Below are 58,354 nucleotides of genomic sequence, written 5' to 3' on the forward strand. Positions count from 1 at the left end.
GACCTGAGTTCAAATCCAGCCTCAGACACTTGACACTTACTAGCTGTGTGACCCTGGGCAAGTCACTTAACCCCAATTGCCTAATATCCCCCCCCCAAAGAATAAAACAAAAGGGAAAAAAATACTTCACCAGAACTAACCAGCAGTAATATATATATGTTTTTTAAAAGTTTGACATTATAGTCTCTTCTCATCCTGACAAAGATTGTCTCATTTTTTCTTTGGGGACAAACATGGTCATTAAAATCTTGTGGCATTCAGTTTTTATTTGTTTTGTTGTTGACTATTTCTACAGTCTCTGTGTATATCATTTTCCTACTTCTGCTTATTTCATCTTGCATCAGTTCATATAAACCTTCTTGTGCTTCTCTCTATCATATTCATTTCTTACAGCATAGTGATATTCCATTGCATTCATGTATCACAACTTAATTAACCATGCCCCAATCAACGGGCATCTTCTTTGCTTCCAACTGCTACAAAAAATGCTGCTATAAATATTTTGGTCTATACAGGGCTTTTCTTTTTATCATTAACCTTTTTGGAGTGTGGCCATTAATAGGACCTCTGGGTGAAAGGATATGGAAATTTTAGTCATTTTCTTGATCTTGATAAAACTCCAAATTGCTAAAAGATACCTTAGAAGAGTACTATACCATAAACTATAATTTAGCACAAGTATCACCCATAATCTGCAATGAAGGAGCTACTTTTCCACCTTATAGTTCCTTTGTCTATTAGACATCTAGATCATTAGTCTCCATTTTTTTAAAATTTTGCACCCCAATGGTAAATGAAGTACTTTGATCTTCATTAAAATGTAAATTTAGATGAAGATAAGTTTACATTGAAATTCTGTAAAGAGTATTATAGTACTCCATTTAGATACTTCATGTGCTTTATATTGGAGCATATTATATGTATTCCATTATATTATGGAGTATTATAATATACCAGTTAGATACTTCATGTATCTAACAGGAAAATATCATGAAAGAGTTAAAAATCTCATGAGCTGCAACTTGATAATTATTTTGTTGCAGAGAGCTACTAGGAACTATAAAACTGTGAATTACACAGTGGGTATGAATTTATTATTAAGAAGATCTGGCCTTGTATTTTTTCCTCTCATGCCACCATCATGTTAATCCCACAAATATGTAAAAGAAATCAGATTCCCTATCTGTCCCTGGACAAATTATTTTCCTTTTCTGCACTTCAGTTTCTTTATCTATAAAGCAAGGGTACTCTTTTTTTTGGGGGGGGGGGCGAGGGTTAAGTGGCTTGCCCAGGGTCACACAGCTAGTACATGTCAAGTGTCCGAGGCCAGATTTGAACTCAGGTCCTCCTGAATCCAGGGCTGGTGCTTTATCCAGTGTGCCACCTAGCTGCCCCATACTCTGTTTTTACACTCATTTTCAAAGGGTGCTACAAGGTTTGACTCATTAAAGTATAAAAAGTCCTTTGGGTCCTATAAGTAAGAAGTTAGTAGAATACAGAGTGGGTGACTGCTTTATTTGAAAAAAAAAAAACATGGAATATCTGGTGCTATTCCAAAGTTACTTGAGGGGTCAGGTGACCAGGAAACAGTAGAGAGAGCAGGTGGAGTGAAGGTGTAAAGACAGTATTGAGGGGCAGCTAGGTAGCAAAGTGGATAGAGCACCGGCCCTGGAGTCAGGAGTACCTGAGTTCAAATCCGGCCTTGGACACTTAACATTTACTTAGCTGTGTGACCCTGGGCAAGTCACTTAACTCCAATTGCCTCACTAAAAAAAAAAAAAAAAAAAGACAGTATTGAATGTCCTATTTGTTACAATGGAGGACTTTCTGAAGGGAGGAAGAGAGATAAGCGTACCCCCCCCCCAACACACACATGTATGCATGCATGATGCACAAAAGAAAGAGTAAAAGAAAGATAAGACTGGTGAAGAACATTTGAAAAAATACTCAGAAGAGAGCAGAAGGAATTTCAGAGAGGGACACAGACAGCTTACCGTGTTAAATTTAACAACAGTCAGCTTTATGGAATGAGAGATTCACAGTATCATATATAATTCTATTTTTTGCACTTTGCATTAGGAAATGTTCATGTTTGTTGTTTGTCAAGTTCATATTAATAGAAAAGTAGAACTTAAAGAAAAGATGGCACTGCATCCCAGAGATGGCATATTACTTGATCATAATAATGAACTATTTATTCTATAAGAAAATTGCTCTGATCCAGTGACCAGAGGAAATGTTAAGGATAAGAAATGAATGGCTAGGTGGAAGAAGAAGATTATATTTTTATATATTATATGATATATATAGGATGTGACATTATATTACATCGTAATATATTATATTATAATGTATTATATATTTGTGTTATATTATATTTTAAAAATCTAAGCAAAACTTTCCTGGGATTCTTTTCAGGAGGCTATGTGATAAGGTCAGGGATGAGGACTGAACCAGTGATTTCATCGACCTGGGAAACTCCCTCTACAAATGCAGGTCAGCACCTTCTCTGCAAGTTACTGTCTTACTGGATTGCTCAGAGCATTGAGAGATTGAGGGACTTGCTTGGGGTCAAACTGCCAATAGAGGTCCGAGGCAGGACTTGAACCTGGGTCTTCTTGGCTCCAAAGCTTATTCCCTTTCCACTGTGTCATGCTGCAAGCCATCACATCATACAACAATAAAGTGAACTCATAATAATAAGTTCTTTCAATAAATAGCCTTCATGGTTATCAAACTTAATAATACATGATACACAAACATCAAAGTTAGATGTGGGGGCAGCTAGGTGGCACAGTGGATAGGGCACCAGCCCTGGATGCAGGAGGACCTGAGTTCAAATCTGGATTCAGATACTTGAGATTTACTAGCTGTGTGACCCTGGGCAAGTCACTTGACCCCCGTTGCCCTGCCAAAAAAAAATAGAATCCTTAAATTAGATGTGACTCCTGCCCTTGGAAATTATGATTTAAATTTGGTGGAAAAAGACAAACTTAGGAACGAAAGGAACAGGATTTCATTTAGAATTAATTTAGCTGCCTATTTCTTATCACCAAACCTATTGGATTTATGACCTCAATAACAGAGATTTCTGCAGAAGCATGTACTTAATTTTGTTTAAAGTTCTATTGATACATTTTATTTTATTTGAGTCATTTTCAGATATACCATATCTCAGGACTGAGTGAACCCTCCATTGTAAGAGCCTTCTCTGTTCTCCTTAATACCTTCTTCTCTAGGTGTCTGTGACGTTGTTCTATCCTGGTTCTTCTGTCTGACTGCTCCTTTCCAGTCTCCTTTGCTGTGTCTTCATTCAAGTCACTTGGGCCATAACTAGGTGTTCCCCAAGGATTTGTCCTGAGATCTTTTCTCCCTCTATACTGTTTCACTTGGTGATCTCATCAGCATCTATAGATTAATTATCATCTCTATGATAATGATTCTCAGATCCACTTATCTAGCCCTAGCCCCTTTCCTAAACCTCCAGACTGGAATCTCCAACTACTTATCAAATACCTATTGAATGTCTTGTAGGTATTTTAAACTCAATGTGTCCAAAATTGAACTAACTACTTCCTCCCCCACAAATCTCCCCCTTCTTCAGAATTTACTTATTACAGTCAAAAGCACCATCATCCTCCTAGTCACCTAGGCTTGAAATCTAAGTGTCATCCTCAACTTTTCTCTCTCCCTCACCATATCCCATCTGTTGCCAAGATCTGTTGATTTTACCTTCCTAACCTCTCTATGAGACTGCTTTTATTCTAGTACAGATTCTCATCACTTCATGCCTAAATTATTGCAATAGCCTGCCACAAATCTCTTCCCCACTCCACTCTGTCCTTCACCCAGCTGGCAAAATGATCTTCCTAAAATACGGGTTTGACCTTGTTATTCCTCCTGCCTATTCCATAATCTTCAATGGTTCTCTATCACCTACAATCCAATTCACTTGCAAGTCAAGACATCACTTCCCTGATGTCTTTGGTCCTCTTTGAGAATGAAGGACAAACAACAATCTGTGAGGAGAAGCAGCTGCCTTACTCGGGACCCAACTGACCTGTTCCAGTTGGGCAATGCTGCCCCTCCCTTCCTTCCTCCTTTCCTCCCTCCACTTACCTGTGGGTGCTCTGGGCAAAGGAATATAAATTTCTCGAAATAGAGCTCTGTTAAACCAGGCTTTGATAAAGCCCATTCTAATTCAAATGGAGCTATTTGACTCTGCCTTAAACCTAAATCACTCTGGCTCTCATTGAGTGTTCAATAAGTCCCAGCCCAAGCCTCCATTGGTCACTTTGGAGGTTTTGATGGCTCAGAGTGAGTGTAAATAGTAATTGTTTCTGTTCTGGTCATAAACCCTGAGGGTCTTCCCTCCCAGATTGATTTTTCTTGTTGGGGGTGGGGGGGTAGGTAAAAGAGGCCATTTTTTGCCTCATTTCTTGCCTAGCCTTAGTCACTAAATGGCTGTTGCCTCAGACAAACAGATCTAAAAAAGATCCTAACTTCAAGGTCTCGCACTGCATCTGGGACCATCTAGAATAGTCCTGATCTATGTGTTCCCACTGGACCCATATGACTCTGGAGGAGAGAGTAAAGTTGATGACCTTGCATAGTCCTGCCTCACTTAAATCCAATTCACTGCAAGTCAAGACCTCCTCTTCCTGACATCATTGGTCCTCTTCAAGAATGAAGGACAAAAAACCCCCAAACAAACAAACAAAAAAAAGAATGAAGGACAAACAACAATATTTGACAAAACCAGAACTGTGTAATATTGGCCAGTCTTTGTTATAGCTCTATGACATCATATCTGTTCCAAAAGTATTTCTGTAAGTTTTTAGCCCATTGATCATGGGCTCTTAGAACATCTATAAATCTTTTTGATGAGGAAGTGTTCATCTTTCTCTAAGCGTCTTAGGGTGGTACTTCATTAATATTATATGGTTTTTTTAAGATGCCTTCTAAATCTCTTGCTCACTTTACTATTCCAAAAAATGTTTATTTGGACTGGTCTTTCATGATGGTTAATTGTTCAGAATTCCCACCCAGCTTTACTTTAAGTTACCTCTATATCTGGACATAAATGTCCTAAATTTCTTCTTGATAGCTTTAGAATTGAAATGTCTTTCCTAGAAAAGACCTATTTGTAAATATCACCTTTATGAATTGGTTCAATTTGGCTTCCAAATTCAAGGTTAAAGACTTCAGTATTTATTTTTATTCACTCTACATTAAGAATTTTACACTTGAGTCCAAATGATTTTTTAATATTTTGGGGAAAGATGGCACAAAATGAAAGTAGTTAATGTATTCTTGTTGGGGCCATATAACACAATGTCATCTGTGTATGCCAAGTAATTATTATTCATCCTGTTCTCATCTTCTTCAATGCAGTTCAGAAAAAAAATGGTCCTGGGACAAAGTTACTATCCTGCTATTATTCTGTCTCTGTTTCATTTGCTGTGCACTATTATACATGAGAATAAAACAACTGCTTTTTATGATTAAATAAAAGTACTAGGACCTAAGATCATATTATTGAAAAAACATTCTTCTTCTATTATTACTTACTACTCTTGCATGTCTGATCTATTAAAAGGTGTAACAGCTTAAAGTGATTTGGGATTAGAATTGTTTTCAGTCATGTGCAAAAGAGCATGGCCTGTTGTTACAGTGTGAAACTATTAGAAGCTGTGCAGGTTTTCCCAGGCTATGTTTGCTAAATCTAGTCAACCGTTAGTATATAAGGACTCCCAAGACTCCCAGGGAGGGGGACTTCTTGTATTTGTCAGCCTTCATAAATGTTTCAGGTTAATCATTTAGCTGAGAAATCCAATGCCTGGATATGTAAAAAAATAATGTAACCTCTAGGTCAGGATAGCAACATCGTGGCATAGATTTCTGGATTGGTTTCCCTCCTACTTGGAGGTGCCTTTTTTTTTTTTTAACATTTCATTTAATTCTATCATGTCGTTTCTTAGCAACAAGGGAAATGCTTCCTTTTTTTTTTTTCTGATGTCAGTGAGCAGGAGCCAAAAAAAGGAGAGAAGGAACACAGGCTTGCAGGAGAAAGACAAGGGAAGCTTCCCGACCTGAAGGCTCAAGCTGGTAAGAAATTCTAAAATGCTAATTTGATAAGGGTTAGGTCAACTCGTGGGCACTGAGGTGGTCTCTGCCAAACTCTTAATAGTAGACTTGCTCCATTTGGCTTTCGCTTTTCTCCATCCCTCTTTTCTTGATGACCTGGGAATATTTGAAGGGTGTACGCTTTGAGAAGATTCTGGCTCTTAGGAGATGAAGGGGGAGGGGGACAATACTTCACAGTGGGTTAGGATTCTTCCACAACCAAGTAAATATGGTCCTAAGGACCCTTTCCTTTCTTGACTGTTAAAGATAACAGGTACAAATGGAGAAACATCTCAACAACAGAGAGATATGTTGAGTAAGAAAGGGGAAATAGAGGGGAATTGCTTCTTGAAATGTAAATGCATGGATGCTTATGTAAGATGCATGTATCCAAGGCATGGGAACTCTGGAAATTAGGGCAGTCTCACTGGAATTACTTGTGACTGCTTTGTATAGGAAAGTAGGCCCTTCCCCAAGCAGCTCAGGCTAAATGGTGCCATTAAACTTGGCTTTATTCTGATTTCTATATTCTCTATAGAACAGGGGTTGCTTAACCTTTTTTGTGTCGTGGACCCCTTGGGAAGTCTGGCGAAGCCTATGGATACATCTTGGGGAGCTAAGTGGTACAGTGGATAGAGCACCAGGCCCAGAGTGAGGGAAACTCATGTTTCTGAGTTCAAATTTGGCATCAGACGCTTACTAGCTGTGTAACCCTGACTTAACTTTGTTTGCTTTAGTTCATCTGTAAAATTATCTGGGGAAGGAAATGGCAAGCCACTCCAGTATCCGTGCCAAGAAAACCCCAAATGAAGTCACAAAAAGGCAGATGCAACTAAAACAAGTGAATAACAACAACATGGATCCTTCTTGGGAAAATGTTTCGAATACATAAAATAAGATATATAAGATAACTAAGGAAACCAACTACATCGAGATAGCACTTTCAGAATATTTTTTAAAGAAAACAATTCATGGACCCCAGGCTTGGAACTCTGTTCTAGCTCTTCTTCTTTTAGAGGCCTCCCTGTTGAACCAAGGGCTTAGGAACCTGACTTCAAAGGGGAAGAATAGAAACCTTATTGTGCTGGAGTATACATGTCATACTAAGTGTGTAGGCAGAGAGGCTATTCAGAGGCTAACCATTCCCTAAGATTGTTTGGGCTGAAGTTGCTAGGTTTTGGCATGGAGGGTGGAGTGCTGGAATTGGAGTCAGGAAGACCCAGATTAAAATCTTATTTCTGCCATATTTACTAGCTGTGTGACCATGGGCAGAGTCCCTTGGGCTCTGAGTTTCAGATTGCAAATCCATATGTAAGACATTAATAATAATAATAATAATAATAATAATAATAATAATAACAGCAATCATTGTAGTAGCTACTTCTTACATTGAGGCTCAAATAAGAAAATATATGTGAAGTCAAATATTTTACAAACTTTAGAGCATTATAGAGTGAGAACTGTTGATTTGGGGCTAACAGGGTGGGGAAGAGGACTGGGCCTGGGATTTCATTGGTAGAGAGAACTCCAGATAAGCAAACACTCATCTATTAAAAGCAGGTCAACATCTCCTCTCTATTTATAGCCTTAGAAAATTGCCTGGCATACTAAGGGGTCAAATGTTTTACCCCAGGGTCTTACAGCAAATATATTTAGAGGAGAGACAAGCCTAGGTTTTCCTAACTGGAGTCTGGCTCTCTATCCATTTATGCCACATTGTTTCTCATTACTACTACTACTACTACCACCACCACTACTACTACTACTATTACTACTACCACCACCACCACCACAACCACCACCACTATCACCTCCTCCTCCTCTTCCTCCTCTTCCACCTTCACCACCACCACCACTACTACTATTACTACTACTACAACTATCATATACATAAGGCTTAAAATGAAGAGGTTTTTCCAGTACCTCTTTCTTGTTTTGGGGGGTTTAAAATTTTTTTGGCCTAACCAATGAAAAAAGGATGACTTTCAAATTCATTTACTAGACCAAACAAATATATGTCCCAGTCTCTCTCACCCACACCAAAATAGCTACCATAGCCATGTACAAAGACATCAAGAGATATGCTTATCTTGGATAATTTGTATCGCATTTCATGATTGTTCAGGGCTGTGCAGTCAACCTACTTCTCACAATAAGTTTCACTTTTTTATCAATGATCTGACTTGTGTTAGAAAGGCAGCATGGTACAATCTGTTTTTGTTTTTGTTTTTTGCAGGGCAATGAGGGTTAAATGACTTGCCCAGGGTCACAAAGCTAGTTAAGTGTCAAGTGTCTGAGGCTGGATTTGAACTCAGGTCCTCCTGAATCCAAGGCCGGTGCTTTATCCACTGTGCCAGCTACCTGCCCCCAGCATGGTACAATCTGAATAGGGAGCTGGACTTGAGGTCAGAAAGACTCAGGAAGACCCGGATTCAAGGTTCACCTACCTCTAACAAGTCCTAGCTGTAGGATAGCAAGCCACAATCTCACCACAGCCTCTCTGAGTCTGTTTCCTCATACACAAAATGAGGAGGTTGGTTCCTTCCAACTCTAAGTCTCCAACCTTTTGCTCTTCTGAACCCATTAACTCACTCCAAGTCCCAGCCAGAGATACTGTTAAAACAACTGACAAGTTCCTGCATGGATTCGGGCACCTCTCCATCAGAAAACAGGGCTCACCTCTACTGCTAGATGCTTTTAAATATCACAGGATCATAAAAAGTTAGAGATGAAAGGGGTCTTGGAGGCCACCTAGTCCAAACCCCCGCAATGTACAGATGAGAAAACTGAGGCAGAAAAGTGAAGCGGCTCCCAGAAAGAGCCATCTGCTAGTTAAAGGCAGAGCTAGGACTACAATCCTGCTCTCCTGACTCTTTGTTTAGTGCTTGTTCTGTTACATAATACTTTTGCTAAACTTTCCAGTACGTACTGGCTGATGACATCCTCTGAAAACTAACACTTCTATGAGCCTTTAAGTTATCCTTCTTACTCTAAGAGAAGCAACTGCTAGAGTCCATTCACTTCCTCCATAGGTGGGCTTACCACACTCCCAGGGTCCAATAGGAGCAGTAGCAGAGGGAGTGGTCCTTAATAGTCAAATGGATAGACCCCTGGGCAAGTCACTTAACCCTCATTGCCCTGCAAAAAAAAAAAAATAGTCAAATGGGTTGACCACAGAGGCAGTTTTAAAAAATAATCATGCAGGGGCAGCTAGATGGCGCAGTGGATAGAGCATGGGCCCTGGAGTCAGGAGTACCTGAGTTCAAATCCGGCCTCAGACACGAAACACTTACTAGCTGTGTGACCCTGGGCAAGTCACTTAACCCCAATTGCCTCACTTAAAAAAAATAAATAAATAATCATGTGTTGATTTTTTTTGTTCTGGGTTAGGGAGTTAGGGATAGTCCTTATAGTCCTTATTAGGAAACAAATGATGCTTCATGAGATTGAATCTCCTCTCTCTCTCTCTCTCTCTCTCTCTCTCTCTCTCTCTCTCTCTCTCTCTCTCTCTCTCTCTCTCTTTCCAGAGGTAAGGGGAATATGGTTGTGCATATACTATCAAACTCAGTGGTTATTTTGTTTAGCTTTGCTGAGCTGCCTTTTTATCTTTGTTATAAGGGTTGGATCTCTGGATGGGGAAAGAAGGAGAGAAATACTGGAAAATGAAAGTGGTATAAAAACAAAAGACACCTTCCCCCCCAAGTTTTTATTTGTTTGTTTGGTTTTGGTGAGGCAATTGGGGTTAAGTGACTTGCCCAGGGTCACACAGCTAGTAAGAGTCAAGTGTCTGAAGTCAGATTTGAACTCAGGTCCTCCTAACTCCAGGGCTGGTGCTCTATCTACTGTGCCACCTAGCTGCCCCCCCCCCCAGTTTTTAAATTAAACTTCATGGTTAGACAACACTTTAGGGATCAAACCTCTAACATTGATTGAAATAGATTTCTAGCACCTATTTTATTATTATTTTTATTGTGGGACAGTGAGGGTTACATGACTTGCCCATGGTCACACAGCTAGTGAGTGTCAAGCGTCTGAGGCCAGATTTGAACTTGGGTCCTCCTGAATCTAGGGCTGGTGCTTTATCCACTGTGCTACCTAGCTACCCCTAGAGAGTCAGATTTTAAAAGGTTCTGCTTACACTTACTATGGGACTGGGTATATTTGTTGTTCCCTCTTTGTGACAACTTTGATGAGATTAAGGTTTAATCTTTGGGCATGTCCCCTATCTTCCCCTCCATTATGATAATCTATTTATTTATTTCCTTAATTATTCATTCATTCATTCTTTCATCTGTTTGTTTCCTTGTTTGTTTTGGGGGGTTTTTATGCCTCTTTGTGTATGTGTGTGTGTGTTTACCCCATTTAGTTTCTCCCTACTTCTTCCATGCAATTTCTTTTTAGCCCTTTATTTGATTTTTCTATGGTGTTATATCATCAATGTCACCTAATGATCACACCCTCTGTCTATATATACTCTTTCTAATCATTCTTATATTACACATTTTTAGACTTACAAATATTATCATACCTTAAATATTACCTTATGACCACAAGCTCTTTACATATACTCCTAATTGCATTAAAAATTACTTTTACAATAAAGTTATTGAGAATTATAAATACTATTTTATCATACAGCACTAGAAATAGTGTAACCTTATTAAATTTCTTAGTTTTTCTTTCTTGTTTCTTTTTTACCTTTTTATGTTTCACTTGAACCTTGTATTTGGAAGTCAAATTTCCCATTCAACTCTGGCCTTTTAATCAAAAATGTTTTAAATTCCTCTATTTCATTGAATATCAATTTTTCCTCTGAAAGATTATGTTCAATTTTGCTGGATATGTAATTCTTGGTTGTAAACCTAACTCCTTTGCCTTCCAGTATATCACATTCCAAGTCCTGTGATTCTTTAATGTGGAAGCTGCCAAGTCCTATGTAATTCTGACTGTAACTTCATGGTATATGAATTGTGTCCTTTTGGTTGCTTGCAATACTTTTTCTTTGATCTGTGGGTTTTAAAATTTGGCTACAATGTTCCTAGGAGTTTTCATTTTGGGATTTATTTCAGGTGGTGATTGGTGAATTCTTTCAATAACTATTTTGCCCTCTCTAATATTTTGGGGCAATTTTCCTTGATAATTTCTTGAAAGATATTGTCCAGGCTTTTTTTTTTTTTTTGGTCATATCTTTCAAGTAGTCCAATAATTCTTATATTATCTTTCCTGGATCTATTTTCTAGGTCAGTTGTTTTTTCAATGAGAAATTTTACATTTTCTTCTATTTTTTGGCTTTTCTGATTTTGTGTTACTGCATCTTGGTGTCTTATAGAGTCACTAGTTTCCATTTGTTCAATTTTAATTTTTTTTGGGGGGGCAATGGGGGTTAAGTGACTTGCCCAGGGTCACACAGCTAATAAGTATCAAGTGTCTGAGGCCGGATTTGAACTCAGGTACTCCTGAATCCAGGGCCAGTGCTTTATCCACTGCGCCACCTAGCTGCCCCTCAATTTTAATTTTTAAAGAATTATTTTCCTCATTCACTTTTTGTAATTCCTTTTCCATTTGGCCAAATCTGTTTCTCAGGGAATTATTTTCCTCAGTGATCTTTTGTATTTTTATATTATTATTTTGTATTTCTTTTTCATGGTTCTGCTGCATCACTTCCAATCTTTCCTCAATCCCTCTAATTAGATTTTCAAAGTCCTTTTTAAGCTCTTCCAGGAATTTATTTTGGGCCTGAGACCAATTCATACTTCTCTTTGAAGGTTCACCTGTAGTCATTTTGTTACTGTCTTCCTCTATATTTGTGTCTTGACATTTCCTTTTATTGAAGCAGATGTCAATAGTCAAACTTTTTTCATTGTTGCTCCTGGACCTCACTTCCCTCCCACCCATGTAAAACAGACCTTTCCTGCCAGGCTGGTAGATTGTTTCTCCGTTCCTCAGTAAGTTCAAAGGCAGTTTTATGTCAGTTTAGAGGGGAAATCTGGGAGAGCTGAAGTGGGTTGCTTCCTCACTCGGCCATCTTGGCTCAGAACCCTCTACCATTATGTTTTACACAAAGTATAGCTTTGGTGAAGCCCAACTTCTCAACAGTGGAAGTAGGTTCCCTATTTGATATACTCATTGGCTTATTACCCTCACTCCAGCCATTCTGAGGGCAGCTAGATGGTGCAATGGATAGAATGCTGGGCTTAGAGTCAGGAAGACCTGAGTTCAAATATGGCCTTAGACACCTCCTAGTTGTATGACCCTGGGCAAGTCATTTAACCCTGCTTACCTCAGTCTCCTCATCTATAAAATAAGCCGGAGAAGGAAATGTCAAATCACTTCAGTATCTTTGTCCAGAAAACCCCAAATAGAGTCACAAAGAGCCAGACATGACTGAAAAAAATGACTAAATACACAGCTATTCTGGGGATAGTTTTATTTTTGTCTGTAGTCTAGGATTTTCCCCCCAAAAAGGGAAGGGGTGTAAAAAAGGTATTCAAAGCATTGGATGTAGGATAAGTTGTTTTATTCTCATATAGAAAGCAGTGATAAGCAAAAGAGAATCATAGTGTGCATTAGCAGAATGATTTAAACAGGATTGAGAAAATCAGTTTCTAGCTAGGCTACAATCTGCTGGGAGTCTGGCATAATACACTTTGGCAGTTCTCCTCATTAGCTAGTTCACATTCCATCTCTATTGAGAACACTCTGATCCAATGCCAAGTGTGACTCAAGCATGATCTTTATGTTTGGCCTTCTCTCTCCAATGCTGACTCTTCCCTTGGCACCAGCTCACTCCTGCTACAATAGCAACAACAATGGACCATCTTGGGGACGTTGAAGGACTTTATTTTCTTTCTGAAACTCACAAAATCACCTGGGTTCATCCATCTCTGGGTTGCTGCTTAGTCATGTAGTTAGGGAAGGAAAAAAACAATAATAAGGGGGGAAAAGGCAGCTGGGCTAGGTAGGACCTATTCCCATGGTTATCTGGGACCAGCTGGGACATAAAGCTTCAACCATCCCCTACCTAACTCTTCTGGGAATAAATCCCAAATAGTCCTCATATATAGAAGCTGGAAGGGGAGAGGAGGAGGTTGCTACTTTAGTATACACTAGAAGTTCTAATTGGTCAAAGATAGACTCAACCCAGTGATGTCATTCATAGCCTGAAGCAGGTAGAGGATATTTGCAGATTCAAATTTCCATGAAGTTACCAAAAATAGTCACTGAGCAGGCTCCAAAAAGAAGGCGGAGAGGGCAGCTAGGTGTCTCAGTGGATAAAGCACTGGCCCTGGATTCAGGAGGACCTGAGTTCAAATCTGGCCTCAGACACACGACACTTACTAGCTGTGTGACCCTGGGCAAGTCACTTAACCCTCATTGCCCCGCCAAAAAAAACCCACAACAAAAACAACAAAAAGAAGGGGGAGAGAGGGGCAAAAAGACAACAACTCTATGAGGAATGGTTACAATCCCAGTTACAACGGGATACTGGCATTTGGATGTTGCCAGTACAAATTAGCTAATACATATCAAGTAGGGGGTTTTATGGAGGACAAAGAGTCATCTAAATATAAGATGTCTTCTTCATAGAATAATCAGTGACTGAAAACACCAATGGATGGTTGATTTAGATGGGGATACTCTTCCCCCTTCCTGCCCATACACAGACGCCTCATCAATTCTGTGTGTTTTCAGATCTCTTCCAGACCCAAAAGGCCAGGATTCCATGACTGATTTGGGGAGTGGGCGCAACTCTGACTCAAATTCTCTGCCATTTGCTGGTGCTGGGTTGGAACAAGCTACCCAAAGACTTCAGGTGCAGTGGAAGCAATCTTTCTGCTTCATTAGATAAAACTTTATTCATGGAAAGAAGACTCCTGAAAAGAGAAATAAAAAAACTCCTGTAAGTATGAATTTGGAAAAATGGGTATATTTGCATTCTGTACTTGGTGGGTTTTGTGTCTAAAAATCTGATGCTTATAGATCAGTTAGGGGCAGGAATCTTTTCATGTGGAAGAGGCAGAAGTCTTGACATTTCCTGCAGAGGCAGAAGGCTTCACATTTCCATCACGTAGGTTCGGTTATAGCAGCTGGACATCTTCTCTGAGTCTTAACTTTCTCATTCTTTAGCCTGTCTCTCTCCACCGATACAAAAACCACACAAGCCGTTATTCACTACAGGGAGTCATTGGGCTTCGCTCTACTGAGAATCTCTTGGGATTGAAATTAGCAAAGGTAAAGGGAGACATTTCTGAAGATTATCTCTACAGGCCCAGGATTAAACTCCAATCATTGATTTTCTTATAGTCAGATATATTCACTAAACAACAACAAACATTTATTCAGGTCTACCATATGCCAAAGTCAAAGGAAAACAGATGAAAAAGGAAATAGTTGTTGTCCTCAAGAAGTTTATATTTTATCAATTAATCTTTTTACTTCCATATGGTCTCTACTTTCCAGATTCAGAAACAATATGTCCAGGATAAAATCAGGCTTTCTTTTATCAATAATTTGTTTCTTTAAAAAATGTTTCTTTGATTCATTTTCTGGTCAAGAGATTAGAGGAACTCACAGGTATTTGTTGAGGGATAGGGAAGCCAATATTATTGTCTCATGAATTAGCTATGCATATCAGTGGCAAGTTGCCAAGGGTTGCTTTTCTAACACTGTCAATAAATCAGAATTTATTAAACACCTATGCCAAGCTAGGTTCTGGGGACACAAAAACAAAAATAGTGCCCAAGTAGCTGGGGGATCAGGAAAGGACCTACAGAAAAGGTTGTACTGGAGCTGAACCTCAAGGCAAGCGATGTCCTTTACCTGTACTCTGAGGTAATCTTCCTGTCATTCCAGTAAAATATAAGCTCTTTGAGGGCAGGAACTATTTCGGTTTTGTCTTTATATCCTGGTAATGATGGTTTGTATGAATGACTGTACTCCCAAGAATTTCAGAGGCCATAAGCCTCTACCAGTGAAAATAGGAGTGGGAGTTGAATAAATAGAACAGTAAGCATTTGTCAGCTTCTTTATTTATTTCATCTAAAGAATCTATCATAGTACAGTGGGAGAGAGTGTTGAACTTGAAGTTGAGAATCTTGGGTTCAAATTTTAGCTTCAACATTTGTGTAGCCCCAGGAAATTAAAAAAAATACTCTTTGTACCTCAGTTTGCCCATCTATAAAATGGGAATAATCATAACACTATCTACTTCAAAGGGATGTTTTAGGGAAACTAAACACCAAATAAGTATGTTTTTATTATTAACACCCATTTTAACTTGGAATAAAACAATCTGAATCCTAGGAGTGTCCAAAAAAATGTTCCAGATCTGTTAATTTGCAATGGTTACTTGAGCCTTCAAATCTTATGACCCAAATCAAAGTCCTTCAGCCCTTATAAGAAATCTAGTCCAACAGAATTATTTGGCTTAACTTTCCTGGCACAATTTACATTTTCATAATCAGGGACAGTCTTTAGCAAAATTATGAAAGTAGGTAAAGGTTGTCTTTGGGGCCCCAGATTCCTTTTTTCTTTGTCTCCAACCTTTCATTTACTTTAGTGTTTCAATCCACTTATTTCTGTGACATTTCTTCCCCTTGGAAGTGTCCCCCTCCAGAAGGTGCCCTTTTTGCTGTCATCCCTTTTCCCTTGACAAAGTCTGCTCTAGAGAAAGGATCAGATAAGGAGGGGGTAAGTCTCCTTATGCTCCACTTGTTCCTGTTCCCCAGAAGCCAAGGGAATGAATGTTAGACTGTGGGATTTCAGATCTCTGAGGTTCTGCTCTTAATATTTTACAATGTCTTTCTAAATGGGTGAGAAGGTGATTTATTTTTAGTCTGGTGAATCTCAACTTCATTGGAGTCGTGAAAACGGTATTGTTGCTCATTTGATTCTAAGTGTCTTCCTCCTCTCTCCTCTCTCTTCCTTGCTAAGCTTCTCCAATATTTGTTTCTGTACCATGTATTTCTTTTTTTTGTTTTTTGTTTTTGTTTTTGTTTTTGGTGGGGCAATGAGGGTTAAGTGACTTGCCCAGGGTCACACAGCTAGTAAGTGTCAAGTGTCTGAGGCCAGATTTGAACTCAGGTCCTCCTGAATCCAGGGTCAGTGCTTTATCCACTGTGCCACCTAGCTGCCCTGTGCCATGTATTTCAAGCAGTACATTATTAAATGTTTATTACATGCCTACTATGTTCCAGGTACTTTTTTTTTTTTTTTGGTGAGGCTATTGGGGTTAAGTGACTTACTTGCCCAGGGTCACACAGTTAGTAAGTGTCAAGTGTCTGAAGCTGGATTTGAACTCAGGTCCTCCTGAATCCAGGGCCAGTGCTCTATCCACCGCACCACCTAGCTGCCCCTTAGTTGAGATTTAAAGGATGCAGTTTTTAGAAGGTTCAGAGGACTTCACATTATCCCTTGGGATGACTGACAACATTCTTTAGTGTACCAAAAGTCACTCCTTTAGATCTGCAGTACAATAGAAAATATGTTAGAATCTGGAGTCAGAGGACCTGGGTTCAAATCCTGATTCTGCCTTAGACAAGCCACATAAACTCTAGGCTTCTGTGAAAGGAAGAAGTGGGACTGGATGGCCTTTAAGATTTCTTCCGCTCTCAATCCATAATCCTATGATCCTATTTAAATCAAGGATTAATTCAAATTTTAAATGCACTTGTGATTTCTTAAGCACTCTTAATTCTGGAAGCATGAAAACAGGATAGGGAAATGTGACCCAGGCACATACAATGGTTTAACAATGCTCTCTTGTTTTTTAAGGTGTGATTATGTTGGCATCAGACTTCGGGAAAATGAATTTGATCCAAAGGGAAGAAACCAGTTCACCTATCTAGATGAGATGGTAAAGAAAGAAACATTTATATTAATGATATTTGTATTATTCATGTGTTCATTAATGGGTCAAAGTGGATGAGACTAGTTTGTTATAAGATATAATAAATAGAGCTGATCTTAATTCAAAGGCAGCTGGGTGGCACAGTGGATAGAACACTGAGCCTGGATTCAGGAAGCCCTGAGTTCAAATCTGTCCTCATACACTTACTAGCTGTGTGACCCTGGGCAGGTCATTTAACATTGTTTGTGTCAGTTTCCTCATTTGCAAAATAGAAATAATAATGGTATCTATTTCCTAGGGTCTTTATATGAGAATAAAGTGAGATAATGCTTGTAATTTATGCACTTAAAGAGCTCTAGCTATCAGCTAAGCAAGCTTCTCTTTTCCCATCACAGACTCAGCCTTCATTTTAGTCCACCCTGATCCACTCTTTGCAGAAGGAAGTTAGAAAACAAGATGATAAAATAATAATAATTAATAATAATAATAATAACTAGCAAATGCTTAAAAAATTTTACATATAGTATCTCAGTTGATTCTCACAATAACCTTATAAGATAAATGCTCTGCTGTTCCCATTTACAGATGAAGAAATTGAGGCTGAGAGAGGCTAAATCACTTGCCCAGGAGTGTCAAAAGCAAGATTCAAACTCTACTCCTTTTTTTTTTCAGGGCCATGAGGGTTAAGTGACTTGCCCAGGGTCACACAACTAGTAAGTGTCAAGTGTCTGAGGGCAGATTTGGACTCAGGTCCTCCTGAATCCAGGGCCGGTGCTTTATCCACTGTGCCACCTAGCTGCCCCCAAACTCTACTCCTTTTGACTCTTAGTATAATGCTCTACCTGCCATGCCACCGGTCTATTGCTGACAACTTGGCATGGGGTTAGTGGCAGGGAAAGATAACCCTTGTGTGATCAGGGTAAAGTGTTTTGGGTATTCATTTGCATTCATGCTCTTTACTATATTAATAGATAATAGGTTGGGCAGCTAGGTGGCGCAGTGGATAGAGCATCGGCCCTGGAGTCAGGAGTACCGGCCTCAGACACTTAACATTTACTAGCTGTGTGACCCTGGGCAAGTCACTTAACCCCAATTGCCTCACTAAAAAAAACAAAATAGATAATAGGTTTATAAATTTAGAGCTAAATGGGAACTTGTAGGATATCAAATCTAAACCTCTCATTTTATACATGAAGAAACTGAGGCCCCAAATGGTGAAGTGATTGGCCCACAGTCACACAGGTAGTGACAGAGCTGGATTTGAACCCAGGTCTTCTGACTCAAAAATCATTGCATTTCCAACTGTCACACCTTTTCTTTCATTTAAAAAAAAATGAAAAGATACTGATCATGTTTGTTTTTAAATATAGTCAATTCTTAATTGTGTGGTGGAAGAAATGACAAATTTGAAAAATGGAGAGTTTCAAACTTTTTCTGGAGGTAGAGAAGGGGTCAAGTGTTCACTTTTTTAATGGCTTTGCATGAATGCATGCGTGCATGCATGCATGTAAAAAATAGAGAAAGTTGAGGTATTAACAGGGTTTGGGCTTTGGATTAGAAGCTGTTATTAGTGAGCATTAGAGATAGAAACAAAAGATTGAGTAAAGTGTTGTTTAATCATTTTTCAGAGATGTCCGACTCTTCATGACTCCATTTGGGGTTTTCTTGGCAAAAATATTGCAGTGTCTTGTCATTTCCTTCTCCAGACCATTTTTCATATGAGGAAACTGAGGCAAGCAGGATTAAGTGACTTGCTCAGGGTCACACAGCTAATAAGTGTCTGAAGCTGGATTTGAACTCAGGAAGATGAGTCCTCTTGATTCCAGACCCAGAATTCTCTCCACTGCGCCACCTAGCTGCCCTCTGACTAAAGTAGACCTGTTTGTCAACTGGAAAGGAAAATTTTTAAGTTGGATGCTTTGATGAAAGAATGGGGTCCATCCCACCAGAAACACATGGCATTCATTTTTTTTTCTTCCTCATATTCGGGGAGTGAGGGGGTGTTAAGGTGGCCACAGAATACTGAAAAATCCAAGTGAGTGATTAGGCTTTTTGGTGGGGAGGACTACAATCAGTTAACCTTTCCTGGGTTAGGAGTATCCATTTTCCTGCTTTGCCAAAAAGATAGCATGGCTTTGCAAACAGAACAATGGCTAGTTATCAAATGAGATCATATTTGTAAAACATTTAACACTATTCCTGGCCCAAAGTAGGGGCTTAATCAAGGCGTATTCCCTTCCCTTCCCCATTATCACACTTGATTTTTACCTCAGCTCACATAAGAGGTAAGTTTTTAAGAAACCAAACCATAAATACATCGAGATTTCATATATAGATGTTGAAATAATCACTGAGCCAACCTTCAATGGGAGGGGGGAGTTGTTCATCAAGGAGCAACATGAATGCTGGAATTGGAGTCAGGAAGACATGAATTCAAATCCCAAGTTTTCCACTTACCAGTTGAGCAACTGTGGATAAATCACTTTGTCTCATCAAGCCTCAGTTTTCTCAGCTCTAAAATGGGAATAGTATACCCTTAGCATCTGCTTCATAGGATTGTTGTGAACCAAAGTTATGTATTAAAGTATTTTCCAGACTTTATTTTATTTTATTTTCCTTTTTGAAACTGTATCTCACTATCTTACCCAGGTTGGAAGTACAGTGGCCACTCAGGTTCAATATGAGCAACCTGAAAGCTTTAACTTGTTCCTTCGTCCCTCCCCCTCCCCCATCTACACTGATTCACCCTTCCTTTGGAAGCCTGGCTCCTCTACTCCCAGGGGCTCACAATCATTATTAGTGCCAGATTTGGTGTAGATACCTGACTGGCTTTAAGTCTATTTTAAGTCATAATTTCCAAACCCAAGCAATCCACCAGTCTCAGCTTTCCTAGTAGCAGGAATTTCCAAATAAGTACCAATGTTATTTGTACAGATAATTCCTACTTTGAGATGATCTGAAGAGAACATGATTGTTCGCGACCATTCTAAATAAAAATCCATGATCTAAAAATGTAAAGAAGTATTAAGGAATGATAGGCTAAGAATATATTAGTAGTGAGAATACTTAAAGATATTACTATACCTGGTCCACTTAGCAAATTTCAAAGTAGTTTGTAAATGTTATAATATGTGCCTTTTTTCTTTCATTGTGGCTTCTAAGTTTTCAAATGATGGATATAGTTTTAAAAAGAGAATGGCATTTTTTTTAATACTAAAAAGAAAATAACAGATTTTTAAAATGTATATTGTGGCTAGATTTGGAGTTTATTTTAAAATCTTTTGGAGATGAACTGACTCAAGAATGCTCTGAAGCTCTTCTCTGGTTGTTAGACAAACTGTCTAGAGCGTACATTAAGTCAATAAATGTTTAGTTAGTGGGGGGGCAGCTGAGTGGTGCAGTAGTGGATAAAGCACCAGCCCTGGATTCAGGGTGACCTGAGTTCAAATCTGACCTCAGACATTTGACACTTACTAGCTGTGTGATCTTGGGTAAATCACTTAACCCCCATTGCCCCACAAAAAATAAAAATAAAAATAAAAATTGTTTAGTTAGTACTTGCTAAGCCCTGCTGGGGGGGAAAGATTGAAAGAAATAATACTGTACAAAGAGCCCTGGACTGAATCAGAGGTTCTGAGTTCTAGCCCTAGGTTTGCCCCTAACTAGCCATATGACCTTGGGTAAATAACTCAACTTATTTGATTCTGAATTTTCTTATCCATAAAAACCAATGGGGCTGACACAATGATCTTCAAGGTCCCTTTCAGCTCTAACATTTTATAAAGACTTCATAAAAACAGTCATTTGGCACCCCTTGAGGTTAATCTTAACTATTAGTCAACTCTAAGACATATTCAGACTAAGAACTAAGTTAAATGTTAAGATTTTTCAGGGTTGGTTTGAAAAATCTTTTTATGTTATAGTTTTATTCTATTTAAATAATTTTGAAAAGTGTGTTCAATTACTGATAAACTTTGGTGGGGAAGAACCCGATGATTTAATTTGGTTTACAGTTCAGTAAAAACTTTAATTATTCAGCTTTTTTTTTTTGATGAGGCAATTGGGGTTAAGTTACTTTCCCAGGGTCACACAGTTAGTAAGTGTTAAGTATCTGAGGGCAGATTTGAACTCAGGTCCCCCTGACTCCAGGGCCGGTGCTCTATCCACTGAGCCACCTAGCTGCCCCAGCTTTGTTTTAGTGTTCAGCAAATTAGATTGGTTTATTCTAGTTTTATTTCCCACTGTTTGATTTCATTTAAGTCTCTGGTTTGGATGATAAATATAACAAATCTCATTCACCAAATGATTGCTTTGACAAATGAGAAAAAATAGCAGTATAGTGGGGGAAAGCATTGGTTCTGGTCAAATCCTTCTGACACTATTTGTGTCACAAACTCCATAGGCCTTCATTTTTCTCATCTGTAAAATGAAGGAGATGGCCTTTAAATCCCTTTCCAGATGTCAATCCAATAATGTACAGGGTTCCTATAAGGAACCCTGCTGGTTAGATATGTAAGTAAAACAACACGTTTATGCATTGGCTTATACTTAGTAAATGACAAGTGTTGGAATCTTGACAATCTGCTAAACTAGGGTTGCAGCCAGTTGCTGGTTGCTGTTGTTATTTTCTTTTCATGCAAAATATCTTTGCTTTCAGGCTCATTATGATTTGGCCATCAGCGTCGCTTTACAGTGGCTTGGTTACAAAGAAGATCAAATACATTTGGATTGGGAGAAAGTGTGAGTGTCTTGAGACTCTCTTTCCTTTCAAGAGAATTCCTTAACTTGAAAATTACTTTCCTATTGAGGATCTTAAGGGTCTCTCTTATATTTACCATTCTATGATAATCTGCCTGATAAGCAGTGGAGTAGAGTGAAAAGAATACTAGTTGGCAATCAGAGGACTTGAGTTTGAATCCTAGCCCAGGTATTTACTATGTGAACTCCACTTAAACCTTTCTGGGCACAGAAAGTTTCCTTATCTATGATAGGTTTAGGTCTAGATAAGCTCTAATGTCATTTCCAGCTCTAAATCCTACAAAACTTGGAAAGAACTCATATTGCCATTGACTTGGGAAATATGTATATTCATATCCCAAATATCACTGATAATTTTCCTCTGGAAAAAAATCATTATGGCTACCTACATCAAAAAAGTATGAGACATGGAAGATCCCTTATGATCTACTGTGAAAATGTCCCTGATTTTTGATGCCTAAGTCTTTTTATAATGATAGCATTGATTTCCTAAGGACCATTTTTATTAAAAGCCATTTTATGAAATTAAAAAAAAAATAACGAAAATATCCAGCCTCAGACACTTAACATTTACTAGTTGTGTGACCCTGGGCAAGTCACTTAACCCTCATTGCCCAGCAAACAAAAATTAAAAAATTAAAGGCCATTTTATTAGAAGACTCTAGGGAATTAAACAGATATGTGTACCAGCTTTTGTGTACCAGTTTGCCTCATGGAAGTTATTTTTTCAGAGTTATTAGTGCTTTAATCTATCAATCTAAAGTGACTCAGTTGTTTAGAGCAGTGGCCTCCAAATGTTTTTGATCATGTACATAATCAGTAAAAATAATTTCGAGCATCCACCCCTAATACATGTATATTTGCTTATTTTTAAATTATATAATATACTATTATGCAAGCAATTATATATATATATATAGTATTGTTGTTGGGTTTTTTCTTGTGAGGCAATTGGGGTTAAGTGACTTGCCTAGTAAGTGACACAGCTAGTAACTGTCAAGTGTCTGAGGCTGGATTTGAACTCAGGTCCTCCTGAATCCAGGGCTGGTGCTCTATCCACTGTACCACGTAGCTGCCCCAATGATAATAGCTTTAAGGCTTTTGAAGCACTTCCCATTTGGTATCTCATTTAATCCTCCCTAGGATTCCATTTTCTACTCTGTGAAATGATGGAGGTGTACTATATGGCTGATGAGGTCCCTCCCAGCTCTAGGTTGATGTTCCTATGATTGATACATTCTCTTCCTGTGCTGCTCACTCTTTCCCACCCAAAAGGAAAAAAAAATGATGGGGGTCTTACTGGTTATCACCTCCACATCACAGGGTTTCCTTTCCAAGTAGAGCTCGTTGTAGCCATAAGGCAATCCGAGGGTAGAAGATGGGGGTATTTGGGAGATTGGTGGATGGTGGGTGTTGGGAGTTAGGGGGAGAGAATTTTCCCAATGGCACTGTACAGCTGCTGTTATGAGTACCAGGTAGTGGTTAGGTTAAAACTGTCCAGAGGGGCTGACATCCCAATGTGGGGTGGTTGAAGCTTGAATAGTAGAGGGAAGGTGTAGATTTAGGAAGTACAAGTAAGTGTGTTTATGTTGGAGATAACAATTGGCTATTGTGGGGAAAGTGATCTTCCTACGCTGGTTGATCCCACATTCCTTAGGGTTAGGCCACAATCCTGAATGGGATCAGAAGGCCCCCTCTCTAGCAACCATTGAGTTAGATAAAATTATGGTCACAGACTTAGTTTCTGTAGCCAATTAATTTCATTCTCTTTCATGGTCTCAGATTGGGCAACCTCATTCTGGATGACCATTTTGCAAATGTAAATAGTCACAGTGAAGACAGAGTGGAAAACCAAGAATAAATTACTGTAAATCTATCATAGGTCCTGGGAAATTAGAAGGGAAATAATGTGCAGTACATCATCTACTTACCGATGGTGGGTCAAAGGAGTCATATTATCTTGACATGCAAATTAAGCAGTATATAAATACTATAAAGATGATCATCTTAAACCTAGGGTCACACAGCCAAACTTATTTATATGTTTTACTTCTTAGGAAGGTACCATTCCATTGCAGGCATGTATTTCCTAATCGTCTTGAACGAGAAGCTATGATTTTATCATTTTATGCTGGGAACCTAATGGTAAGGGAGGAAACAAAATTTTTATTACAGGGTGTTTATGCCTATGGTTTGTTAAATGTTTCTGACTTATACACACATGTGGTACTTTTAAAAGCAAAGTTAAAGAATCTGTTGTAATAGAAAGAACATTGTATTTGGGGACACATGACCTGGATTCAAATCCAGACCCTGATGTAGCTGAATAATCTTTTGAAAACCGCCTAATTTCTTTGATCTCAGTTTCATCATCCATAATCAGTTGGGGGGATGGGTGGGGGGGGTAGGTGCTGTAGAGAGGAATTGAATTAGATTATCTCTAAGATTCTTTACTAATTTAACCTCCTGATTCAATCTTACAATTCAGTGATTCTGAGTTGTTTTCTTGTTATTTAAGAAATACGTTTAAGTGTTATTAATAGGCTATTTTAGCAACATTTATTTGGAAGGTAAAATGTAATAAAAAAGGTCGTATCTGGAGTATCACTGTGGAATAATTAATATTGTAAGCCTTTTGATTAAGAAACAAAAAATACTCCTGATATTAATTGGGGATGTGATATCTATTTTTTAAGATGCAGAAAATAATGACATAATGAATGTTTGTTTAACAGAACAGTCTTCCAGTTGAAGAAATCTTTGAAATTTATGGCATTCACGCCTCTGCAAAGCACTTGCCTGGTGCTAAGAGGGTAAGTCATTAACATATTGCCTATTTTATCTTTTTAAAAAAATATTTTTTATTTTAAACTTAACAAATACCAGACAAAATAAGCATTTGCAAATATGTAGTAGAAGAGATAAAGAGAACTATACACAAAACTGAAAATATTATATTCAGCTTGACTTTCTTTTTAAGAAGGTGATAAATTCAACATGTAACTTTCAAAGCTGTCCTGCTTGTCTGGGATTACTTCTGTTCTCTTCTGTGCATTAAAAAAAGGCTTCAATGGCTCTCTTTTCTTTCCTTCTTTTTTTCTGTAACTCTGTGCCTCTCATTTCTTCCCCTTCCCCCTCACCATTTTATCTAAGAGTGCAATCTAAGGTACAGGTATTAATTAATAACATTTGATCAAAGCATATTTTTTAAAAAACTAAGAAAGTTATTGAGTCAATAAAAATTTATGAAATGAAATATATGAAATTTCCTGGACACTGCCTTCCAGGTAATATATGGAGTACTGTGGTACTGTGCAAAGAATATTAGACAAATAGTTGGGAGGCCTGGGTTCATTTCTCTAATTTTCTGTATGATATTGCACAAATCAATTCAGATCTGGATGCTTTGAAAAGTTAACTGCTATACCCTGTCCAGCTCCATACTTATATTTATTTGAAAATATATTTTATTAGCTTATTGGTTAATAATATGTTTTATTACATATTGGTCCTCCTGTCCAATAGAGTGTAAGCTCCTTGAGAACAAGGCTATTTTATTCTTACCTTGGTATACCTAATGTCTAGCACAGTGTCTAGTATACAATAGGTACTTAATAAATGCTTGTTCGTTGATTGATGAATTATTGCAAATTAAGACAATTATTCAGATAATTCTTTTTTATTATTTCACTTGAACCATCAAAAAAAATGAAAGCAACATGTTTGGTTTTTTTTCTTCTTTTGAGTTATTTGGATAATTGTCTCAGTTCTTCATTTACAAACCTGTGAGTATAGAATTAGCTTAACTCCACCCCTCATCAAGCTATGAAATTTAGAATACTAGAGACACTATAATGGAATGTCAGTATCTTATAGGATGGCCATTTATTTAAAATGGTTTTGTGAATGTTGTGAGATCTCTTTCCTGAGAGCTTTGAAATCAGTAATAGAATAGGAGAACATAGAGGGGAAAACCTGGATTCTAGTCCCAGCTCTGCTACCTAGACACAGCACCAGACATTTCTAGGCCTCAGATTCCTTCTCTCTTAAATGAAGAGGTTAGTCTAGATCATCAGTTCTCAAATGCTTTGGTTAAAAATTATTGAGGATCTCCAAAGAGCTTTTGTTTATGTGTTATACCTATTGTTAGATCTAAAACATTTTAGCAATATTATGAAAATAGTTTTGAACTCACAGATCCCCTGAAATGGTATTGGGGATTTCCAGAAGGTACCCAGACCACACTTTGAGAACAATCAGCCTAGAAAATTTTAAGTTCCCTTTCCATCTCTAACAGCCTGTGAATCTAATAATTTATAAAATTCCAAGTAATATTTATAGATTAAAAAACATAGTTATTTAAAATGGAATTTCTCTTTCTGACTTGACTATTCTCAATAATACAATGATCCAAGAAAATCCCAAAAGACTATTGATGAAACATACCATCCACCTCCAAAGAAAGAACTGATATTGATGGAATAGACTGAAACATGCTATTTTTCACTTTCTTTCATTTTTTTCTTTTTATCAAGTTTTCTTGTACAAAATGACAAATATGGTAATGTTTTACATAATCATACATGTATAACCCATATCTGATTGCTTACTGCCTCAGGGAGGGGGTAGGGGAGCAAAGGAAGGAGGGATAAAAATTAGAATACAAAACTATAAATAAAATGTTTATTACAAAAAAACATAGCTGCTTCCATGTACATATGAACTGGAAGAAAGGAAAAGGGGAAAAGATTTGAAAGAAAGAAAGGTAAAAGGATATGAGGAAAAGCATCAATAAATGGAATGAGAGAAATGTAATTTAATTCAACAAGTACTCAATGACTGCCTACTATATACAAGGTACAGTGGTAAGAAGTGAGCACATCAAGATGAAAAACAACCCACTCGTCCATATCTACAAGCAATTTACAATGGAAGGAATTATAGAGGAGGAATAGACAAGACTTGTATGGTACAAGGTGGAATGTAATATGGACAAAGTGAGAGAGTCTCAAAGAAATCTAAGGAAGGAGAGATGGTTTTCAGTTAATGGTAGACAAAAGAGACAAAGGAGGGATCATGGTTCAAGAAAGGTCTCATGGTAGAAGGGGATTCCTGAGGAAGGAAGCAAATTCCAACAGCTGAGGCTGAGGAAGAGATGAATTTTAATCATGGGAGAACTACCCTATGAATTTACATATGGGAGACAGTACAACTATCTTGGTAAGTAGCTAAGAGTTATGGTGTCATAGTTGTAGAAATAAAAGAGACCTCAGAGTTCATTTAGTATAATCTCCTCATTTTTACAGAGGAGAAAAAATTGAGACCCTGATGAGGGGTGAAATAACTTTTCCAGGGTAACACAGAAGCAAGAGTTGAACAGAGGTTCTTTGGCTCCAGTGTTCTTTCCATTGAATTAGAATATTCTTTGTATTAAACCATTGTTATTAATTTATTCAGTTGTGCCTGACTCTTCATGACCCCATGGTCCATAGCACTCCTGGCCCTTCTATCCTCCACTATCTCCCAAAGTCTGTCCAAGCTCATGTCCATTGCTTCCATGACACCATCTACCCATCTCATCTTCTGCCATCCCCTTCTCATTTGGCCATCAATCTTTCCCAACATCAGAATTTCCCCCCTCCCCCGCCATGAATCCCATCTTCTCATTATGTGGCACAAGTATTTAAGCTTCAGTATTTGACCTTCTAATGAATAGCCTGAATTGATTTATTTTGATATTGACTGATTTGATCTTGTTGTCTAAGGGACTCTCAGAAGTCTTCTCTAGCACCACAGTTTGAAAGTGTCAATTCTGTGGTGCTAGCTTTGTATAATAATTGAGTAGAGCTAGAACATACACACACACACACACACACACACACACACACACACACACACACACATATATATATGGAAAGTATCATGAAATTAGGTTTAGATTATTTCTCATGAAAATCATTGCTAGGCCTTAAATAATAGTTTGGATTTGAATGACAGGCTACACTGGGCTGGGGAGTTGGCTGGGGGAAAGGGAGGCAATATGGATCAGAAAGAGAGATGAAACACGTTTAAACACTATTAAACCATAAAACTTCTAGCACCATACCGAGTGACTTTGACGAATACCTTCTGGAGGGCTAGGGTCATAGGAATATGAGTTTTTTTCTTTTCATGATATACCTCTACTCAGCACTGAAGAAACAGACAGAGCTTAGTACAATGCTTGGCACATAGATGCTTAATAAATGTTTATTGATCAATTGAACATACTTTCCAATTATTCATATGAAATGTTAGAAAATTACTTTTAATTACAAGAATATGGCAGGGTACAAGCCACAGTCTAAGAGGAGGGAAGGAGGGCATGCATCCTGCATACGGAGACCAGCCTACAGAGAGGCTCAAGTAGGTGATGGAATGTCATGTATGAGGAAAAGGAAGAAAGCCAGTTTGGCTATACCATGAGTGTATGAAGGGGAGTCATGTAAAATAAACCTGGAAAGATATTTTGGAGTTAAGATTTGGAGGACTTTAAATGCCAAATAGCAGAATTTGTATCTGATTCTAAAGGTTTTAAAAAATCACTGAAGCTGATTGAGCAAAGGAGTGACATGGTCAGCAATGTCTTTCAGGAGCCATCAAACTCATAGTGGGGTCACAAAAGTCAGACATGACTGAATAACAATTTTTTAAATAGTTCATGGACACCAGTACAGTACTGAGTTCTCTATCTGTTATCCTTCATCCTCTTTACACAACTGGCCTACATAAATTTTCATTAATATCTGCTTTTGCTGATTCCTTTTATACAGGGATATGCTGTTAAATTTTTAACAATAGAGTCTCTGGTGGTAAAAATGTACCCATGACATTCTTTAAAGTTTAATTTACATTATTATTTTTTTTTTAGTGAGGCAATTGGGGTTAAGTGACTTGCCCAGGGTCACACAGCTAGTAAGTGTTAAGTGTCTGAGGCGGGATTTGAACTCAGGTACTCCTGACTCCAGGGCCCGTGCTCTATCCACTGCGCCACCTAGCTGCCCCTAATTTACATTATTGATATTTTCAACATTGACTTCTTAAGTCTGGGCAATCAACAAAGCAGTAAATCAAGCCCTGATTAATAGCATTTGCTTGATGTCTGCATAGTTTCAGCATTATCATGGTGAGCCCCTAGAAGTGGGGGCTACCAGGTTGCCTAAGGAGGGGCAACCAGCCTCCATCAGAAACAAAGCAGATCAAAGTTCCAATGCTGATCAGAGTGGCATTAGGCCCTTGAGCAGCCCCTGCCCTTCAAGCTTGGGCAAGTTAAAAGACATATTCTTTTTTTAAAATTTAGTCAGTTAAGGGGCAGCTAGATGGTGCAGTGGATAAAGCACTGGCCCTGGAGTCAGGAGGACCTGAGTTCAAATCCGGCCTCAGACACTTGACACTTACTAGCTGTGTGACCCTAGGCAAGTCACTTAACCCCAATTGACTCACAAAAAAACCAACCAAACAAAATTTAGTCAGTTACATAAGTACAGAATGTGGGAGACTTGGCTTAATAGCAGTTGGTATGAATAAGACTTAAGAGGTTTAGGTGATTATAAGATCATTAGGAGCAAACAGTGTGATCCAGCTACTTAAAACAAACAAAAAGCTAATGCAATTTTTAGGTTGCATTAATCCACAGGTAGTTTCCAGACCAAAGCTGGAATCTTCCAGTTTGGGACACCAATTTTGTAGGAGACATTTTCAAAGTAGCAGGTTTCCTGAAGGCTGCAATAAGCATGGGAAGAAGTCTGGGAACTCTTATTGTGGAGAAGTTTAGACTGGAGTAAAGAAGAACAAGGGGAGAGATGATAGATGTCTTCAAATATTTGAAGGCCTATGTATGATGTGGATAAATGGAATAGACTTACTTTATGTAGCTTGACAAAGAAATCTGAGCAAAAGAGAGAAGTTCCAGAGGGAAGAACTAAGACCAATAAATACAAAGTTATTGGGCAGATTTCCCCTAGATATCTGTGATTCAGTAGAAAGTCTACTGAACTTGGAATAACAGGCCCTGAGTTTGAGTTTAGGTTCTGCAACTCACTATCCATATGACCTTGAGCAAGTCACTTAATTTCTCTAAGCCTCTGTAATTAATCCCATGGCTGGCATGGTCAGTTTTTCATTGACCCATTAGTGTGTCTTTTTCCCCAATATGACAGTTGGATGTCACTTATTGAAGATTTGGTTTTAATGGGCTAATAATGCGACATCAATGGCTTCCCCCCACAAAAAACCCCACTATTTATGATATGCACTTGTTTTTTTGTTTGGGGTTTTTTTGGTGGTGATTTTAGTGGTGTTTTTGCTTAAATTTTATGTAATAAAAATAGCTGGCATTTATATAACTCTTTAAGGTTTGTTTATAAAGCACTTTATAAACATTATCTCATCCTATCCTCACAACAACCCTGGGAGATTGGTGCTATTTTACACATCCCATTTTATAGATGAGGAAACTGATGAAGCCAAGTGAAGTGACCTTCCTAGAGTCATAAAGCTAGTATCTGAGGTTAGATTTTACCTCAGGTCTTCTTGTGACTCTGGGTTCTAGCACTCTATCATTAGCCATCTGTCTGCCTATGTGCATGTAAACAACAATGGGTTCTTTTTTAAAAAACAAAAACAAAAAAAGTGTCACCTGGCCAACTGCTAAAGGGCAACAACTGGATCATGGGATTTTAAAGCTAGAAGGGAATTTAGAGCTCATTTAGTCTAATCTGCTAATTTACAGATAAAGGAAACTGAAGAACAGACAAATTAAGTGAGTGATACGCATATAGTATGTGGCAATCAAAATACACCTGAGTATGAACCTAAGAAACCTCTCTTGTGCCAGGCAAAGAAGCTTGTGAAGAATGTGCCACAATCTTGAGAGTGCTAGAGAAATATAAAGGACTAATTATTTTTCTAGAACAGTGTTTTCTAGCCACTAAACCCCATTAAGGATCTGTGGCGAGTGTTTGCCACCCCCGAAAACCTAACTACCAGACATTCTCACTATTTAGAATTTGTGAACTAAAAAAACCTGACTCCTGCTCCTGTCACCCCTAGCAGAGGGCAGAGAACTCCAAGATGTAAAGTTTACATATTTTGCCAAGTTGGCTCGATGGTTGGGATTGTGAAACACTGTACTCCATTTACCCTATACCCTCCCCACTTTGAATTTTAATTATACTCTACTAAATCATTCACAAGTGGTATTTGGCAATGGCATATATTATTAGCTAGCATTTATATAGTGCTTTAACATTTGCAAAGTACAAATAATCTCATTTAATCAATACACATGGAGGTACAGTATAACCTTTATGGCCAGTATTGTTACACTTTACTGCCATCTACTGTACCTATAGCATTAATACAACTCAGTCTTGTATCATAATAATGTACCCTGAGACTGAGTTTGGTTTCTGTCTCAATTTTTATTGATCACTAGTCCACAGAATTTGAAAACAAAATAATTGGGAGCTAAAAATAATTAAATCAAAAGAAAATCAATATAACTTTTCAGTTCATTTGAGAAAAAGTGTAGCTAAAATCTAAACTTTTGAATTCATCTACTGTAGAATTGAAAAACTGTTGTGATAAAAGTAAAATAAGCAGGATATATATGTGTGTGTATGTATACACACATATATGTATGATACATACATATTTAAGTTACATATAATTGCCATTTAAGGTAGAGAGAATAAAGTAGATATTAAGTAGTGAAAGGAGGAGAAAACAGAGAAAGGAGAAAGCCAGGAGGGAAAATAAAAAAGATAACTAAAAGAGGAATGTGAGATGGAGAATATTAGATGGAAGAGCAAATGCCAAATTCCTGTTCTAGCAGTCCCTTCTCTTTGCAATCCTCACTGAAATGCCTACCCTACCCCTACCTTGGTCCTCTTTAAAAGCCTTTCTATTCTCCCACCTTCAAAAATCTTTGTACCAAATTAGAAGAAAAATGTATTCCTATCAAATTAGAATAAAAAATAAAGATGGGAGACAACACTGAATGTTTCTATAAGACATCCAATGTGATAATTCTGTCAAGTCTGCGGGCAGGGGGAAAATGAGAAATGAGAAAGATGTTGACTCTACCACCATTTCTTAGAGAAGTTTCCTGAGGCAAAATAGTTCCAATTTTGAAGAGGTTGTCAGGTTAAATGATCTTAGTTGGCAGGTGTAAAATCAGGCTAGTGATCTGTTTGCTCTCAGTACCACGGACAGCAGAAATTCCAGTTCCGCTATACAAAAGAACAGAAACAAAAATGAAAGCCTCACCAACTTTTATCTTGTCTTACACTGCTGATTGCCAGTTAGAAAAGTTATGTATTTGTGAATATCTTAAATATAATTTAAGCTTCCTACAGGAAGGAACCAGCTCTTTTTCTTTGTTACCCACAAATAACCTAGCACAGTGCTTTGCACATAGTAGGTGCTCAGTAAATATTGAATTGCATTATGTTTTTAGCTTCAAAGACCAGCCAATCATTACTTAGATTTGTATGACAATATCTGGAAAACATGAGAAAGACTTATGGCTTTAAGGGTAGACATATTATTTGGAGGATAAATAAGATCAAGTGGAAACCAATGGCCTCAGAGTCCACTTCCACTGAGCTTCAGCACTGTACATTGTTGGTTTCTTATTTTCTGGGGAGCACTGCAACTTCCACTGTCATCAAGTATGGGTGCATATATATACATATATGTGTGTATATATATATATATATGCATATGTACACATATGTGAGAGAGCAAAGGAAGCAAGGGGGAGCAGAGCAGAGGAAAATATATTGATGAGTCAGGACATAGGTTCAAATTCTAGCTCTGCAACTTACTATCTGTATGATGTTATACAATTTGCCCACCTAACCTCTCTGGGCCTCAATTTCCTTATCTAAAAAATGGTGGGCCAAGGGTTAGATTAGAAGATTTCTAAAATCCCATTTTCAGCTTAAAATCTATGATCTTGTGAGATGAAGCTATGGAAATCACCATTTGTAATAAGATAGGATGATATAAAAATGTCATCCCTCATCCCAAATGAATATTATTTGATCATTTCTTGGACAGGCATGGGGGACTAATAAGTCTGTCCATGGATTAAGTTCATGACAACTTTTAACTCTTCTCAAGATAATCTCTAGCCTTTAGGCTTGCTCTGTAGACTTCTACACAGTGACTTGTAAGATGAGTTACTATATTTGTGGGAGGCATAAGATTAGGTGTTTGCTTATGTTGCCAAGAACAGAGCTGAGCTAGCACTTAACTAGGAATTTAAATTACATTATGTTTCCCCATTGTCCTTGGATGGTAAAGTAAAAAGAACTCTGGGTTTGTAGTCATAGGATCTCTGCTGTGAATATATCTGCTGTGAACCTGTCATTGAGAAGGCAGAAAAATTCTGTCGTAGATGTACTTCAACTATTTCAGCTATTAATCATTTTCATTTTAGCAAATAATTTCCTCTCACTGGTAGGACAAAACAAGGTCCTGTCAAAGACATCATAGGCTAAAGTAGAATGAAACCCACATCAAGAGGTGATATAAATGATAAAGGAAAATTAAAAGGTAAAGTTTTAAATATTTGGGGGGGGTATTTTTAAAATTTTTATTTTTTTTTTCAAAATTAAAAAAATGCAGCTCTCCACTAAAGTTATGTCCTAATGCTTCCTTGTGGCAAAGAGTTAGCCCTGGGTTTTCTTTTTTCTTCTTCTTCTTCTTTTTTTTTTTTTTGATGAGGCAATTGGGGTTAAGTGACTTGCCTAGGGTCACACAGCTAGTAAGTGTTAAGTGTCTGAGGCCGGATTTGAACTCAGGTCCTCCTGAATCCAGGGCCAGTGCTCTATCCGCTGCACCACCTAGCTGCCCCCAAGCCCTGGGTTTTCTAAGACTATGCCAACAAAATGCAAGCACTGGAAAAGCTTTCTAAACTGGAAAGGCTTTGGGTACAGGTCCAATGACAGACAGTTCATTTGACCTCCAGCCCCTGAAGGTTGACTAGCAAAAAATTAATTGGTTTTGGTTCCAACAACTTAGCAGAATCAGTCTACTAAAAAGATGCAATCTTCATAATGAGGGAAATGCTAAACCTAGTGAAATCATGGACTTGTAAAAGTATTTTGATTCAATTTCACAAACATTTATTCAGTCCTTGCTGGATGCAAAGGACTCTAAATGAAGCACAATGTTTATATACAATATGGTTCTCCCTGGTTGAAATTACAGCCTAATGGTAGAAGCTGGCACATAAATAAATGCAATACCAAATAATACACAAGTTTATAATAAAAGTGCATATTCTAAGTGAGATCCAGTTACTGGGGATCAGGGGAGATAAACTTTGGGTTTGAGCTCTAATATTAGACAGAAATCCCAACTTTAAATGTGGAGGGAGAATAGAACTTTGTAGTCATGGGGAAAAAAAACATGAACAAGGACACAGATGTGGAAAAAATACAAACTGTGTGTTGGAGGTGGAGTGAATAGTCCAGTTTAGATTATATGGTTGAGAGAGGGAGTGTAATCCTATGAGAATAGTTCAGCGTCAAAATGTGGAGGTCCTTGAATACCCAGCAAAGGAGTGTGGACTTTATTTGTTAAATAAAAAAGAGCCACTGAAGGATTTTGATATTTTTTTTATGGGGCAATTGGGGCTAAGTGACTTGCCCAGGGTCACACAGCTAGTAAGTATTAAGTGTCTGAGGCCAGATTTGAATTTAGGTCCTCCTGAATCCAGGGCTGGTGTTTTATCCACTGCGCCACCTAGCTGTCCCCCACTGAAGGATTTTGAAAAGAAGTATAACATGACTAGTCTTATAGATTAGGAAGATAAGTCTGTAAGTTGGGAAACTGATGTGGAGGTTGAAAGGTAACACTCAGAAGGACTGGAAAGAGGTGTTATAAATGAATTCCATCAACTTTAGAGGTAAAAAAGGAATGGTCTGGAAGTAGCAATGGGTAGGAAAGTGTATGCCAACTTTTCTTGATGCTGCAAGTCAAGAAGTTCCGGGACAGTCCACCAATGGACAAGGTTGTAAGGAATATGGAATGCTCAGTGAAAAAACAACCTTCAGGTAGAACAAGGAGATGGAAGGAGTGTTGAGGAAATCATTCATGGATGTAGATTGAGGACTGTGTTAAGTATAAAGTAGGGATTCCAGTGGCCTTAAAGAGAGAGTAAACCATATCAGAATGTGCAAGGAAAAGGACTTCTAGCCCTGAGAGCCATCCCAAAATGGAATGAGCTGACTCAGAAGGCACAGGTGTTCAAACAGAGGCCAGACACTGATTATCGGAGATTGCCTAATGGGCATGCTGGTTCAGGTACAGGGTGGACTTTTAAATGGCCTCTGAGGCTCCTGCAACTCAGTCTAATAGACAGTGCTGTATCTGAAGTCAAGAAGACCTGAGTTTGAATCCTGCCTCAGACACTTACTACCTGTGTGACCCTAGGAAAATAATGTACCATCTGCCTGCCTCTGTTTCCTAATCTATAAAATGGGAACTACCTCCCAGGATTCTTTTTTTTTTCATTCTTTTTTTTTTCAGGCAATTGGGTTTAAGTGACTTGCCCAGGGTCACACAGCTAGTAAGTATTAAGTGTCTGAGGCCGGATTTGAACTCAGGTCCTCCTGAATCCAGGGCCGGTGCTTTATCCACTGCACCACCTAGCTGCCCCCTCCCAGGATTCTTGCAAGGATGCAATGAGAAAATATTTGTGATGTGCTTTGCAAACCTTAAAGTGCTATATGAGAGTTCATTGTTATTATTTCTACTGATCTGAGAGGCAGCTATGATTTGTACTTCCAGGTCCATCACCAACTTGCTCCACAACCTTGATGAAGTCCCTTCCCTTCTCTGGGTTTGTTTCCTCATATATAAGAACAGATAATACTGATGATGTCTAAAATCTTTCATTCTAAGCAATATGCACAAAAATATTTGTTTTAAAATTTTCACAATAAAATACTGGTGTAAAATTAAAAAAAAACATGTCAGAGTGGACTTGAGGAGAAATGGGGCTTAGCTGAACAGAAATGAAGTTTATATTGAAATATAAAATGGTGGGGCAGCTAGGTGTTGCAGTGGATAGAGTACTGGCCCTGGAGCCAGGAGAAGCTGAGTTTAAATACGGCCTCAGGCACTTAACACTTAATAGCTGTGTGACCCTGGGCAAGTCACTTAACCCCAACTGCCTCATCAAAAAAAAATAAAGAAAATATAAAATGGAACATTAGTTTTGCCTATTGACTAAGAGAAGGATTGACTAACAAACGAGAATTGTTTCATTCTTTGTGCTTGTATCTCTAGTGCCTAGCAAAATGGCTGGCATATAGGGGCTCTTAATAAATACTTGTTGATTGATTGATTAACTAAGCCAAGGGAAATAAGTAACTTCTCTTCAAAGCACAAATATATTCATTATTTTAAGGTTGTACTGTTTTCCTTCCAGGTTCCTCAGGCCCAAAATATTCATCTCTCATCACATCCTTTTGCCATGCTAACAGCTTCCAAGGCAGCAGAACATGCTCAGAAACAAAGTAAGCTCATTTATGTTCATCTCACCCTCAATTTTAGGAAAACCCAATTTTAAATGAATTTTTTCTCATAACCAATAAACATTTATTAAAGACTTACCATGTGTTGAGTGCTAGGGATACAATTAATAAAAAGATGCTCCCTGCCCTCAGGGAATTTACAATCTGATGCTGGGAGACAACAAACAAAAGGAGGCAGGAAAGCAGAAGGGGGAGGGGAGACCAGAGGGCATTTTATTCTATGGAGTTAAAATTAGGGAGAGCAGCAGATGCCGAGCAGAGTGAGTTGAAAAGCCCAGTTTCTGCCCTCTGTAAGGCAAATTAGTAGGAGGAATTTGGTAGTTTACACTCCAGTCCTTCAAACAGAGGGAAGAGGAAGCCAAGGAAGTTCGATCAAGGCTTGAGTTGGACATGGTAATGAGACTAGAAGTGATGAACTTAACCTGACAGGGACATCTTCCTTGAGTTGAAACCAGGAAGGGATTTATTAACCACTTTTTGCTTTTTTATCATCCACATTTCACAATGTCTCCTCCTTCTAAAAATTCACCCCTTATGGGGGCAGCTAGGTGGTGCAGTGGATAAAGCACTGGCCCTGGATTCAGGAGGACCTGAGTTCAAATCCGACCTCAGGCACTTAACACTTACTAGCTGTGTGACCCTGGGCAAGTCACTTAACCCTCATTGCCCTGTACCCCCCCCCCCAAAAAAAAATTCACCCCTTACAACAAAGAATAAAAAAGAGTAAAAAGAAACAGTTCAGCATAAACAACCAACATATTGAAAAAGTCTGACATTATATGCAGGACTCCAAGCCTTATCCCTCACCTTTTCAAAGAAGTGGGAAGAAATATCTTTTCTAATGCTTGGGCATTGACATTTCATATCATCTAGTTTCTGCTTATTTCATTTTGCACTAGTTCATATAAGTCTTCCCACTTTCCTCTGAATTCATCATGTTTGTTACTTCTTACAACACAGTGATATACCATTACATTCACAGATCCCAATATGATTAGCCATTTCCCAATCAATAGGCATAGTTCTTTGATACTACAAAAAGCATTGCTATAAATATTTTGCTACATACAGAGCTATTCTTTTGTTGTCATTGAGCACAATATTTCCCTTTTCTTTAAAAGAAAAGGCAATGTCATAATTTTATCAATTAGAATAAAAGTTTATAGCCAATTAAATTTTCATTAGCTAACCATAGTTGATTCATGGGAGTCAGATTCACAAAGATTACCTGTTTCTCACATTACCTGAAGCAGAGGGTAATTATTTGTCAGAGCTACTGAAAATGGAAATAAAACAATCAGAGCAGGAAGCTCTCCATGTGTGGGGTAGCCATTTACCAAGAGTATTATATTGTGGATAGAGCACTGGCCCTGGAGTCAGGAGGATCTGAGTTCAAATCTGACCTTAGACACTTGACACTGACTAGCTGTGTGACCCTGGGCAAGTCACTTAACCCCAATTGCCTCACCAAACACACACACACACACACACACACACACAGACACACACACACTCCAAGAGTATTATATACCATACAGGTCCTCCAAAAGAGCCCTGTATCATGCCTTCTCATGGAATCAAAATGAGTATAGATTTTTTAAGCCTATACCAGAACAGACAACTGGTAGGTGCTAATAAATTGGAAAGACATTAAGCCTAATGAAGGACCAGCTTAGATTTGTACTGGGAGGCTCATACCTAAAGGATTGGCAACCAAATACTGAGTGTAGGAGCTATTGTCATTCATGAAACTGTCTCCTCAGGTGTGGAAAGATCATCATCTGTGTCAAAGTAGGCAGCACCCCCCATCAATGTAGTCACAAATTTTTGATGTATTAAAGTACCAAGTACAGATTCTAGTCATTGTGTGTCCCTAGGTATCAAGTTACGAAGGAAAATAGCCCACAGAAATGCCACCAACAGCTCAATAACGACAAAGGCTATGGAGTCAAAATCACCAAAAAGCTCAGAAAAACAGCCAAAGACAATAGTAAGTCTGGAAACCTAAAGTGGAAACTATGAAACTATTCTTTACTATTCTTTGTTGGAAACTCTTATTAAACTATTGCTAAATGGCTGAAGAAAAGCAGACCTAATCCCATAGCATTTAAATATTTCTAAGAGGCAATGTGGCACAGTGGGGAGTGACTGGGCTTTAAAGTCAGAAAGATTTAAGTTTAAGTTCTGACTCTGACACTTACTGCCAGATGAGTGACTGTGGGTAAGTTTCTTAGAGTCCCAGTGCCTTGGACATGTCTCTAGAAGACTAAAAATTGAAAAGAAGGTGCTAATCTGCATCATAGAATTAGTCTCTTTATTTGGGAGTTCCCCATACCAATGAAATCATGTCTAGTCCCTATCTATTCCTGTTACATTTCTGTATTTCATCTTCCTGAATGTATTTTTCTTTAACTGATATCACCTTACTCCTACATATAGGTCTCTAAAAGTGGCTTGCCCTAAATCCAATGTGTTACTTTATTTAGTTAATAAATAACAATATGTAATATTTATAGGTCTATCATAGTAATTGGAGAACTGGCCTTGGAATGGGAAAAACCTGGATTCAAGTCTTGCCTCTGATCTCAACTGGTCATGGGGCACCAGGCAAGTCATACAAGCATCTCAGTGCTCTAAGACAGTAAGTGGGAGAGAAGGTGCTGATCTGTAATTGCAGAGAGAGAGTTTCCTCACCTGGGAGTTCCTTATACCAAAGAAACTAGTCTCTGTCCTTTAAGGTTTGCAAAATGCTTTATGTAGATCACATCACTGGAACCTCACAACAACCCTATGAGCTGGTTGCTACTATTATCATTGTTTTACAGATAAGGAAACTGAGGCCAAGAGAAGTTAAGTGACTAATCAAGGGTGACCCAGCCAGCATATATCAGAGGCATAATTGAACCCTAGTGTACCTAACTCCAAGGCCTGTTTTCTATCTACTTCCCCAACTCTGTCAAATTGTTGAATTGAACTGAAAGGTAGTCACAAGAAATGGAGCCTTTCTTAGAAAAACAATCCAATGGGGGAAAAAAACCCCAACTTTACATTTTCTCCACATTTGATGCCCTTCCACCTTTTTCAATAACAATAGCAATAATACAACCTAGAGGCAAATTTAAAGCAACTACCTTGACCAGTAAAATTGAGGGGCTTCTTCACGAGACAGGTTTCCTTATGTCTTGCAGGTCTCTAACGAAGCTGAAATTTGGGACCAAGGCAATGAGAGAATTGATGACCAACAACACAAAAGTACCATCTGAGAAGACAATACCTTGTGCTCACCTCTTCCCATAGATACCAGCTCCAAGCAATACTGGCCCTGCCCCTTCACTGTACTCTTGTGTTTTCTGCTATTTTGTTTTTGTTTTCTAGGAAAGTGAACTTCCTCTGACTCAGGTTATTCAAATAGGTGTGGACCTGGCCCTGTTCAGTGATTTGGCAAGAACTGTTGGCAAGGCATGGGCCTAGTCTGCTCTATGAAGATATTGTAGCACTATGAAGTACATTTGAATAGATTTCCTTCTAATTACTCGCTGTTTGTACTTCTTTCCCTCTGCTTTGTATCTCAGCACATTTCAACTCCTTGGCACATTCTTCAAATACTCACCTCTGAATGTTCTTTTGCTCTCATAGAAATGGGAGAGTAAGGCCCTTAATTTTCCCAAGTAAAAGTTACAATTGCAAATGGTAGAGAACAAACCTTTTATTGCTTCTAGTGTGTTTTAATGTAGTTATATTTACTTAATGATTGTTTATAATAAAGTACATATCAAAGATATTTGGGTATTGAATTTCTTCAACAAAATTTTATGGGGACAAAATTCTGGTATTAAAAAAAGAACAGTTATTTGTTTGTTCAGAGGGCAATTGAGATCAGACTTGTTAGCTGGTTTTCCAAACTAGCCAAATGGCGAAAGAATCAACTTGCAAGGAATTCTCAAGTGAAGTGCCCCTGTGATCTGTGTTTAGACCTATACTGGTTATCATTTTTGCCAGTGACTTGGGCTGAGGCAAAGATGGCATGACACAAAGCTGAGAAAGATGACTAATAAACTGGATAATAAAAACCAAAAAGGTCTTATTTTTAGAGGACATTTCATTTTGTCATTTTCGCTAAGCAATGGAGAGTTTGGTTACCTAATTTCTATGCTTCTCAGGTAATTTCCTAAGACTTATCTATCATGTCATATCTAAAGATGGAATTCTGATTCAATTGATGGAGTCCTTTTATCAGTAATTCCCCAGTACTGAAATGACATTTTTTTTTTTTTACAAATCTAATAATACTCTTTAAAAAGGATCACCTAGGGGGCAGCTAGGTGGCGCAGTGGATAAAGTACCGGCCCTGGATTCAGGAGGACCTGAGTTCAAATCCAGCCTCAGACACTTGACACTTACTAGCTGTGTGACCCTGGGCAAGTCACTTAACCCTCACTGCCCTGCAAAAAAAAATAATAATAATATTTCATTTGATCCTCCTGACAACTCTGGGGTGTAGGTGTTATTATTAACCCCCTTCTAAGACATAAGAAGTTAAGTGACTTACCCAGGGTCATATAGCTAGTACATATCTGAAGCCAAATTTAAACTCAGGTTTTCCTGATGCCTGTCCAGAGATCCATCCTCTGGGCTGCATGGCTACCTCACCAGATACTTGTTATACAAAGTTTAAACGTACTCTTTCCCTCATTGTTATTGCTAATGCCCCCCACCCCATCACTTTGTATATATTCTTCATTTTTCATTTGCTTAACTGTGTACATGTTGTTTTCTGTTGAAATCATGTGTCAGTTTCCTTCTCTAAGGGCAGGGACTATTTCATTTTGGGGGTTTGTAATGTCTGGTGCCTAGCACAGTGCCTAACATATTGTGAGTATTTAATAAATGCTTGTTAAATGAATGAATTTCCATAGCTTATATAAACAAATTCAAATCAAAAGTTCAGTTAGGGTTTTGGATTAAATGATAAATTGATTTTTAAAGGGTGATATTGAGTAGGTAGAATGGATTACTTGATAGAGTACTAGACATGGAATCAGGAAGATGTTAGTGCATATCCTGCCTCAGACACTTTTAATTTAATGTTGATCAAGCCACATAACCTCTCAGTGTCTCAGTTTCTTAATGTGTAAATGAGTAGAATTAGACTCAATGGTCTCTGATCTTTGAAACCTCTAGATATCTGAAAGTATAAGTTTGTTTAGGGAATGAGGAACCCAGACCCATGATTTCATTATTGTAGGGGTGTGGCAACTCCCTCTATCAACGTAGATTAGCAATCATAATGTAATTTATAGCTGTAGAGAGTTACCTCATAAGTATTTAAATCCAAATAAATCTTCCTGTCTCCTATCCACTACATCAAGCTGCCTTCCAAAAGTTCAAACAATCCTCAAAATTTAACACTTACATAATCCATTCTCCTTCCTGCATACAGCCTCTCTTTGTAGTCTTATTAATTGTTTTGCATATCTCCTAATTTTCTCAGGTAACATTTTCTGGACTCTCCAAAATACACAACTTCACCACAGGAATCACAATGAAGTTTTCCAAATCTGGGCATTAACTCATTGGGATTCCCCACTACCCATCAGCCCTCCAAGTCATTTAGGAATATGCCCATTCACGTGCTTTTGCTCCTGACTCAGCCTCAATGCAGACATAGCTCGGCCTCAGCAGTTTCTATAGGGACAGAACTCTAAATGAAGTCAGTCCATTCATGAAAACATGCATTTCTATATGGCTGCATAGGGTGAGAAGCTGGCCCATTGTGCCCAGCACCATAATGGCTCTGCTGACTTCAATAGCTTTCAGAGGGAGCGTAAGGCCAACTCGAAAGTACCAGAGAAAGCAAGAGGGAATTGTACAATGCACCCCCTGCCCTGATACTAGAAGGAAAAAAAAGAAAACATGAAAATCCCCTCCCTAGCCACACTGGGCCTCTTTTGTGTTGTTCTTGCCGATGCAGCAGCAGACCCGCTCTATATATACAAGCAGCCACTGCTGGTACACTGCACTTCTGCATCGCCGCCAGGCAGACATGGGAAAGGTGAGCAAAGTATGAGGATGTCATAAAGTTGTTGTTCCTTTTAAATGAAGATTCTCATTCCCAAGTGAATGCTCAATAACCTACTTGGTGTTCATTTGCAGATCATCTTCTTTGAGGACCGGGGCTTCCAGGGCCGCTGCTATGAATGTAGCAGTGACCATGCTAACCTACAATCCTACTTCAGCCGCTGCAACTCCATCCGGGTGGAAAGTGGCTGCTGGATGATTTACGAGCGCCCCAATTACTCTGGGCACCAGTATTACCTGAGAAGGGGAGAATATCCAGACTACCAGGAATGGATGGGCTTCAATGACTCTATCAGATCCTGCCGGACAATCCCTTACGTGAGTTTCATTTCATGTTGGGTGATGAGTTAGTATCAGCAGCTGTGACTTCATATTTGCAAAATCATTTCTATTTATTCTAATTTAGAAAAAAAAGGGGTCAGGCCTGGGTAGGGAATACTTGGGATTATAGGTTCATAGATTTCTGGTTGATAGGGGCTTTGGAAAGGGTAGAATCTGCCCCCTCTATTTGACAAATGAGAAAACTGAGTCTTATAGAGATTAAGTGAATTGCTTGAGGTCCTTGAGAATTTGAAAAAAAAAGAATTATGAATAGCTAAATAAACATCGACACTTTAAAACAAAATGTATAAATATTCTATTATGACACTTCTTATTTCAAATTCTTCCAAAGATATAGGATTTCAGTGGTTTGGGTACTTCTTCCACAGTTGTATATCACAACCCCACCACATCTTGGTAGACAGTTTCATGAGTTACTGTGACAAAATAGCAAAAGTCATCCAGTGTTCAACCTTCTTGATCTTAGCTAGGCTGGCCCCTATCATGACAGAGGCAATCTCTTGTCATGCCTCTACTCATAGCCTTTCTAGCTCGTGAAGACCTGTGAAAGTTTGGGTGCTGCTGGAAGAGCCTTTTAGTACCCAACATAAGCTTCACTTCATATTTATAGGATCATAGACCTTGAGCCAGAAGGGACATCAGAGGCCATGTAGTCCAACCTCCTTGTTTTGCCAATGAAGGTTAAGCAACTCACCGCAAATCACCCAGCTAGTAAACACTAGAAGCTCTGACAATAACATACACCTGGTGTTAAACTTAGACTCCTCTAGAAGGCACCTCAGTCACTGGGTGAAATTCATCAAGGTTTGGTGAAAAGAGGATTTTGCTAGACTCATTTCATTTCCTTTTGTGATCAAGAAATAAAACAAGGGTTTCACATGAAGGAACAGAAATGCAAGATGTCTTGACCTTAGTTGTTTATTAACCTGTGATGTGCTAGTCAAGAACATAGGAGAATGTAGTTTAGATCAGAGAATAGATATAAGACTTTAAGGAGTTTATTTCCATGGTGTAATTTTTAAGGTTCATGTCAGCCAGGGGAAAAATATATTCTTATGGGGGCAGCTAGGTGGCGCAGTGGATAAAGCACCGGCCCTGGATTCAGGAGTACCTGAGTTCAAATCCGGCCTCAGACACTTGACACTTACTAGCTGTGTGATCTTGGGCAAGTCACTTAACTCCCATTGCCCTGCAAACAAACAAACAACCCCCCCCCCAAAAAAAAATATATATATATATATTTATTTGGAATTCCACAGGGCTTGGGCCTCACCCTCGTGATATTTTAATTTTTTAATTTTTTGATGGGAACAAAGCTCTACTCATTCTATTTGTTGATTGTACTAAATTGCATGGAGGGGATTAGCACACTGGAGAAACAAATGAAAATTCAAGTTGGAAAATGGGCAAATATAAAAAGGTTAAAGTTGACTAGAGGAAAATAGAAATAATTCATTTGGACAGGGAAAAAATACCATGATCTTAATATAAAATAAAACCAAAATATGAGAGGTCTTACAAACCCTTTCTAGGGGATAGCAACAGGATGGGTGATTTCTTTGATGAAGGGAGATTTCATGAGGTGTATCCCTTTTTTTGGGGGGGGCAATGGGGGTTAAGTGACTTGCCCAGGGTCACACAGCTGGTAAGTGTTAAGTGTCTGAGGCCAGATTTGAACTCAGGTACTCCTGAATCCAGGGCCGGTGCTTTATCCACTGCGCCACCTAGCCGCCCCTGTATCCCTTTTTAATATAGGTTGGTTCCATCTCTACAAGACAGAGTTGCCTAGAACACTGAGATATTAAATGACTTGCCCAGGGTCACATAGTCTACATGTTAGAACTTAAACCTAGGCCTTCCTGACTTTAAGACCAGCTTGTGAGGGGCAGCTAGGTGGTACAGTGGATAAAGCACCGGCCCTGGATTCAGGAATACCTGAGTTCAAATCCGGTCTCAGATACTTGACACTTACCAGCTGTGTGACCCTGGGCAAGTCACTTAACCCCCATTGCCCCACAAAATTAAAAACAAAACAAAACAAAAAGATCTGCTTGTGATCTGTTATGCTGCATTGCCTGTCCCAAAAATATTAAATTGATTACTAAATATTATCTTGAATTGAAGGAAGGAACTGTGGAATGTAATCCTCTTTAAAAACTCAGCATATATAGTTGAAGCATTCAACATCTCAAAAAGAAAAAGTGTTTCACCCCTGGATTTCATTTTTTCCCCTGCTATATCAAGGAGAGTTTTTAGGACAGAGGTCTCCTGACTGACAGTGATTCCTAATCAGATTTATCTTTAGGGTTGCTGTTGTTGCTCAGTCATTTCAGTCTTGTGTGACTCGTTGTGGCCCCATTTGGGGTTTTCTTTGCCATTTCCTTCTCCAGCTCATTTTACAGATGAGGAAACTGAGGCAAACAGGGTTAAGTGATTTGCCCAGGGTCAAATAGCTAGTAAGTAATCTGAGGCTGCATTTGAACTCAGGTTTTCCTGACTGCAGGCCCTGTACTCTATCCACTGCCCATCTTTAATGCAAGCTCCAGGTAAAACAACTCTAACTACAGAGGGAAGGGAAGCAAAATGATCTGAGGGAAAAAGACAGTACATTTTAGAAATCCTTACTTTGTGCAGACAGACACGGACTAATCATATAACTCCTTCCAAAATCCAGACAACACTTCTCAGTTTATTTTTCATCTTCTCTTGATGTTTTTCCCCTTCAACAGACTGGATCCCACAGGATGAGGCTGTATGAGAGAGAAGACTACAAAGGTCAAATGATGGAGCTCACCGATGACTGCTCATGTGTCCACGATCGATTCCGTCTGAATGAAATATACTCTCTTAATGTCTTGGATGGCTGTTGGGTCCTGTATGAGATGCCCAACTATAGAGGAAGGCAGTTCCTGCTGAGACCCGGCGAGTACAGGAGATACCTGGACTGGGGAGCCATGAATGCCAAAGTGGGCTCTCTCAGAAGGGTTGTAGATGTGTACTAAATTAAGAAGTCTCTTGTTATCACTGATGTAAAAATTAAATAAATATGTAGGTTGTATTTCTGGCAATACTTGGCTTCTGTCCTTTTTTTTTCGATGGCATTATTTTATGGATCTCCAATGGGAAAACATTTTTAAAAACCTACCTACAACCCAATCTTCTGGTAATGAGACCCTCTGAATTCAGGTAGGCTTGTTCTTGAACTTCAGGCATAAACTCTGGTCAGGATCATGCTTGAAGCCTCACCAGCTTCATAGAGCCTACTGGAACTCTCAACTTACTGACATAGACTTCAAGAACATATGGTCTTTTTTTGTGGACTACTTAAGTGCTGATAAATAGGAGCCCCACAGGAGAAGTGTGCAACCACAAGATGTCTCGGACTTGAACTCAGGTCCTCCTGACTCCAGGGCCAGTGCTCTATCCACTGGGCCACCCAGCTGCCCCTCCTATGTATCATTTTAATATAAGCCACAAAAACTCTTTTTAAAAAACCACACACAAATATTTAGGAAAGCATAGTGCCTTACTCAGAAAATTCAACCTAATAATCCACACAGGAAAACTAAGTGAACGAAGAATTATCTCTTGTTAAGACTATAACATGGGGGGCAGCCATGTGGCACAGTGGATAGAGCACCAGCCTTGGATTCAGGAGGACCTGAGTTCAAATCCAGCCTCGGACACTTGACACTTAACTAGCTGTGTGACCCTGGGCAAGTCACTTAACCCTCATTGCTCTGCAAAAAACAAAACAAAACAAAAGACTATAACATGCAACTAATAGGGATCTATGAAACATATTCTAGGACAAATATTATTTATGTACAATGAACTAGATCATAATTGAGCAGGACAGAAAAAGCAGGTTAGATTCCATTTTGGTAAATTATATACTATATTTTTTCAAAAAAATACATTTTAGGGGCGGCTAGGTGGTGCAGTGGATAAAGCACCGGCCCTGGAGTCAGGAGGACCTGAGTTCAAATTCGGCCTCAGACACTTAACACTTACTAGCTGTGTGACCCTGGGCAAGTCACTTAACCCTCATTGTCTCACCAAAAAAAATAATAATGTCTTTTATACTCCTCATCATATGTAAACTGACAGGTGTAAGAGTATCTGAGCAGAGGAAGCAGGGTCCCATGGGTTTCACTAGTGTGAGATGAGGCCTCACTTTGGGCAAGCTACTGTGTAAATTGAAGTGTTTAGAGAAATGAAAGGGAGAGAAGAATGCAGACAAAGATATCCAGCATAGCTCCTTGCACATAATAGGACTTCAGTAAGTGTTTGTTGAATTTGAATTTATTTAATTAGGATATATGGGCCTCAGATGAGTCATGTACTCAAGGTTCAAATCATCAGGTTGTAGGGATAGTTAACTGAGAGCAAGAATTACCTTCCTATGCTCATAATGGAACTTGGAGTCAGGAAGACCTAAGTTCAAAATCTCCCTCAGGGGCAGCTATGTGGCACAGTGGATAGAGCACCGGCCCTGGATTCAGGAGGACCTCAGTTCAAATCCGGCCTTAGACACTTAACACTTGCTAGCTGTGTGACCCTGGGCAAGTCACTTAACCCCCATTGCCCCACAAAAAAAATACATTTTAGTGGCATTTTTCTTTTAACCTCGCCAAAAGTTCTCACAGTATCCTTTCCATTCCTCTTCCAGTGAGCTATCCAATGTAAATATATTTTTAAAGAAAAAGTAGACCAGAAAAATCAGCAAAACTGATCAGTATAGGGACAGCTAGGCAGCGCAGTGGATAGAGTACCAGCCCTAGAGTCAGGAGGACCTGGGTTCAAATCCAGCCTCCGATACTTGACACTTACTAGCTGTGTGACCCTGGGCAAGTCACTTAAACCCAATTGCCTCACACACACAAAAATAAACAAACAAACAAAAAATCGAAAAAACTGATCAGTACATCAAAAAAAGTCTGAAAATACAAGCAGTATTCCAGACCTGTGAACCTCCCACTTCTTCAAAGGAGTAAGTGGCGGGGGTGGAGGGGGGTGGGGTTATGACTTCTCTTCCATGGAATGAGATGTTACTCCTAGGATAAGTTCATCACCTTTAAACTCACCATCATGTTGCTACCTCAACCCTTGATTGACTCCCCCTCCCTCATCTTCTTTCCCCTCTGTTTGGAGGGCTGGAGGGTACCAAACTCCTCCCAAAGCATTCCTTTATTGAGGTCAGAATCTAGGCTCTTAGATCACTCTACCTTGTATCTACTACCCTCCCTGGTTTGAACTCCTTGGAAGCAGATGCTTCCATGTCAGGTACCCCTTGGTGTTTCCTCCCTCTACCTTCTGATTCCTGCTTCCTTTTTGTGTATTGTTTAACTCTTGAGATTGTAAGCTCATTGAGGGCAAGGACTATCTTTTTATTTATTGTATCCTTAGTGTTTAGCACAGTGCTTGGCACATGGTAGGTGCTTGACAAACGTTTATTGGATTGGATGGATTGGATTCTCATCTCTCTTCCTTGGGGGTATGCTTGCTTTCTGTAATTCTGCAACATTCACTTTCAATTATTTTGTGGATATTATTCTTTTCATATAAATTGTTGTAAACATTGTATATTTTGTTTTCTAGGTTCTGCTTACTTCATTTTGTATCAGTTCATGGAGATCTTTCCATGCTTCTTTGTATTCATAATATTAATTATTTTTATAGCATAATAATGTCCCATTAAACTCATATAACACAATTTATTTAGTTATTTCCCAATCAATAGGAATCTACTTTGTTTCCAGTTCTTTGCTACCATAAAAAGTGTTGCTATAAATATTTTGGTAGCTATGGAGACTTTCTTCTATCAATGACCTCTTTATAATACATACTTAGTAGGTATGCTACTTTTAATGACCCCAAGCTTCTCCTTGAATCAAAGGTTCATCTTCTTGGTATAAATCTTTTTTTCCCAGCAATGCTATATAGCTATGAGTCATGGAATACCAGTCTCTGAACAAAGTTGTGGGCCGCCCAAAAGGCAATGGAAAAATGCATGATGGGCTTGAGAAGGGTAAAATGTATGACTGATGAAGAATGTTTCAGATCATGCCGGCGGATGGAATTGAGACCCCAATCAGCTCCTGGGATTATGACCACACAGCTGTTGTTTACTTCTGAATTTTATCCTTGCTCAGTAACCATTCTCTTTTTTTTTTGTGGGGCAATGGGGGATAAGTGACTTGCCCAGGGTCACACAGCTAGTGTCAAGTGTCTGAGGCTGGATTTGAACTCAGGTCCTCCTGAATCCAGGGCTGGTGCTTTATCCACTGTGCCACCTAGCCGCCACCTCAGTACCCATTCTCATTCCCAAGACCATTCCTCATCCTATAATACCACCCCAAGGCAGAGATTCCATTCTCAGTTCACCCTGATCTGTGACTTGGAACTAGATAGTGAGTAACTGAACTACCAGTTGGCACCTATTCCTACAGCCTGAACAAGATTGGACTGATCCATGTGGATATGGGACTTCTTGATCTGGCACATAGTGCTGATGCTCTTTTAGTTCCTACTTTAGAATATACTTTGTGAAGCACTCCTAGGTAGAGATGCTTAATATCCCAGACCACTGTATCTGTCTCTCTATGCTGACCTGAGCTAGAAAAATGACTCACTGTGATTTTTCTTGGATTTCTCAGTCAGTACTCTATCCATCACATGCATTTTCTAGACCTTTATGGAAGAGTTATAGTGGAAAATATGGTTCTACTGTTTCCCTGCTACTCTGCCATGCTGGCTCAGTCCCCGGAGATATATATCTTTTAGACATGGCGAATAAGGGAATTTGTTTTGCTTGTATTTTACAAGGATTTTTAAGTTTTTCATTTCAAAAAAGGGAAGGCATGATGGAGAGAAAATAAATTTTTACTGAAAAAAAATTTTACCTAATATAATAATACTACATATATTTCTATACATTCTTTCAAATCACAATAAAACAATTTAAAACTAAAAAGGGGGAATGTGTTTTATGTTATTAAGCTGCACATGACATAAGGTAAAAGCTCCAATTTTATCCCTTCAGTTATATATAGTAATACTTAAAGGTGCAACAAGAAAACCATATCAGAGATGAATGTTGGATTCAGAGTCAGAGAATGTGGCTCTGAATCCCAGCTCTGTTATTTACTACCTGTGTCACTTCATCTCTCTGGGTCTTAGTTTTCTCATCTGGAACATAAGGACCTTGGATTAGATGATGTCTAAGGTCATTTCTAGCTCCACACCTACGTTCTGGAAGATTTGTTATCTTATGGCAAATGTTTCTGATTCAAGGTTGAATTCCTGGCTGTTAACATAATTAAAAGTCCTTGAGACAGTCATTCAGGAACTAGTAAATAATGATGACTCTGCCCTGGAAAATCTGTTATGAGTGGATGAGCCAAGAACCAGAAATAACTTTACATTGTTACCAAAACACTCAGCCTAACGACTGTATGGATAAAATTATAGTTATGTACTAGCCTACAATCAATCATCAACTATTTATTGGAGAGCAGCTAGATGGTACAGTGGATAGGTTACTGAGCCTGGAGTCTGGAAGTCTCATTTTCCTGAGTTCAAATCCAGCCTCAGACACTTACTAGTTGTGTGACCCTGGGCAAATCATGTAACCCTGTTTGACTCAGTTTCTTCATCTATAAAATGAACTGGAAAAGGAAATGATACACTACTCCAGTATTTTTTTTCCTTTTTTTTTTTACTCCAGTATTTTTGCCAAAAAAAACCTACAAAGCGTCAGATATGACTAAAATGACTGAACAACAACAAATTTGCCAAAAGGCCACTATATACTAGGCCTTGTAGAAGCTACATAAAGTAAGTCAGAAAAGTTCTTCATTCCAGTTAGGTAGATAAGACCCACTCACAAGACAAGGAGGCTTTAAGCACAAGGCAATATGGGATGAGTGAATCATGAGTATAGATTGTAAGAGTTACCAGAGTTCAATCCTACACAATGCCCTCCAAACTCTCATGGGTTCCTGCTGCTTCAGCAGGACTATTGTAAATGATTAACCAAAGATGCTGAAAATCACAAGACCAGCCCATCCTTTGAGAGATTTGCTGACAATGAGGACAATACTAGGACTTTGGATGAGGCTAAAGGAACAGTTCGTGGTGGTGGTTCTTAAGCATTCTAAAGTGAAAGAAACCTCCCTTTTAAACAAAACATTGCTGGAAACTCTGTGGTTGTAATTCTGTTTTTTTATTGATTAAAAGGCCCTGGCACTCTTGTTGTTGTTGTTGTTTTGTTTGTTTTTTGTTTTGTTTTTGCAGGGCAATGCGGGTTAAGTGACTTGCCCAAGGGTTACGCAGATAGTAAGTGTAGAGTGTTTGAGGCTGGATTTGAACTCAGGTCCTCCTGACTCCAGGGCTGGTGTTTTTTTTGTTTTTGTTTTTTGCAAGGCAATGAGGGTTAAATGACTTGCCGAGGGTCACACAGCTAGTAAGTATCAAGTATCCGAGGCCAGATTTGAACTCAGGTCCTCTTGAATCCAGGGCCAGTGCTCTATCCACTGTGACACCTAGCTTCCCCCAGGGCTGGTGCTTTATCTACTGCACCACCTAGTTGCCCCGGGCCCTGGCACTATTAAGGAAATTTTGACTTGGTTTATTGCTCCTACCTAGTAAACCTGGGACGACCTTTTCATTGTACTCTCCCATTATACTGAGCTAGATTCCTTATTTGTAGTCACACCATTTACAATATTATAGAATAATATCTTATGAAAAATTGGTGACAAAAATAGAAATCATAGGATGTGTACTTGTCAGTTCCAAAGAAGTAGATACCCAGAATTACTTAAGGTCCCAAGGATGAGAACACTTCTAAGGGCAGATATCAAACACACACACACACACACACACACTTTAAATCTTATCTTGGTTTCCTTAGGCTTAAGGAAGAAAGGGAGAGATGTAGATGGAATTTCTAGGGAGTTGCATGGGGCATAGAGATTAAATTTATTGCCCAGAGTCACATAATCTTTATTTGTCAGAGAGGATTGAACCCACTTTTCTTGAATCTAGCCCCTTATCCACTGCTTCACATAGCCTTTTTACCATTTAGTCTTCCAAAATCATCACCAATGGGAATAATCCAATGGCAAGAACACTAGATTTACAATTTCAGGGGATGGGACTGAATCATAGTTCTATTACTCTCTACTCTGTGACTTTGGGAAAGTCATTTCTCCTCTCTGAGATTCCGTTTTTCATCTGAAAATTAAAAGAGACTAGATGAGATACAGAGATAACTTCCAGGTCAAATTTTGCTCTTCCTTCAAACCCTGATTTTCCCTTCATTTTTCCATGTACTCTCTTCCCCACTTTTATCTATTTGTTATTATCCACATTTTTTAAATCAGTCAATAAACAAATTCTTATTGAGGGCTTATCATATATTCAGAACTTTGCCAGGTAGAGTGGGAAAAGGCAAAATAAGTATGATACAGTCCATGACTTCAAGAAACTTAAAATCCATTTGAGGATACAAGAAAAACAAGAAAGAATACCAAACGATTCAATACAGTTGATAGTTAAACACTAAGTTACACCATATAGACTGTTAGTGTCATAACCATTCCATGAAGAGTTGGAATAATAGGAATAATAAGACTCCATGAAAGAGAAGGAACTTAGGTTAGGCCCTAAAAGTGGGTAGGTTTGAGGAAGAATAAAGAGGAATAGGAAAGCAGTTGTAGGCCAGGCCTGAATCAAGCTTTTCTAGTAGTTCAGGTTTGAGATTATAAGGAAAAAAAATGAGCCAATTACAGACCATTTAATAGTTAATAAAAAGAGGTTTCCTTAATGATAGCATGGAAAACTTACTGATCAAGGATAAAGCACTGATTCTAGCAGATGCAGCCTCCCTCATCTCCATATACAGAGGTATCTGAGCATCAGGGTGTTGTGAGGCAGTGGGAGGACATCCACCAAGTCTGATGGGCCTTTCTTATATTCTTAGGTAACTAGGAAGCCATACCAGTACCTCAAGCCTTAGTCCCCTGGACCAATCCAATCTTGGGTATAACTTTCTTAACTTTTTTTTTTTTTGGTGGAGCAATGATGGTTAAGTGACTTGCCTAGGGTTACACAGCTAGTAATTGTCTCATGTGTCTGAGGTCAGATTTGAACTCAGGTACTCCTGAATCCAGGGCTGGTGCTTTATCCACTGTACCACCTATCTGCCCCACTTCCTTGACTTTTAAGAGAAAAAAATAGTCTAGCCTATGTGGTAAGGACCCTGATAGATATTGTTCCTACCTCACAAGGTATCCTGGAGAACAGATTCCTTCAGTAGAGGCAAATAGGTGGTATGGTGGTTAGATAGCTGGACCTGGAGTAAGGAAAACCTACAGTCAAATCCTACCTCCAACAAATAATAGTTATGTGATCCAGGGCAAGTAAGAACCTCTGTCTGCCTCAGTTTCCTCAAATGTAAAATTAAGATAATACTAATACTTACATTCCAGGGTTGTGATGGGGATCAAATGAGATAATATTTGTAAAGTACTTAGCACTGTTCCTGGTACATAGCAGACACAATGTGGGTTTTTTTCCTTCTTTCCTTCTTTCCTTCTTTCCATTGGTAGGTGATCAGGAGCTGACTATTTTACAGGCAAAATGGGGAAAATTCCTCTTGATTGATAAACCCTAAAAAAATAACCATTAAAGATTATATAAGGGTTTAAGAGTAAATGATTTCTATTCCCACCATTTCTTTACTTAAGCAATACAAAAGAAGCTACAATATTTCCTTTGTCCCATTCCCTTTTCTAAATCTGTCATTTCTATACTATCCACCTCCAATGACCTGCAAAGCACTTATGTCTGCAATGGTATAAGCCTCGAATGCACCAGAGAGAATGGCAGCAATGCATACAATGAATGGCACTGATAATATAGGGTGAGGGGAAAAAAGGGAAGAAATCCCCTTACTGGCCACATTCAACGGCTTTTGTGCTGCTACTGCAGACCTAGCAAAAGCCCTGTGGGGTATATATATAGGAGGACCCATCACAGCCAACCACTACACTGACTTCTGCATCTACAAAGCACCAAACATGGGAAAGGTGAGTGAAGAATAAGGGTTGGTTAACCTGCTTTGTTGGAATGTGGGCTTGGGTTGATTCTTTTTATTGAATGGAGTTTTCCCGGTGCAGATCATCTTCTATGAGGACCGGAACTTCCAGGGCCGTTACTATGAGTGCAGCAGTGACCACCCCAACCTTCAGGCTTACTTTAGCCGCTGCAACTCTGTCCGAGTCGACAGTGGGAGCTGGATGATCTATGAGCATCCCAATTACGCAGGCTGCCAGTACTATCTGAGGAGGGGCGAGTACCCTGACTATCGAGAATGGATGGGCTTCAATGACTCCATCAGGTCGTGCCGCAGTATCCCTCAAGTACGTACCACCTCTTCTTGATTTGTCCGTGAAGAAAAAGACAATTTGGTACAGTAAAATATATGTACTAAGCCATTTGGTTGAGTAATATAGATGTGCGAAGCAACTAGTAGAAATTTCACAAATTAGACCAAATTCCAAGGCCAACATGTTCTGATTCATGATTTATCAATCATGTTTATGCCAGACCTGACTTTAGAGATCAAACCATTTCATACAGCGGGGAACTCTGGAGCAAAGAAAATTACATTTTGGGGTGGGGGGAATTCAATTTGCTGAATCACAGAATTTCAGAATTAGAAGGGACCTAATGACCAATTAGTACAATTTATACATGAAAATAATTCCTACTATATCATTCCCAACAAGTGGTTTTCCAGTCCTTACTTGAGGACTTAGAAAGGTTTAACGGACAATAAAATAGATCCTATATTTGAATAGTCCTATGTTATTATGTTGATCCAAGAGAATCCTATGATCATTTGGAATATTTTGCATATATTCAGGTCCATGGTAAGTCAAGCCTTATCCCTGAAAACACAATGACTATGAGGGAGAACCTAATTCAATCCCCAAAACATTTATTTAGTGCTTGCTATGAGCAAGGCAAAGACAATATTATGTTATGCAAAGACAAAGACAAAATTATCATAGGGTCATAGATTTAGAGCTAAAGTGTGTCTTAGAAGCCAAGTCCAACCCTCTCATTTTACAGATGGGGAACTACAGAGATGGTAAGTGATTTGCCCAGGCTTATGCGGCTAATAGTTGTCTGAGGTGGAATTTGAACTCAGGTCTTCCTGACTTCCTGACTCCAAATCCGTCGTTCTATCTATCATGCCATATTATCTTTCAGATAGCTTAAAGGATTTTCATAGAAGTAGAGAGGGAACCTCTGTATAATGTTGGTACTCAAAAACTAGCCCCCTATCTTATAAGCCAATTAAGTTATGTCATACTTTTATTATATATATATATTATATATATATTATATATTATATATAATAAAAGTATGACATAACTGAGTATATATAATATACTCATTGTGTTTTCAGCGATGTTTTTACCATGGACCTGAATACACGTAATAATGTTCTGTCTGATCACTGCACTCTGCCATATAGACGTACTACTACAGGATTATTCAAACATGGATTCTATTTTATTGTGTAAGCTAGTATCTATTTGAGAAGACTAAGAGATGCACAAAATGGCTCTCACTGAAGGATGTTTCATAATTTGTTTTTTCCCTTCTCTTCTGCGTTAACCAGCTGACCAGTTCTCACAGGATAAGGCTGTATGAGAGAGATAACTACAAAGGTCTAATAGCAGAACTCACTGATGATTGCCACTGCATCCAGGATCGATTCCATCGAAATGAAGTCTACTCCCTCAACGTAATGGAGGGCTGCTGGATTCTTTATGAAATGCCCAACTACCGAGGGAGACAGTACCTGCTAAGACCAGGAGAGTACCGTACCTTCCACGACTGGGGAGGCCTGAATGCCAGAGTGGGCTCATTTAGAAGAGTTGTAGATTATTGTTGAAATGTACTGTATCTAAATTAATTTCATTTTAGAGTGAATAAAATAATTACCTTGTGTGCTGGCACTTAACTCACCTCTTTTGGTTTTTGTTCATTTGATTAGTGCTTTCTCGAAGCGTCTAAAAGGATTTACATGAATAGATACAATTTTGTAATCCAAAAGATTTTGTTAGACTCTTAAATTACTTAGATCCCATAGTCCTTTAGTAAATCTGTGATTTCATTTGTGTGGTTACTCCCACCACTGATGTAAATGTCAGTCTCTCCATAGTGTCTTATCTTAGGTGACTGTTAGGTGAGAATTTCCCACAAATCCTCCACAGATAATTTATCCAAAGCACTGGAATCCTTCCTGTTATCCTCCCAATGTCTTGTAGGGCTGGCTATTAATATGGTACTTGAGCTTTCTCTCTGTTGTAATTCATTCTCACTACATAACTTCCCCGTGGCCTTTTCTGATCATATGGGGCTTCAATAATGTCTTTTATAAGGGCAGCTAGGTGGCACAGTAGATAAAGCACCAGCCCTGGATTCAGGAGGACCTGAGTTCAAATTCGGCCTCAGACACTTGACACTTACTAGCTGTGTGACCCTGGGCAAGTCACTTAACCCTCATTGTCTCACCAAAAAAAAATAATAATGTCTTTTATACTCCTCATCATATGTAAACTGACAGGTGTAAGAGTATCTGAGCAGAGGAAGCAGGGTCCCATGGGTTTCACTAGTGTGGGATGAGGCCTCACTTTGGGCAAGCTACTGTGTAAATTGAAGTGTTTAGAGAAATGAAAGGGAGAGAAGAATGCAGACAAAGATATCCAGCATAGCTCCTTGCACATAATAGGACTTCAGTAAGTGTTTGTTGAATTTGAATTTATTTAATTAGGATATATGGGCCTCAGATGAGTCATGTACTCAAGGTTCAAATCATCAGGTTGTAGGGATAGTTAACTGAGAGCAAGAATTACCTTCCTATGCTCATAATGGAACTTGGAGTCAGGAAGACCTAAGTTCAAAATCTCCCTCAGGGGCAGCTAGGTGGCACAGTGGATAGAGCACCGGCCCTGGATTCAGGAGGACCTCAGTTCAAATCTGGCCTTAGACACTTAACACTTGCTAGCCGTGTGACCCTGGGCAAGTCACTTAATCCCAATTGCCTCACCAAAACAAAAAACAAAACAAAATCTCCCTCAAATATTTCCTAGCTATATGACCCTAGGAAAGTTAACCTATCTCAGCATTAGTTTCCTCATCTGTAGAAATGAGATAATAATAACACCTACCTCACAGAGCTGTTGTGAGGATCAAATGAGATAACATGAACAGTGCTTTGCAAACCTTAAAGACCTAGGCAAATGCTATTATTGTTATTATTATGTAATACTTTAAATCACAAAAATATTTAAAGAAATAATGCTATTCCAAATCACTAATGAGAGAAATGTACCACAACACCCCCCCCCAAAAAAAAAACCCAACCTCACAGTTTCACCTCACACACCGAAAATCAGCAAAAAGGACCCTGAAAAAAGGCAAGGGTCCGTTTTGGAGAAGTTATAGAAAGGTAGGCACACTAATACATTGTTGGTGGTGCTGTGAAACAGTACAACCATTTTGGAAAGAAATTTTGAATTATGCAAATAAAGTGATTCAAAGGTCCATACCCTTTGAACACCATTACTGGGCTTGATAGATAAGAAAAAAGTTCCCATATACTCCAAAATATTTCTAGCAGCAATTTTTGTGATAGCTAAGAATTGGGAACAAAGTAGATATGTATCAATTGGGGAATAGCTAAACAAATTGTGGTACATGAATGTAATGGAATATTACTGTCCTGCAAGAAATTATGTGTGTGATTAATTCAGAGAAACATGGAAAGATCAATATAAATTGGTGTAGCATGAAGCAAGGAGAGGCAAGAGAACAATGTACAGTAACTTTGTTGTTACTAAGTTGTTTCAATTGTGTCTGACTCCAGGATTCTATTTGGGAATTTCTTGGCAAAGATGCTAGAGTGATTTGCCATTTCCTTCTCCAGCTCATTTTATAGATGAGCAAACTGAGGAAAACAGGGTTAAAGTGACTCTCCTAGAGTCACATAATTAATAAGTATCTGAGGCCAGATTTGAACTTAGGTCTTCCTGACTCCAGGCCCAGCACTCTATCCTCTGTGCCACTTACTACAACAATATAAATCTAAAGAACAACCTTACATCCAAAAAAAATCAAAAGTAAATTTACAAAATTATAAAGGTCAAGCTAGACTCAAATGAAGAGATATGAGAAGACAACCTCAATCCACTCCTTTGTAGAAGTGAGAGGTCCATAAATGTTACACATTGCACAGTTTTTCAATTTTTTTCAAAATATCGGTCAGTCGTGTTGATTTTTTTCTCTCTAAAAATTACTATTTGCCACATGGGATGACTCTCTGGGACGGGGAGGGGGAAAGATACACAAGATAACTTTGGTGGTATAAAAAACAAAAAATATAATAAAAACCTATTTTTTTAAATAAAATGAATGATGACCAGATAAATTATGTTTCACTAATTGCTTTACTATTTTCAGCCTCTCCCAATAGTTGTTCTTATACTTTTATTAAAATATTTCTTTAGTTACACATACACTAAAC

The 58,354-nt window shown here is 38.6% G+C and overlaps 3 protein-coding genes across 3 annotated transcripts; all 3 read left to right on the plus strand.

Annotated features, from left to right (window-relative positions):
- Nucleotides 1–6,012: 6,012 nt before the first annotated feature.
- Nucleotides 6,013–40,105, plus strand: C3H2orf80 (chromosome 3 C2orf80 homolog). The gene is made up of 9 exons (XM_043995476.1): nt 6,013–6,108; nt 13,819–14,026; nt 16,900–16,981; nt 21,633–21,715; nt 23,791–23,878; nt 24,469–24,546; nt 36,219–36,306; nt 38,202–38,314; nt 39,513–40,105. Exons 2-9 carry the CDS (start codon nt 13,986–13,988, stop codon nt 39,585–39,587), a joined length of 648 nt encoding a protein of 215 aa, XP_043851411.1. The 5' UTR covers nt 6,013–6,108; nt 13,819–13,985; the 3' UTR covers nt 39,588–40,105.
- Nucleotides 40,106–42,367: 2,262 nt separating this feature from the next.
- On the plus strand, nt 42,368–45,746 carry LOC122749550 (gamma-crystallin D). Its single transcript, XM_043995968.1, has 3 exons — nt 42,368–42,376; nt 42,478–42,720; nt 45,474–45,746. Exons 1-3 carry the CDS (start codon nt 42,368–42,370, stop codon nt 45,744–45,746), a joined length of 525 nt encoding a protein of 174 aa, XP_043851903.1.
- An 8,070-nt stretch (nt 45,747–53,816) lies between these two features.
- LOC122749936 (gamma-crystallin D-like) lies at nt 53,817–55,720 on the plus strand. The gene is made up of 3 exons (XM_043996537.1): nt 53,817–53,840; nt 53,931–54,173; nt 55,445–55,720. The coding sequence occupies exons 1-3, from the start codon at nt 53,832–53,834 to the stop codon at nt 55,718–55,720; spliced, it is 528 nt and encodes a 175-aa protein (XP_043852472.1). The 5' UTR covers nt 53,817–53,831.
- The last annotated feature ends 2,634 nt before the right edge of the window (nt 55,721–58,354 follow it).

This window comes from Dromiciops gliroides, chromosome 3, assembly GCF_019393635.1.
Source record: "Dromiciops gliroides isolate mDroGli1 chromosome 3, mDroGli1.pri, whole genome shotgun sequence".
NCBI classification, from domain to species: domain Eukaryota; kingdom Metazoa; phylum Chordata; class Mammalia; order Microbiotheria; family Microbiotheriidae; genus Dromiciops; species Dromiciops gliroides.

Coding starts and splice junctions, on each gene's coding strand:
- C3H2orf80 (XM_043995476.1), top strand. CDS start 13,986: ATGGAAAGAAGACTCCTGAAAAGAGAAATAAAAAAACTCCT. Junction 14,027..16,899: donor AGAGAAATAAAAAAACTCCT/GTAAGTATGAAT, acceptor TTGTTTTTTAAG/GTGTGATTATGTTGGCATCA. Junction 24,547..36,218: donor ACTTGCCTGGTGCTAAGAGG/GTAAGTCATTAA, acceptor TTTTCCTTCCAG/GTTCCTCAGGCCCAAAATAT.
- LOC122749550 (XM_043995968.1), top strand. Junction 42,721..45,473: donor CCTGCCGGACAATCCCTTAC/GTGAGTTTCATT, acceptor CCCCTTCAACAG/ACTGGATCCCACAGGATGAG.
- LOC122749936 (XM_043996537.1), top strand. Junction 54,174..55,444: donor CGTGCCGCAGTATCCCTCAA/GTACGTACCACC, acceptor TGCGTTAACCAG/CTGACCAGTTCTCACAGGAT.